The sequence below is a fragment of the Nicotiana sylvestris genome, chromosome 1 (genome assembly GCF_000393655.2).
Source record: "Nicotiana sylvestris chromosome 1, ASM39365v2, whole genome shotgun sequence".
In the NCBI taxonomy this organism is placed as follows: Eukaryota; Viridiplantae; Streptophyta; class Magnoliopsida; order Solanales; family Solanaceae; genus Nicotiana; species Nicotiana sylvestris.
In genome coordinates, this window is record NC_091057.1 from 158,001,479 (window position 1) to 158,073,567 (window position 72,089).

At 38.0% G+C, this 72,089-nt stretch overlaps 3 protein-coding genes and 1 long non-coding RNA gene across 5 annotated transcripts; 1 reads left to right on the forward strand and 3 right to left on the reverse strand.

Moving 5' to 3' along the window:
• Nucleotides 1-24,411: 24,411 nt before the first annotated feature.
• Nucleotides 24,412-32,263, reverse strand: LOC104224072 (U-box domain-containing protein 33). 2 transcript variants are annotated; one of them, XM_009775645.2, is made up of 9 exons: nucleotides 31,629-32,263; nucleotides 30,334-30,455; nucleotides 29,833-29,954; nucleotides 28,696-28,800; nucleotides 28,037-28,442; nucleotides 27,716-27,877; nucleotides 26,933-27,463; nucleotides 25,376-26,137; nucleotides 24,412-24,818 (listed from the first exon to the last, which is right to left on the reverse strand). In XM_009775645.2, exons 1-9 carry the CDS (start codon nucleotides 31,888-31,890, stop codon nucleotides 24,636-24,638), a joined length of 2,655 nt encoding a protein of 884 aa, XP_009773947.1. In that variant the 5' UTR covers nucleotides 31,891-32,263; the 3' UTR covers nucleotides 24,412-24,635. The 2 variants fall into 2 exon arrangements, with proteins under 2 accessions (XP_009773947.1, XP_009773940.1); XM_009775638.2 differs by having other exon boundaries at nucleotides 27,716-27,880; nucleotides 31,629-32,262.
• Nucleotides 32,264-33,303: 1,040 nt separating this feature from the next.
• Nucleotides 33,304-36,142, forward strand: LOC138876497 (uncharacterized). The gene is made up of 5 exons (XM_070155539.1): nucleotides 33,304-33,631; nucleotides 33,804-34,008; nucleotides 34,158-34,708; nucleotides 34,884-35,494; nucleotides 35,699-36,142. Exons 1-5 carry the CDS (start codon nucleotides 33,304-33,306, stop codon nucleotides 36,140-36,142), a joined length of 2,139 nt encoding a protein of 712 aa, XP_070011640.1.
• A 685-nt stretch (nucleotides 36,143-36,827) lies between these two features.
• Nucleotides 36,828-37,631, reverse strand: LOC138876498 (uncharacterized). The gene is made up of 2 exons (XM_070155543.1): nucleotides 37,160-37,631; nucleotides 36,828-37,074 (listed from the first exon to the last, which is right to left on the reverse strand). Exons 1-2 carry the CDS (start codon nucleotides 37,453-37,455, stop codon nucleotides 36,828-36,830), a joined length of 543 nt encoding a protein of 180 aa, XP_070011644.1. The 5' UTR covers nucleotides 37,456-37,631.
• Nucleotides 37,632-37,677: 46 nt separating this feature from the next.
• Nucleotides 37,678-38,668, reverse strand: LOC138880501 (uncharacterized). The gene is made up of 3 exons (XR_011403203.1): nucleotides 38,601-38,668; nucleotides 38,367-38,493; nucleotides 37,678-37,698 (listed from the first exon to the last, which is right to left on the reverse strand). It is a non-coding gene; the product is annotated as an uncharacterized lncRNA (long non-coding RNA).
• Nucleotides 38,669-72,089: the final 33,421 nt, after the last annotated feature.

A 72,089-nucleotide genomic window follows, 5' to 3' on the forward strand; every position in this document is an offset into this window, starting at 1 on the left:
CGAAGTCATATACATGCCAGCAGCCAGGCCCCATTTTCTCTTAATGGGACTTAAGAGCATTCAACCATACGCGCCGCATCGGGTTTTAAGGCAACTTGGGAGGTATCAGATAGTGCCGAAAGACGAGGATCTGAGCATCCAGGTAATCGAGATCAGTCCCGACGGCCAGTTTCCTGAAGCAAGGGTTCGTCAAATTTGGAGCCAATGTCAATACTTAGAAGCAAATACTTGTGTAATTGAATCGGGCAAAAGGGGAAGTTTCGCCCGGGTATCAGGCCTGGTACAAAGGGGAGACATCATCTGGAAGACCGACCAAAAGACCTCACCTGCAAGAATTTGCCAAATCTTCACAAGAACAGTGGGGCTGGTTGGCCAAAGAGCAGGAATATCTTGTCAAAGCAGGCAAACTGAAGCAACAAGTTCAGGATATGAAGTTTGAGTGCCAATTACAGTCTGCTGCCCACAAGGGAGAAAAGAACAAGTTAATCAGAGAAGGCGAGATCCTCAAAACTCAGATCCGGAGAATGAAAAAAGAGGCTAATAGCCAGCTAGGAAGCCGGGCAGATAAAAGATTGATAGCAGGGTTAAAAGATCAGGTTGCGGAATGCCAGGAAGATTTGGAAAAAGCCAGGGCCAGCACAGCAAAATTGCGAACCAAGTGGGCAAAGGGTGCGATGGCTCGGAGGCAGCACCTGCAACAAGTCATAAGGGAGTATGAACTGAGCATCGGGACATTAAGGGAAACGAATGCCTCTCTTCGAGAAAGGATCCTCAAGCAAACACGAAATGCCCAAGACGACAGAAGGCATTATTACGATGCAATGACCAGAATGGAAAGGCAAATGGAGATGTTCCAGGATCAGCTTGCCAACAATGCGCAAACACTGGGATTGAAGAACCAACAGATAAGGCATTTGTTCGCAGAAAGGGACAACATCCGGGGAAGGATTGATGAAATAGGGCATTACATCTACATGAAATGCTTGGCATATGAGCGAACACCTCGGAAGACCCTCCTTGTTTCCATCATGGGTTGCGTCCGCCGGATTATGAACGAATTGAAGAGCTTGCAAAGAGACCTTACACCTAGAGCCGCAAAAAGGCCGGATGATGCCTCACGGCCCCTTAAATTGGAGAATTAGTTTTGGTCAAGTCCTGTTTATTTGGCTTGGGTTGTTTTTCCATATGTTGTTTTCTTTTTCGTTAAACCGAGTTTGAAACCGTCGAGTTTGTACTATTGCTATTCCTTGCTTGATGTAATTTGTAATAGCAAAATTTTGAGAATGAATTCAATGATTTCACAAAAATTGTGTGTTTTTACTTTAAGGCAGAACTACGCCTGGTCTGATTCACGCGGGGACGTGATACGTAGGCAATCCCCATAAGATTCGACCGCTTTTAATAAATAAAGAAAAGAAAATGTAAATAAAATAAAACGCGGGGTTTCGCAGAATACTCTAAAAAGAGACGAATGAACAAACCGGGATGACGCATGTGGTTTGAAGCAAAGCATGTAGAAACGGTTAACTGCCTAGGTGCATTGCATCCTCTATGTGTTATGATCAAATCTGTTAAGCTCTAACACTAACAAAGTTTGTTGTTGTCTGATACCAGACAGTTAGTTGTTAAAGAATTCTGGCAACACATTCATACCAAACCAGATCCAAAGGACCGGTAGCAACAAGCATGACTACTTCAGAGAATAGTAATGAGGAAGAAAGGCCGATGAGCCAGTTGCTAAAAGAGGCAATGGAAAAGATTGAAAGGATGGGACTAGAGATGCATGCAATGCAGCTAGCCCTGGCCAAAACACAAAAGAGCCCTGAGACACTGGGACACGTGCCGGAGTACCCTCACTCTGGCCCTTCCACAAGCCGCCCAAATCCCCTCTATCATCAAGAAAGAAGCCCTCATGATTCCCAAGCTCCACCACCCCATCAACCTCTCCCAACACCCAATATTCCCATTTTTGTGGGACCTGCATCAGCCCCTTTGCAGCGAACGACCAGTGAGCCATTGTTTCAGGCTCACGATACACAATACTATCCCCCTGAGCCTACATTCCATGCACCCGAACCACAGGCTTACAATCCCCATTTGGAAGTTCCGGCAGAGGTTGAGAAGCCGGTTAAGGCCCCTGAACAGGATGAAGTGTTGAGAAAGTTCAAAAGCCTGGAGCAATCCTTCAGGAACTTACACGGGCTGGGCAACCAAGTCAGCGTGGCATACAAAGATCTGTGCCCTTTCCCAGATGTCCAACTCCCGGCAGGGTTCAAGATGCCCAAGTTTGATTTATATGAAGGGCACGGTGATCCCATGGCACATTTGCGGGGATTCTGTAGCAAAATGAGAGGGGCAGGAGGCAAGGATGAGCTTTTGATAGCTTACTTCGGCCAAAGTCTGAGCGGATCTGCACTGGAATGGTATACCAGGCAGGATTTCAGCAGGTGGTACACGTGGGATGATCTGGCACAGGCTTTTGCAGGTCATTTCCAGTACAATCTAGAGATAGTCCCTGACCGTCTCACGTTATTGAGAACTGGGAAGAAACCCGGGGAAAGTTTTCGCGAGTTCGGATTCCGCTGGAGAGAACAAGCAGCTAGAGTCGATCCTCCCATGAGAGAGGGAGAAATGGTAGACTACTTTTTGCAGACATTGGATCCAACCTACTTTGGTCACTTGGTGACAACGGTTGGAAAATCTTTCAACGAGGTGGTCAAAATAGGGGTCATGATAGAAGAAGGTTTGAGGTCGGACAAGATCTTAAACTATTCGGCACTTAAGGCCACAACCCAGGCTATTCAAAGCGGCACGGGAGGTGCGCTAAGAAGAAAGAAAGAAGAGGTTGCCACGATCGAGGCAGGCAGTTGGTCCAGGGCTGGCAGGCCGCACTACAACCAACCCAGGCCTCACAGGTCAAACTACCCATACAACCCACCACAAAATTTCTATCCACCTCGAGAACCACATTGTTCCGTACACCAAGCCCAGGTATACACTCAGCCTCCGGTTCGCCCACAATGGCGCGCACCGGCTCCCCAGAACATATATGCACCACCACAAAACACTTACCCTCCACCAAGGGCATATAGAAATCCTTCGGGGGCAGGTTTCCGGGGAAATCCAGATGCCAGAAATGACAGGTTGCGGAAACAAAGAACCTTCACCGAACTGGGAGAAACCTACACCGCTGTGTTCCACAAGCTGCGGCAATTAGGTTTGGTTAGTCCCGTCCATACTCGGGAACCAAATCCCCCGCCTCAGAATTTGGATCGTTCAATCAGTTGTGAATACTGTTCAGGGATGCTCGGGCACGATACCGAGAAGTGTTGGAAGTTAAGGCATGCCATACAGGATCTTATTGACACCAATAAGATCGAGGTCCAGACACCGGAGGCTCCTAACATCAACCAAAATCCGCTGCCAGCGCACCACGAAGCTCACATGATTGAGTTGGTGTGTGAGGGAGGTGAATTAAGAAAACCCTCACAAACAGTGATGATGATCCAAGCTGCCCCAAAAGAAGTCTTAACCAGGGGAGGAACAAATGTACAGTCGCAGGGAGAAGGTGTCAAGCCGGTAGTATTATGGGGGAAGAACCCGTCCGTCATAGCAAGCAAACCCGAGCCAAGCAAGTTGGTAATACCAGGGATCCTGCCCACACCGGCGGTCGTGTTGAAAGGGGTATGTAGAGAACGGGTAACCATAAAGCCGGTGGTCCAACTGCCAATGCTTGACAGCAGGGCTGTCCCCTGGAAATATGAAAAAGCAGTGGTAACGTACCAAGGAAAACAGGTGGAAGAAGTCAGTTGTGAAGCGCAAGGGCTGACTCGATCAGGTCGATGTTTTGCTCCGGTGGAGTTAAGGAAAACCAACCCAGTGGCAACCAAGAAGCCAGTGTCAGAAGAAGAGGCTGAAGACTTCCTGAGGAAGATGAAAGTGCAAGACTATTCTGTGGTTGAGCAGCTGAGAAAAACACCTGCCCAGATCTCACTATTGTCATTACTCCTCCATTCCGAGGAACATCGTCGGGCCCTGTTAAAGATATTGAACGAGGCCCATGTACCCAGTGAGATTTCTGTAAACCACCTGGAAACCATTGCTAGCAAGATTTTCGAGGTGAACAGAGTGACATTCTCAGATGATGACCTGCCGGTGGAAGGTACAGAGCACAACAAAGCTCTATACCTAGCTGTCAAATGTGAAGACTCGGTGGTAACCCGAGTATTGGTGGATAACGGCTCAAGCGCCAATATTTGTCCATTATCCACCCTGGACCAGTTAAAGATTGACCGTGGAAGAATCCGGGAGAATAGCATCTGTGTCCGAGGGTTTGACGGAAACGGAACAGCCACTGTGGGGGATGTTGTACTTGAACTAACCATTGGCCCGGTCCTGTTTACCATGGAATTCCAGGTATTGGACGCCACGGTATCTTACAACTTGCTGTTAGGACGACCCTGGATTCACGCAGCTAAAGCGGTGCCTTCCACCCTACATCAGACAGTGAAGTTCGAGTGGGAAAGACAAGAGGTCGTGTTGCACGGTGAGGATACAACATGCACCATGGGCGGAACCATTGTGCCTTTCATAGAGACCACTGATGACAAGGGTCCTTGGGTCTACCAGATTCTCGATACAGGGTCGGCCAACAAAATCTCTGAAGGAGAAATCATCCCGCACCCTAGGGTAGCTGCCGCAACAGTCATGATGGTATCGGAGATGCTGGGTAACGGATTTGTGCCGGGAAAAGGCCTGGGAGTTGAACTTCAAGGGATAGTCCAACCTGTTTCCCTTCCTAAGAATCTGGAAACCTTCGGGTTGGGGTTCAAACCAACCGCAGCAGACAGGAAGGAGGCGCGAAGAATGAAGAAGAAGGTCTGGTTTCTGCCTAAACCAGTGCCACGCCTCTCAAGGTCTTTTGTTAAAGCAAGTGCCAAGGGGTCAGCGATCCCAAAGGTTCGAGGACCTTTGATCGGAATAAATGAAGACCTCAATCAGAGTTTTGAAAGGCTATTTGCGGATGTCAGTATGGTGGAAGCTGGAGAGGGTTCCAGCAGGGCAGAGATACAATTTGTGGGGCCTGAGGCCAAGACCAACAATTGGACGGTTACTCCTCTTCCTGTCCGAGGGGAGTCTTGGTAGTAGGCTTTGATTAATGTTTTGTTTGTTTATTTGTTTGATCGGATTATTCAAGGGTGTAATCCAAATTTTACTCCCGTTTTGTAAAAGTGTGAACCCTTTTTATCCTGCAAATTTAATAAAGTTCTTTTCTTTTGTCCCATTTTAATTTCTTGTTTTGTTCTTTTTCTTTCTGAACAGTTCTCTTTTTACTGGTCCTAATGACATGGCATGCACAGCGGATCTTCGACCTAGTCTAATAAATCAATCTGAATCTGACTCAATGATACAAGAGGTCTTTTGTGATGATGAATCCGAATGTGACGAAGGGGAAGCCTTCGAAGAAATAAACCGAGAACTGTGCCAATTTGAAGAGAAACCCAAGCCTAACCTAAACGACACTGAGGCTGTGAACCTAGGAGACGCTGATAACATCCAAGAGACCAAAATTAGCATCCACATTGAGCCGAATGTCAAAGCAGAATTGATCAAAACTCTCAGGGAATTCAAAGATGTTTTTGCATGGTCATATGATGATATGCCTGGATTGAGCACCAATTTAGTGGTTCACAAATTGCCCACTGACCCGGCATACCCTCCGGTCAAGCAAAAACTAAGGAAATTTAAAACAGAAATGAGTGTAAAGATCAAAGAAGAAGTGATTAAGCAGTTACAATCGAAGGTCATTCGGGTCACTCGGTATCCCGAATGGTTGGCCAATGTGGTACCAGTCCCAAAGAAGGATGGAAAAATCAGGGTGTGCGTCGACTACCGCAACCTCAACAAAGCAAGTCCCAAGGACAATTTCCCGTTACCCAACATTCATATCCTGATCGATAATTGCGCTGGGCGCGAGATCGGATCCTTTGTGGATTGCTATGCGGGTTATCATCAGATCCTAATGGACGAAGAGGATGCTGAGAAGACAGCGTTTATTACGCCATGGGGAACCTACTGCTATCGGGTAATGCCGTTCGGTTTAAAGAACGCTGGGGCAACGTACATGCGAGCAATGACTGCTGTGTTTCATGACATGATACACAAAGAAATAGAGGTGTACGTCGATGATGTGATCATCAAATCTTGGCGTCAGGAGGACCATGTGGCAGACCTAAGGAGATTTTTCCAAAGACTCCGGAGGTATGATATCAAGCTTAACCCGGCCAAATGCGCATTCGGGGTTCCATCAGGAAAGTTGCTAGGATTCATCGTCAGTCGACGGGGGATTGAGTTAGACCCATCCAAAATTGAATCCATCCGAGACTTGCCACCGCCAAGGAACAAAACAGAGGTAATGAGTTTGCTGGGTAGACTCAATTACATCAGCAGGTTCATCGCTCAACTCACAGCAACTTGTGAACCCATATTTCGGCTACTGAGAAAGGATGCTGCAGAAGGTTGGACGACAGAGTGTCAAGAGGCTTTCGACCAAATCAAAGGGTATCTGTCTAATCCACCCGTATTGGTCCCGCCTAAGCCCGGGAAACCCCTAATCCTTTACCTGACGGTCTTGGAAAATTCATTTGGTTGTGTACTGGGGCAACATGATGACACAGGGAGGAAGGAGCAGGCCATCTACTATCTTAGCAAGAAATTCACAGTGCATGAGGTCAAGTACACTCAACTCGAGAAAACATGCTGCGCCCTGACTTGGGTAGCTCAGAAGTTGAAGCACTACCTGTCTTCATATACTACTTATCTCATATCCCGCTTGGACCCATTGAAGTATATCTTTCAGAAACCTATGCCCACGGGAAGGTTGGCAAAGTGGCAAATTCTGCTCACAGAGTTTGATATCATCTACGTAACGAGGACGGCCATGAAAGCCCAGGCACTGGCAGACCATTTGGCCGAGAATCCCGTTGATGAAAAATACGAGCCCTTAAGAACGTATTTTCCTGACGAAGAGGTGATGCATACGAATGAGTTGGAATTACCCGAGGAACCAGGTTGGAAGCTTTTCTTCGATGGAGCTGCAAACGCAAAAGGGGTTGGAATAGGGGCAGTACTCATTTCTGAAACAGGACGGCATTATCCTGTTACGGCCCAACTGCGCTTCTACTGCACTAACAATATGGCCGAATATGAGGCTTGCATTCTGGGTCTGCGCTTGGCTGCTGACATGGATGTCCAAGACGTCTTGGTCTTGGGAGACTCGGACCTCTTGGTACATCAAATTCAGGGTGAATGGGAAACACGAGATCTAAAGCTCATACCATACCGACAATGCTTGCATGATCTGAGCAAGCAATTTCGATCGGTGAAGTTCAAACACATCCCGAGAGTTCACAATGAGGTTGCAGATGCCTTGGCCACCTTGGCATCAATGCTGCACCACCCTGACAAAATGTATGTTGATCCTCTACACATCCAGGTCCGTGATCAGCACGCCTACTGCAATGCCATAGAAGAAGAAGCGGATGGCGAACCCTGGTTTCATGATATCAAAGAATACCTCAGGATGGGGATATATCCAGAACATGCCTCTGGAGACCAGAAAAGAGCCCTTCGGCGGTTGTCGAATGGTTTCTTCCTCAGTGGGGGGGTATTGTACAAAAGAACCCCGGATTTGGGATTGTTGAGATGCATAGATGCACGGCAGGCAACAACGGTTATGGCAGAAGTACATGCTGGAGTTTGTGGGCCACACATGAGTGGATATGTATTGGCAAGAAAAATCCTTCGAACAGGGTGTTATTGGCTCACCATGGAACACGACTGTATCACTTTCGTGAGGAAATGCCATCAGTGCCAGATACATGGAGACTTGATTCATTCTCCGCCAACAGAGTTACATACGATGTCAGCACCTTGGCCGTTTGTGGCCTGGGGCATGGATGTCATTGGGCCCATCGAGCCAGCAGCGTCCAACGGTCACAGGTTCATTCTAGTGACCATTGATTACTTCACCAAATGGGTTGAGGCTAAAACCTTCAAGTCGGTAACCAAGAAGGCAGTGGTGGACTTTGTTCACTCCCATATCATCTGCAGATTTGGGATCCCAAAAGTGATCATCACGGATAACGGTGCGAATCTTAATAGCAGCCTGATGAAAGAGGTATGCCAACAATTCAAGATTACACACCGCAATTCCACCCCATATCGTCCTAAGGCAAATGGAGCAGTCGAAGCAGCCAATAAGAATATCAAGAAGATACTGCGAAAAATGGTGGAAGGGTCCAGACAGTGGCACGAGAAATTACCCTTTGCTTTATTGGGGTACCGCACTACCGTCCGGACCTCCATAGGCACAACTCCTTACTTGTTGGTATACGGAACTGAGGCCGTGATACCAGCGGAGGTCGAAATTCCGTCCCTCCGAATTGTCGCTGAAGCCGGAATTGATGATGATGAATGGATCAAAGCTCGCTTGGAACAGTTGAGCCTGATAGATGAGAAAAGATTGGCAGCAGTGTGCCATGGTCAGCTGTACCAGAAGAGAATGGCTAGAGCGTATAATAAAAAGGTGCGCCCCAGGAAGTTTGAAGTAGGGCAGCAGGTATTGAAGAAGATCCTCCCACATCAGGTCGAGGCGAAAGGCAAATTCGCCCCAAATTGGCAAGGGCCTTATATCGTGACCAGAGTATTGTCCAACGGTGCTTTGTGTTTGACAGATGTCGAGGGTAGATGTGTCGACATGGCTATCAATTCAGATGCAGTCAAGAGATATTATGCGTAATTTCTTTAATTACGGCAATTATTCGGTTTGTTTGTTTGTATTTGGCATTTATTGGATAATGAGATGACGGAGGCAATTCTTTCTTCTACCCAAACACTTTTAACCCTCGCTTCCCCCTTTGAGCATTAAGCAAATTCTTTCAATACCCCTCTTTTGGAATCACTAATGGGAAAGATACGAAAAAAAAAAGAAGAAAAAAAAGGAAAAGAAAAGAAAAAGAAAAAGAAAAGGAAAAGAAAATGAAAAGAAAGAAAAGAAAAATCAAGGAATATAAAACCGTGGGAACTACGTTTGACCTGATTCCTCCAGGAGGATACGTAGGCGCCTCACGGCTCGGTCATAGTATGCATCATAATAAATATAGGATGCATAATGTACATAGTGTGCATAATAGACACAGCGTGCGTAACGCACGTAGCACAACATAAGAGTAAAAAATAAATAAATTCCCCAAGCAAGAAAACTGGGGCAGAAGTTATGTTTTAAGTTCCAACAAAGGTTTGATTCCAAAAGTTGTAGCACATCACCCTCCAAGTTGTTTTCATTTTTTAGCCTTCCTTCAATCCCACACCAAAACCAACATCGACATCCAAAAGACCTCCCGATCAATGTTCGAGAGATGCCAAATCTGGCAAATAAGGCCGAGAATAATACACCGATCCCCAGCAAAGAAAAGGATCGTAAGACTGGGAATGAGTTGATAGTCAAAAGAATCTCCAGAAGAGAGGGTCATATCTACAACACCCCGATTCCTCGAAAAGAAATAAAATGAGAGAGTCTCATCGGTGAAAACCTTCGCAGGCACCGAGAGGCGATGTAAGATGAGGGATATGAAATGAGAGAGTCTTATTGGTGAAAACCTTCACAGGCACCATAAGGCGCCGGGAGATGAGAGAAAAGAGAGAGTCTCATTAGTGAAAACCCCTCGAAGGGCACTATGAGGCGACGAAACAGATCAGCAAAGCTACCACATTCGCAACAAGATGAACATCCATTTATCATCCCCAGCAAGTCAGACCGTCGGACAAATCGATTGATACAAATAGACTGGGTCGGGAATCTATGGTGCACGTCATGATCACGGGGACCAGTTGTGTCCTCCAGATAAGTTCTTTTGATTGTCTCCTCCCACAAAATATTGGTTCAGAAAGATTTTCTCTTTTCCATATCTTTATTTCTTTTCCTAAAATGTGTCTTTAAAGGATTTGTCGAAGCTTACTACCAGAAACCGAAGGGGAATTCACCCAATGCAGGGTAATACAAACAGTCTTAAAGGCCGGCCCCAGGCGATGCAGGGATTGTGCTCGGAAATGTTGGAAGAAGTAAGCTCCAAAGGGAGTGGTTTCGGGAGTTAGAAGCAGACTCCCACATCATGTGTTTTAAAAGAAAGCAGAAAAGGGGATAAATTGAAAACCATATCCCCAGCAGGCTAGAGACCCCCAACAGGCAACTTTGCCTGCCAACCAATTATGGGGACAAAGAGCAAGAAAAGGGGAAGAGAGAAAAATTGCTCGCCAGAAAGGCACCCTCTACCACCACGATTAAAACTGACTAAATCCTTTTGTCTTTTGCAGGAGAGCAAAGAATTGATGACGGCAACAAGATGCAATGCCATGGAAGTTACCAAAAACCGGGGCAGAAAATTTTCTGCCGATTGTCGAAAATTTTCTCGGAAGAACGGGGAAACAATTTCAATACTTTTAAGTTCTAGGTCGCCCACCAGTATAATGCGGGAATACATTTAAGTTCTAGGTCGCCCACCAGTATAATGCGGGAATACTTTTAAGTTCTAGGTCGCCCACCAGTATAATGCGGGAATACATTTAAGTTCTAGGTCGCCCACCAGTATAATGCGGGAATACTTTTAAGTTCTAGGTCGCCCACCAGTAAAATGCGGGAATACTTTTAAGTTCTAGGTCGCCCACCAGTAAAATGCGGGAATACTTTTAAGTTCTAGGTCGCCCACCAGTATAATGCGGGAATACATTTAAGTTCTAGGTCGCCCACCAGTATAATGCGGGAATACATTTAAGTTCTAGGTCGCCCACCAGTATAATGCGGGAATACATTTAAGTTCTAGGTCGCCCACCAGTATAATGCGGGAATACATTTAAGTTCTAGGTCGCCCACCAGTATAATGCGGGAATACTTTTAAGTTCTAGGTCGCCCACCAGTATAATGCGGGAATACATTTAAGTTCTAGGTCGCCCACCAGTATAATGCGGGAATACATTTAAGTTCTAGGTCGCCCACCAGTATAATGCGGGAATACTTTTAAGTTCTAGGTCGCCCACCAGTATAATGCGGGAATACATTTAAGTTCTAGGTCGCCCACCAGTATAATGCGGGAATACTTTTAAGTTCTAGGTCGCCCACCAGTATAATGCGGGAATACATTTAAGTTCTAGGTCGCCCACCAGTATAATGCGGGAATACATTTAAGTTCTAGGTCGCCCACCAGTATAATGCGGGAATACATTTAAGTTCTAGGTCGCCCACCAGTATAATGCGGGAATACATTTAAGTTCTAGGTCGCCCACCAGTGTAATGCGGGAATACTTTTAAGTTCTAGGTCGCCCACCAGTATAATGCGGGAATACATTTAAGTTCTAGGTCGCCCACCAGTATAATGCGGGAATACATTTAAGTTCTAGGTCGCCCACCAGTATAATGCGGGAATACTTTTAAGTTCTAGGTCGCCCACCAGTATAATGCGGGAATACATTTAAGTTCTAGGTCGCCCACCAGTATAATGCGGGAATACTTTTAAGTTCTAGGTCGCCCACCAGTATAATGCGGGAATACATTTAAGTTCTAGGTCGCCCACCAGTATAATGCGGGAATACATTTAAGTTCTAGGTCGCCCACCAGTATAATGCGGGAATACTTTTAAGTTCTAGGTCGCCCACCAGTATAATGCGGGAATACATTTAAGTTCTAGGTCGCCCACCAGTATAATGCGGGAATACATTTAAGTTCTAGGTCGCCCACCAGTATAATGCGGGAATACTTTTAAGTTCTAGGTCGCCCACCAGTATAATGCGGGAATACATTTAAGTTCTAGGTCGCCCACCAGTATAATGCGGGAATACTTTTAAGTTCTAGGTCGCCCACCAGTATAATGCGGGAATACATTTAAGTTCTAGGTCGCCCACCAGTATAATGCGGGAATACATTTAAGTTCTAGGTCGCCCACCAGTATAATGCGGGAATACTTTTAAGTTCTAGGTCGCCCACCAGTATAATGCGGGAATACTCTTTAGCTCTAGATTTTGGAATCAGTCACCCCACCTGGAGACGGAAGGGTACAACAGAGATCCCCAAACGGGAAACAATAAAATCCCCAGCACCAAGAAGCAGACAACTGCAAAAGCAAGCGCACATTCAAAGGGAAGAAGGAACGCGTCTCAAAAGAAGTAGTTTGGGAACGTTGTAGCATGCCCAGTATAACAATTCTGATGAAAAGCCATACCACTGAAGAAACCATTGGAAGATCTAAAGAAGAAAGCCGTGTCCCCAGCAAATCAAGCAAAGTGATGAGAACTGACATTCAGAAAAGGTGAAGGACCAGCATCATCTCCAAGTTCACAAAATAAAGGCGTCGGAGGAAAGCATTAGCCGACAAGAAAGCAAGGCAACAAGAGCAAGTTGAAGATGGATGAAATTTCAGGATCCTCAGTTTAACTTAGCTTCTTGTTTTCCTTTTAGAGCAATGTAATAGGGAGATCGGTTGAGCGGTAGCATCCTACAGCAGCATGCAACAACGCACAACAACAACAAACACTACAGTCACACGGTAGTCCCAGCTACCAAAATTTCCCGAACTACATTGACCTGATTCCTGTTCAGCCCAGGATATGTAGGAAACCTCTGAAGCAAAGGTTCGGTCAAATCTTTTTCAAAAAAATGCTTCACACGGAGTATTCGGACGGGCAAAAATCGCTCGCTTTATCTTTGCGCGAAAACCCTTCGTGTCTTCGGGCAAAGAGGGGCAGCTGTAAGCACGTGATTTTTGCTTTACGGACAATCGCTCCAAAAGAAAATAAAAATAGTGACAAATGGTTTCGCTGTACAATTGTTCGAGTTTTTCGTGACATGTGTTGTTAGTCATTTGTGGATCTGTCCATTTTGCATTTAATCATTAACAAACAAAATACAAAATATGCATGTCAGGGTGATTAAACCATAATTCGGTCAGTAAAAGAAAATTCAAAAAATATATGTGCATCGTTCGTTCTAGGCTTTTAGTTAACTTACCGAAATATTTTTGTGATAATTGTGTTAAAATGTTGCATTGTTGTTGGTTTTAATTTCATTATTTTATTGTTTGTTATTTCATTTTTGTTTTAAAAGGAAAAAAATAAAATAGAAAAAAAACAAAAAAGAGGGATTGAAAAACGGGCTAGGCCCAGGAAATAAAACAAAAAAAATGGGCCCAAACCAGCACAAGTCCGGTCCAGACCAGGCCTGCCCAGGCACCTCCTGAAACGACGTCGTTTCAGGGACGGTTAATCTGGGCCGTTCATTCCCATTGATCCAACGGATCCAGGTCCTCCTTTAAACCCGTCAACATGACCCGATCCAATCCCCTACCCGGTTTTAACCCACTATCATCTCCCGAACGACGTCGTCTCTCCTCAATAAGTAGATCCTGGCCCTTGATCTCAATTGATCCAATGGCCAGGATCTAAACCCTCAATACATATATAAACCTAACCCCTTACCCCCACGCCCCAAGCCACACCCCCCCTTCAGCCACTGTTCACCATCTTCCCCAGGACCCCTTTCCTCTCAAACCCTAGCAGCCTAGGTTTTCCCCCGTGAGCCCGGTAACCACAGTTCCGATGACCACCAAAATAACATCCCCGACGCACCCAACCATCCTGAACATGAATCCGTTAACCTTTCACCTCGAATCAACCCGTAGCTTCTCGAATCTTCCAACGAAGATTCGAGTAAAAACCAGATCTACACCGATTGACCCCAAACTCACACCACGGCCCCTCCTGACCTCCCTCACCCCCTGAATGGCTTAGGTTCCGTTCGAATCTGACTGGAATTGAACGGTTCCCAAATCGAACCTCAAGAGCCCTAGGATTCAGATCTATGGGTTTTTGTCCGAATCAGTGTCAGGATCAGGGCCTAGCAGACTTTTACCGAAGTGTTCTCAGTTGAGAACGCTTCGGTTAAAGTCCATTAGACCCCAAAATCACCTGGCCCGAGTTCGAGCATTGAGTCAGTCTTAGTTTCAGGTCCCGGAGGTATTTTTCCTTTTATTTTGTCATCTTAAACTCTATCTGTCATACATGTTCTGGTTTGTTTTGGTTTCTGACTCGTCTATCCCTGTGTGTACATTTTGAGTTTAAAGTTGATTTGTTTGTTGATTTTGTTGGTTGTTCGATGTATATTATAGTTCGCGTAGTCGTTTAAATAAGCATCGTCAACTAAATTCACTTGAAAGATTAGAAAATCAGGAGTTGCATTTCAGTATTGATTACTATGCCTGTTTCTTGTTGGTGTTCCTTGTATCGACATGACCAACTTGTACCCTTTAATTGGCACCCACGTTTGATTAAATTGGAATCATTGGTTTGAATTTAGGCTGAAAATTGATTGTTAACTGTGGAAAGCTAACAGATTCACCTGAAGGCAGCATTGAGTTTAAGTTAAGTAGTCAGTAGTTAGCTGAAATCAAAGAGGTTTATATACTAATTATTAAGAGTTATGGTAATACAGTGACATGCAAGGTTAAGGGTAGTTTTGGCATAAGACAAAGTCTGATTAGGGGGTTTAACTTAAGAATATGTCAAGTGTTAATTAAAATACTATTAACCTAATAACAATGGGGAACAAAACATAAGAGCATGGGTTCAAATGAATACTTTATTGCACCCATAATCCTTGATTAGAGCAATAGGACAAAGCATGGGGGGCTGATTAAGTTTACCGAGAAAGATGCCTTTAGGCATGGGGAGTTAAGGGGTATGGGCAGATTGCAACTGGCAGGATCCAGGCAGCTTGACTGCACTGGGTTGTTGGCTTATAAATAAGCTGTTGCAGAACTAAAAAGGGGCTGGACTTTTAGCTTTCAGAGAGGAGAAAACAAAAGGCTGGAAAATTTTTAGTCTAAAGAGAGGTCTAGTGAGTTCAAAGAAAACTGAAAAACATAAGTTAGTTTCCAATAAACATCGTAACCAAACACTGCTTGAAAGTTGTATAAGAGTGCATATTGGTCAAGCTGTCTTGGCCAAGTTCTGTTGCTTGCATTGACTGAGTTGTTTGTGGTTGTTGAACTGGTGGTTTTACTGCATTGAACCCTCAGTTATTGCTGCTATTTCCTTACTCTTTCCTGGGATTGCTGGTTTGGTACTCGACTATCTGCTAGTTCTTTTGTTCTGGGAAATATTGTTGGTCGTCTGAGGGTTGTGGAAAACATTTGGTTTGGTTTGTTGCTGTGCTGTTGCTGTGTATCTGCTGTTGCTGTGTTTACTTCATACTGCCCAGCTGATCACTCCTTTCTTCTTTGTCCTCTATACCAGGTACACAATTACACTACCAATGTAATTCGAAAGTTTGAGCAATGAATGTAAAAGAGAAGATCTGCAGATGTTGTTTATATAAATGTATTGTTGTGTTGAGTGTCATGTAGTGTCTAATAGCTCACATTTTGGGATACTGAAGGTAGCTTACAAGTCTAGTTGATGTCAATGTAGGGGATCAAATGATAGTTGTATATGTATGCTGTTAGATAAATGTGTTCTCAATGAATTAGGTTGCATCTCAGATTTAGTTTACTTTGCAGTATATGCTGTAACGTATGCCAAGCATGAAAACTGTACATCACGGGTTGAGCTCTTCCTTTTCTGATTAATGGTCTCACATAACTAGTAAACCACCTGTTAAGACAAAGAACATAAAACTTGCAATATCGAACCCATGAAGGTCGAATTCGGGTCGAAACAGGCCAAGCAGGCCTGCTTCGAGCAAGCAGTGGCCCAGGTTTGGCCCATCACACATGGGTTGGATTTGGGCCCGTGATTATTTATTCGACTGACTGTGCACGCAGCTTCGGTCCTGATTTTTTAAAGCATTTCCGAATTCCGTTACAAACAACTTGCAAGCATGTAATTAATTAGGACTATCTACTGTTTTCAATTGATAGAGACAAACACGACAAGAAACGTAGTCGCTATAGGATATCCTTTTAAAATAAGAACGAGATGAGCCTCGATGAAAATAAACAAAACGCGCAGATGCGGGGCCCTTGATAAATGTATATTATTGAAGAATTTAGTTTCCAGGACGGGTTGTTTAGCAAATCTCACAACCCTCCTAAAATAACAATACGTTAGACTCTTTAGGACGCGCCTTAATAAATTTTACCTTCTTAAACTCGGGTGCACATTTATGTGACCCAAATCCAATTCTCAACGGAGTCGAAATGTGTTTCTAATCACGGGTACATTGATTGTGACGTGGTTCGAGATGCGTGTCCATGACGTTGCAAATTCATTTTTAAAAAATAAGAATGAGATGAGCCTCGCCAAATAAAAATACAATTTGCGGGGCCCTCAGTAAATATTTGCTTTAAAAAATTCGTTTAGACTTCGGGATGGACCGTTTAGTAAAATTCCACGGTCCTACCCAAAATAAATACGCTAGTCGCTTTAGGCTCGCCTTTGATAATTTAATTTCCTTAGACTCGGGTGCGCATTGATGTGACCCAAATCCAAATCTCAACGGAGTCAAAGTGTGTCGATGACCACGGGTACATTGATTGTAACGCGGTTCGAGATATGTTTTCACGACGTTGCAATTCTCGTAAAAATAATAATAATGACAAAAGCGGTTAAAAGATAAAATTTGCACATGGTTCATAATTGTATTTAAAATCAGATAAATAAGCCGAATATAACAGTTGAGCGACCGTGCTAGAACCACGGAACTCGGGAATGCCTAACACCTTCTCCCGGGTTAACAGAATTCCTTATCCGGATTTCTGGTACGCAGACTGTAATATAGAGTCATTATTTTCCTCGATTCGGGATTAAAATTGGTGACTTGGGACACCCTAACCTCCCAAGTGGCGACTCTGAAATAAATAAACAAATCCCGTTTCGATTGTCCTTTAATTGGAAAAAACTCCCTTGCGCCCCCTCGGGTGCGGAAAAAGGAGGTGTGACAACCGGTTTATTTTAAATCCCAAATTGAGGAAATTTTGACTTTCCTTTTGAAGTATGCGAACCAGAAATTCTAAGTAAGGAATTCTGTTAACCCGGGAGAAGGTGATAGGCATTCCGGGGTTCCAGGGTTCTAGCACGGTCGCTTAAACTATTACAATTGGCCTACTATCTGATTTATTACATGTTTTAGCCTATGGTGCATTTTTAACTTATTGACCGCTTTTAACTATTTAAATGCTTTTAGGAAGATTCAACGTCATTTAAAAAATGTTTTGAACCACGCCACATGAAATGCAACCGCGGTTCGCGACACGTTCTATTTAACCTTGTTAAGAAATGAAATTGGGTCACATGAAATGCACACCCGAATTTAATAAAGGAAAATCAATTTAAATGGAGCACCTAAAGCAACTACGAAATTTCAAATTAATAACAAGGTTTGCGAGGGCCACGAAAAATTCAATTGATGACACACCTCAATTTTTAAAGAGTTAGTAATAATTACATGAGGGCCATGGGTTACTTAATAAAAATGACACACCTCAAATTGTCTATAAAAGCTAGCTAACTTTGTGAGGGCCATGGGCTTAGGAGTTTTATTTGTCATGACACGCCTCAAATTATTCCAAAGGATTGCACTCAACTTAAAGTAAACTACGGATGTTCATAATTTGATTTCTCTAAGAAATGTCCCCTTCCGACCACTTTCCAATTACACTAAAACTGGGCATCCTTTTAGCATAATTCTGCTATTTTGTTGGCTATACCACTTGCCAAATGACCAAAACTTAATAACCCAACCAAACATCAAATTCCAGATAATCAAACTTAAACGATTCAAATAACCAAAGCCTTCAACAAATAAATATTTAAATCCAAAAAAAAAACTAAAGTATTAAGCGGCTAAAGATCTGGACTGTAGCAAATACAAAAAAAGTTGAGAAAAAATGGAATTGGCAAATTATACTTATCTATTTGCTAAATGAAGAATCATCAGTGATGTTCAAATTTAATTTCAATACCCATCTCTCATAACTAGAACAATGAGTCAAATACTTATGTGATAATCATGCTAATTAATTGTGACCCATAACTAAACACAACAAACTAAAACACTGAAAAAAGTCTATTCATCATCCACAAATACATATGTCAACTGAATTCAATACTCAATTTGTAGTCCATGTATGCCTTGTTGCTTCAGAAAATACGTATCAAAGGAATTGTTTCAATAAGGAATCCTTTAATCAATTTTCCAATAACCCACCAACGGAAACGCTCACAAAGAAATATTCATTCAAGTCATGACATTTCACACTAAACCAAGATCTGGAAAAATACATAAGAGAACATACCTAAACAACAAATCAACAAAAAATCTGAACGGAAGAGGAAACTTCAGCAAATAGCAGTCCCCAAATCGGAGGAAGAAAAATTCAACCCAGGTGAATCAATCCGAAATTAGCAGCCAAACAAACACTGCTTCGATTTTAAATTATTCGAATCCAAACTACGAAGCAAGTATCAACTATCAAGTTTCGGTCTATCGATTTAAGTTTGATTTTTGCTATTAAAAATTCAAAATTAGTGCATCATTCGGAATTCTGGTACACTCATTCCATCTCTTTCTCTTATTTGGTGTACACTTATTGTATTATTAGAATTATTAATTTAATTTCTTAATTTAATTTACATAATGAATTTACTTAGAGCGTCCAAAAAAGCGTGCACTAGTAGAGGTGGTAGTAAGAAAACTTTCAAAAGAACAAGAGGTGGTGTTGGTTCTTCTAGTAGCTTTACACATATTTTTGAAATTTCACCTGAAAATTTAAATGTAGATTATGAGCGAATGCAAGAAAATTTTGGTGTAGATGGTGATTTAGATGATATGTTAGATGATATTCAATCACCCGATAATCTTGAAACACCACCACCTACACCTGGTAATGCTAGTCAAACTCAAAATGTTAGGGGTGCAACAAGTAGGCCTCCTCTCCCTATTAAGAAGAAGCGACGATTAAGAAGTAAGTGTTGGATGTTTTTTGAAAGACTAGAAGATCAAAAAAATGATGTAAAATATAAAATTTGTAGTGAACAGTATAAACATGAGCCCGGTAAAGGAGGGGGAACATATCAACTTCGTAGGCATATACACCCTCTTGATTGGGGAGTAGATGAGTCATCTGGGCAACAAAAACTTAACTCGAGTACTGGAGGGTTATTTGGGAAATACAATATTAAGAAAGATCGGGAAGAATTATAAATATAGAATGCCTATAACTGAAGTTGCTAATTCTCATTGTACTGATCCTAGGCGTTTGTTAACATCTAAAACTTGGGATATCATCCATGATGTTGTACAATTTTTAAAATTTTTTTATATGGCTACACTTGAGTTTTCTGGAGCTTATTATTCTACTATTGCAAATGGTTTAGTTCATATTGCTAAAATTTCTCTTTTACTACATAATTTGAAGCAGAAAGAAGGATATGTTACTGTTGTTAAATCTATGCTAGATAAGTTTAAAAAGTAGTTCTACCCAATTCCCTATATTTACCTAATTGGTGTTATTTTAAACCATACTGTCAAAATGATAAAGTGTCGCCAATTAATTAGAGTTTTATATACTTATATGGATATTGGACCAACTGAAACTCCTGATATTGACACTTGTATTTCTGAGCTACACACACATTTACAAACTTTATATAATTATTATGCTAACATTATTGATGCTTCTTCGGTTGTAGATGCAAATATTTCTTCAACTAATCCTTCAACATCTAGAACAACTATGGATGATGATGATTGTGTTCAAGATTATCTTATTTGGTCTACACTAGGAAAACATCAATAAACAAGTAGCAGGAATATTGATTAACTACAATTCTACTTGCAAAAGTTACCAGAGCCCCTCACAAAGGATTTTCTACCGCTGGGTTGGTGGAAGAGCAACTCAAATCAATTTTCTGTTCTTTCGACCATGGCTCGAGACGTGCTAAATGTGTCAATTTCAACAGTCGCATCAGAGAGTGCATGTAGCCTAACAAGACGGCAGCTAGGAGATACTCGTCATTCATTGGGCAGCAACGCTTTAGAAATTCGAGTGTGCTTCAGAGATTGGATAAGATTACAACGGCGAAATCAAGAGCGTGTCGAGGTAGACGAAGAGGAGGATCAAGAAATTGGAGATATAATGGTTTATGGTTCCGATTCAACCAATGACGGAACCTAGAACCTCATGTTGACATGGAAGAACTTACAAAAATGATGCAAAATATGTGATGTACTATTTCTTATTTTTTATAGTTGTTGTAAACTTTTAATTTGCAAGTTCAAAAATCAAAAAAGAACTTGCAAATTAATTTGAAGTATTAAGAATATAAAATGAAAACCTTCGGAGTTTGTTCCTTTGCCTATTGGTCTTATTAAATAATTTTTTGTAGCTACTTACTTTTTAATTTTAATTTATAATTTTAAAATACAAATTTTAAATTTAAAACTTTAAATTATAAACTTCAAAGTTTAATTCTAAGCCTTAAAAGTTTGCAAATACTTAAGTATCAATAACATTGAATAAGAAAAATAAAATTTAATTAAAAAAATATACATTAGCCTGGCCCGCCTGAACCCGCTTAGCCCGAACTCAAACGAGCCCTAAAAACCCGAAATTTCCCAACCCGTCACCAGCCCACTAAACAGCCTGCCCCCTAACCGAACGGGCTGATTTTTTTCCCGTTCAGCCCGTCCCAACCCACCCGATAAACATGTATAGTCCGAACTACGTAACAAAGAATTAATTTTGTATTTCAAAACTGCACAAAAATAGACTATGAAATTGAAACGTGTTTCTTTCCTAGCACCTAACTAATTGACATGCAACACTCATGATATTGATAATAATCTTTCACGATCTCAAATTCTCAATAATAACTATCAATTTTCATTTAAGTGATACCTCGCATAAAATGAGATTACGACAAATTTCCTCCTCTTATCATAGAGATACATCATAAATATACCAACAAAAAGTTTGAGATACATATCTTCTTCTTATTGTCTATCTATCTATCTATAAAGTTGGGACAATAGAAGATGACTTGGCACCTCTCTTTGGCCAAGAAATCTATTTATCTTTTTTCTCCTTTTTTTGCTTTTTTTTTTGCTCATTCTTTGCTTCTTTTTCCCTTCTATTAATTGTTTATCAATTATTTTATGTGAATATATTGAAGAGTTATGACCACATTGAATAGTTATAATAGTGGAGTAAGGAAAAGTCACACCGTTTATTCAGAAAATTATTAAATAAATAACACTTATATGTTCAACATTTATGTTTATAATAACTTCCATATATCTTTCCTATTCTGCTATTCGTAACCCTCAAAAATGTATAAATTTATGACACATTATTGTGTTTTCTTATATTCATTTCATAACTTGATTGATCAGATTGTATGTCATCTTCATAAATTTACAATCCAACAAATGGGTCTCGAAAACTTGGATAGCTGGAGCAAGATCTTGTGTTTGTATTTTGCAATGTAGGAACACAAGAGAAGTTATGCATATACAATAGAATAATTATGTAAAAATAGTTATGCAGGATAATTATTTTATCCTGATACTTTTACAAAAATGCATTGACTATTACGGGTATCATCAAGCCAATCTCTTTAATTTGCTTTTCTTTTCTTTTTATCTAGGCTATCTGTAAGTTTTCTTTAATCTTTATTATTATTAACTATGTAAAGATCTTCATATTGGTTTTTACTTAAATATGAAATTATTAGTGTAATTAGATAATATTTGCATCACATAAGTTTTCTTTTATAAATTGTCTGACAAATTTGTTAATTGTTTATTTTTCTTTTTCTTTTGAAGAATTCAGTTATTGAATTCTAATATGTAGGAAACATCAAATGGATTGACATGCCTATGTTTTCAGTAATATTGTTTTAATCTTCGAGCTATGTTATTCTTGTACTACTTTTTGACGAACAACAAGAAATTACTAGAGTAATTTGGAAAATATTTTCATCACAATTCTTTTTAGAAAAAGTTGTATGAGATAATAATCTATATGATTGTTTGTTAATAGCTTATCTTTTTCTTCTTCTTTTGTAGAATTAACTATTGATTTCTGATATGGAGGAAACTTCAAATGGACACACCTGCATATTTTGCAATGCCACCGTTGAATTGTATTATTCTTAACTTCGTCAATAATTGCTCTTTTTTTCTCTTCAACTTTTCAAGTTTTTTAGTAAAAACAGAAAATGTGTACTCGTATTTAAGTCATTGGACTGAGTTAAATTTTTACCTTCATTCGTGTGGCTTCTGGTTTTTAATTGTGATTAGTCGAATTGACACACTTTCATTTATTTAATTCACTATTATCAAATCTGAATATAAACACTAGGGATATAAGAATTATTTTTATTGCTTTGCAGCTTTATAATTTTATGACTTTATTGTTAAAGAGAAATAGTAAACCATAATGTGATTTTATTGTCTTAGTAAAATATAATTTGTGAATTTGAAATATTTGGGTTTTTATAACCCCGTGCGCGAGCGCGGACAAATTTACTAGTAATTATAATAATTATGGGTCAAATCCCACCATATTAAATGAGGAAAATTACATTTACACATTTTAGTCTGGATAAGCTAGAAACTTACCCATTGGAAAACACAGGAAAAGGAAATTAAACTCCAGGAATATAAGACAATGAGGAGCTAATTAATTGTTTGGAAGTCAAATTGAAAAAGAAAATACAAAGATATTCAAGTTTCAGCCAAAGGTGTTGCTAGGTAAAGCCTATCTATAATTTGTAACGTATTTTTTAACTTTTGACTATTAAGTAACAACCATTCCTCTTTTATAAGAGGTAATCTATTATTTATTGTAAATAAGTCCAGAAAATATCAATAAGTCTCAGTAAAGAAAGATGATCATATACTTATCATTTCGAGTTGATTAAATATTTTTTAGAAACTTTGCTTGTAATGTTCTGTTTCTCGTACATTGCATATTATTTAATCAACTCTAGACTAGAAAGCTATGGTCTGTCTTTATCATTTTTCCTTCTAGATTGATCATCCAAGTTTTAATCTTTAAATAATTAATATTAGACAAAAATTGATATTGTATAGTAGTTTATTCCAGTGAATCGTTATACACTCTGCATTTTCTGATGAAGATTGTCGATTTTGCATGTTTTTTGTTTATATTCACATTTCTGCTTTAGTTAACTAATTAGAAGCCATTATTTTCTATTTCCAAAGACCAAATAATTATGTTCTTCGTAACGAAAATTAATCAAGTAATCAATTTGTTTCATATTGTTGTATATTAATATCTTTCACTTACAGCTTGTTTGGAAGATTGTTACTTGTTGTATTGTATCGTATTGTTACTTTAAATACAATGTTTGTGATGATTGTTATTTAAATTTTATTGTATCATATTGTTTTAATCCGTCGTTACGTAACGATGGAAAATGTCACTTTATGAAACGATCAATTTGGTGTGTTAGCGTCGTTTCCTTATTTTTTTCTCTTATCTTGCCCTTTTTTGTTATTAAAGATTCTTATTTTATCCTTTACCCTACATTTTTATATAATACTATTACCTCATACCTTACTTTTTCATTATAGTATTGCATGTTTGTTCTTCATATTATTGGTGCATGACATTATGAAACGACGACAAACAATACAATTTATCCAAACATTATATACATCAAAACGATACAATGCAATACATTATGAAACGATACTTAACAACCATCCAAACAAGTTGTTAGCAACGTAACACACCCGTTATGCAAAATTGACAATAATCTAAATATATTTCACAGGTTTTACGAGTTGAAATTCAATAAAAATTGCTCTTGGTATTTTACCACTTTAATTAAAAAATGCAATTCAATAATATTTTAAAAATAAAACAAATAGCTCGTTAGCTTGTTAAGGTTTTTCTAGGATTTGTACTACTTAACATACATTTAATATACAATTTGTTATGCATATATCTAGCAATAAAAAAGAACATCAGTAATTCCACGCATGGTTCTTTAGAACCAACAAACTTATAGAAGCTTCAATATCGCGCGACACTATTTCAAAGTTCAAACTTTTGATATAATTCGTCTAGAAAGGCAAATGTGAACATGGTTTTGAGCTAAGATATTTTACCTATTTTATTATACCTTACTTCTCTTCAAACTTTCATTTGGTACAATCTATATACTTGTAAATAAATTCGAACTACAAGGACACGTGGAATGTAGAAATTAATATACCAACATATAACAATGCATATTTGAGATTTTTATTAGTATGTATTCTTTTAATTAGTAATATTTTAAGTTGCTCAATCCTTTGAATCAGCAGGAGAGAGAGACACACAAGTAGGCAGTAGCTGAGTTGCAAATTCTGTTCCATTTCATATATGTTTATAAAACCATTCAGTCTATACTCAGACTTTTAACTTCCAATTTATGCCATTATGTACAATACCTGTATAGAAGTATATTTTTGTAGTGCTGCTATACAGTAAAACTAGAGCTTAGCATCCATGAAAAACACATAAAAGAGGGGGTGTAATGACTTCTATAGACAATTTCACAAAGCTTGAACACTTTTGTCAATGCTGTTGCAGCCACTCCTGAATTGCAGAACGGAGAGCATGGTTGGGAACAAGATTCGTATTCGACAGTGCAAGGTTTGTCATGGGCGAGGTGTCATGTCCGCTATCCAACCATCCTCTTAACGCTTCTGCTTCGTACGTGAATCCATCAGCTGCTACTACTGGATCTTGCATAGTTTCCTGTTGGTTTTTACAATCAGAAATGAAACATATAACATCAAGAAATGGCTAGAATTTAACTCATTATACTTTCTGAAGGAAAACAAAGAGACTATCTTAACTTCCCAAACTTCATTGAGTAGGATGACAACCACCTCATTGACTGGAGTATCAAAACACAAACTTGCATGGAAACTTTAAAATTACTAGTATAATTTTGCAGAACTGAGAAACAACAGGAAAGGATGCTGATTTCTAGTCAAAAGAGGGGTTTGGGTTCGTGAGAGTGAGGGTATGCTAATTTCTCAACGTGCTAACAACAACAGAAAAAAAAAAAAAAACAGTGAGGGAGGGTATTGTGTACGCACACATTACCCCTACCTTGAGAAGGTAGAAAGGTTGTTTCTGATAGACCCTCGACGTAAAATAGAAGAATTTGTCAACGTGCTTCAGATGATAATTTGTTATACAACTGGAACACCTACCTCATTTAATCATATATGACGACTGCTCAATTCAAACTATATGGGACTTATAATGCCGTATGATGCTAGATTTAAAACAAGCAGTATACTAACCTGAAATATTGGACAAATAAAATAGGATGGAATTTCACAACGCTCTTCAGAACCCATCCTAAAAGATGATGCCCCACATGAAGCTCTCATTGGTTCAAGCACCTTCCACACCTCTGAAGAAAGTTCAGGGCGGAGCCTCCCATTCTTCTCACAGCAATTCATAGCTAAGTGAGCCAACTGCTTGGCTTGCACAAACGGCCAGTCTCCAGCAGTTGGATCCAGCAGATCTTTCAAATTTCCTTTATCTAATGCATATTGGACTTCATTTTTTATTCCCAATGCAGGCCTCCCAGTCAACAGCCTAAGTAATATAATCCCAAATGAATAGACATCAGACTTTGGAGTAAGCTCTCCTGTATCGAGGAATTCAGGGTCCAAATATGCAAATGTGCCTTTTGGGTCAGTTCTGTAACAAAGTGAAGTACTTTTTTCCGAAAATTCGTCTTCTGAGAGAACTCGACAAATTCCAAAGTCACTAAGCTTGCTCACAAAGTTTGCATCAAGCAAGATATTTGCTGGTTTTAGATCACCATGAATTATGCCCCGAGCGGTGCAGGAATGGAGGAAGATGAGAGCAGAGCAAAGCTCTGATGCAACACGAATTCTAGTTTGCCACGACAGTGGAGGCGTGTTATCCTTGCAGGTAAGACGATCTTCCAGGCTTCCGTTGGGAAGATACTCGTATACAAGAGCCCATGCTTCTGGACACGCTCCAATAAGAGTGACAATATTTGGATGCCTCAACTTGCTTAAAATATTGACCTATATGAGACCAATAAACCCTATCATGAATTGCCAAAAAGCTATCTGCGTTAATGAATTAAAACTTCGTGGGATATTGATTGAGGGATAAGCATAGCATGAAAAAGCAATATAACAAGGTAAGTAGAGCAGAAAACTGATGAAACAACACACTAGAACACATAAAATTTGGTAGGCGTGTAAACCAGGGAGCAGGAAGATATCAGGTGAAGTGACCCTATTGGAGGTTTATGAGTAAACCGAGTCTTACATGGTAATAAATCTAGCGAAACAAACAAGATAACTGGTATTTTGATATTTCAACATGTAGAAGAGCACCAACCCTTCCGAGATAAACCTATTGGCCTAATCAATATACAACCATTTTTAGCAGATAATCAACCATCTTAAAGAAGATGTGGGAAAGAGCTAAATGGCCTAATCAAACCATAAAAAGATAGTTCTCATCTGGTGAGTGGTAAATGGTAATGATCTAAGTGTAGCTACAATATGTTGGACACAAAATAAACAAGAAAATATTTTTACTTTCCACTATATCCATCTGCGCTACCACCATCAACAGATATCAAGCCATTGAGCACTGCTGTTCTTTGGTTCTTTTATTTCCCTATTTAAACTTCTTGCCTTGGGGCTTGGCCACCCAAAACGGGGCTATAAAGTAGAATCTGGCCAAAACAAGGGGCACAATTGAGAGGACAAATACCAAGACAATAAAGAAATAGAAATGAGAGTAGACACAATTTAGGTTCTTCTATGCACAGAGGCAGAAATGCAGCAAAACATAACGAATCTAACCTCTTGTTGGAACTCTGAGGGCCCTTGCGAGCTATGAGGGTGCAGCATCTTTATTGCTACATGAGTGTGGCGAAGGAGGCCTCGGTAAATGCTTCCATAACCGCCTTCTCCAATTTTCAAGGCTGGGTCAAAACGCCGAGTTGCTTCTTCGATTTCATGAAAATAAAATTCAGCAAATAATACAAATGCAGATGTAGTCGAGGACCCGTTTGAGTGTTGTTTCCTCAGCGCCTCAGCTATATTGAGTGCATCATCACGCTCCACCTGCAGTTCATCTCTCTCCTTCCTGTACTTCTGCAAAAGGTCGACAGCAGAGAACATTTTCTGTTCCAACTCTTGCACCGTTGTGTCAGAATTTAAGAGTTGGTGCTCCAGCGAAGATGTCTGTGCTTGAGCTGCCTGCAGATCTGCCAACATTTTATTTAGCTTTGATTTCATTTGATTAGCTTCTTCCTTGCCTTTTGCAAGTGCTTCCTCTATGTCTCTCCTCTGCCTCAACTCATCGGCATAGATTGTCTCTGATGCTTTTGCCTGAAATGAAACTATTACAATAAGAATTTCCCCCTTAATAGTAGCGCAAATACTTACAAAAACAATCTCCTTTTCAAAAACTGGCAGTTTAGGTCTTACTGTCTTAAATCTCAATCAAACTTAAGCTTCCCATCAATCAACAGATGAGAAATTTGGCGCAAATGAGTAATCGTCGCAAACAACCAAGAGAAAGCCAAACTGTAGTTCCATAACATTCAACTATCCGAAGTAAATTTAAATGAACAAATTTACCCTTCGTCTAGCCTCGATTGCATCCTTCTCTGCTTTCCTACGCTTGATTGATTCTTCAAAAGCTTCTCGCCTTGCATCTTCTGCCTCCGCGACATACTGCTCAAGTCTATCCAATAGTTCATCATTCATGCTTCCAGCTGGCTCATCATTTAAACTCTCAGCCTGCTATTTTCCCCAATCATCAAAAAATTTAAGAAGCATATTAGATCTAATTCTTCAAACAGAAACATTCGCATTACATTAGGAAATAAAAAATGAAGGTATTGCTTATAATTAAGTAATTTAAAGAGACAAGAGAAATAACATGATTTACTAACTTACTATACTTGGAGAAGATGGCTGATGATGACCAGGAATGAAGTGGTGCAGTGTGGATGAGTCAATTGCAGTATCATTCCCTTCAGTTCTTGCAAGGGAAATTGTAGGTGAATCACCAACCATTTCACCATATGAACTTGATGAAAACCGTGAAGCCACTGAGGGACTTCTATCTGAACTCATGCTTGGAAAATTAGCCCGTAAAGTCCCACCAGAGGTAGGTCCAGAGAAGATTATCCTGTGATTGTCAGAAGCAACTCTCCGATATTCGTTGAAAGGGCCCCTGAGCCCTACTTGTTCGTTGTAACCCTCTGTAACAGATCTTGATCTTAGAACGGTATCATTTTCGGGACTTACTGGAATTGACGGTGACACACTGTCCGTATTAGGTCTCTCTGACTTACTTTCTCTGCATGACATAATATAGTTACCATTTAGCGTTCCACATGTTTTTTAAGTGACATAAGAGATGAACTTTACCCTACCCCCACGTCTCACGCATCCCAATCCCAAGGAAAGTCAACCTTAGGGAAGAAACGGTAGAAATAAAAATCCATAGCAAAATGATATTTATAAGAAAACACAGAATTAATCCGCATGTGCCACCACATTTCATCCAAAACAAAGCTTCAAGATAGTAACAGGAATGACAGGATGCATACCTTGTATAAACGAGGTTCCCTTTGCATACAAACCAGATGCAACAGAATGTGGGTGCTTGTAACCGCACATAGATGGCTTTCTTCGACCTAAGGTCAGTCATTTTCCTGAAATTTCATCATAAGAGTTCAATTCCCAGATTGGTGTGTTACGCAATAAATTGACGTAGATTCCCCCACCCCACCCCACCCCCTCCCCTGGAGGAAAAAGAAAAAAAAGAAAGAGGCACTAAATTCCCCAACTTTATTTATTTGATAACGTAAAAACATTGAGTTGTGCTTCTAGGACTTCTTTTCCTTGCTTCATTGGTTTTAAGTTCTCCTTTTTCCTTTGGAATTTATGTGTTTGGGTGATAGAGGTCGGAGGAAACAGGGCAGAAGGACATTATCCTATTTCTCCTGAAAACATCAGTGCTGGTAAGTGTTTAGATGCACAGAGGAAGTCTGACTTGCAATAATGATGGGCCAAGAAGTAAATGAAAGTCAATTCTATTTGCCGTTGCTCAAGAATAGGAAAGTAATTGAAAAAAGAAAGGCAAAAACAAGCAAAAGATCAGCATGGTAAACAAATTAAATGAACTATGGCACCGCAGACCATAAGACTCTAGCGGAAGAGGCTACATAATGACACGTTTGGTATGCATGAGAAGAATATTTCCTGTTTCAACTTTCTTGCATTAAATATTAACCCCCATGCACTGAAAAACTTAAACACAGAGAACTACCAGAAACCTTAGGTTGACCACCAAGTATGTTACCATCACGTTTCAGAGATCTTTCTCAGACAATACAGCCATCAAATGAAGTTTGTCAAAGAAGAAAGAGATCAGTATTTTCCTTGATGTGAGTGACTTAAGTGGCCTTTTTCCAAATATTCAACCATCAACTTTATTAAGGCTAGTATTTCTGTATTTGATGTGAGAATTAGAAGTTGTAGGATGAACTTAGGAGTCAATTAATGGACTAGACACACATGATGGAGGAGGGGAGGAGATGGGAGACGGATCCAGCAAGTCAATTCTTGTTTCTTCTGTTGCTTGAAGACTTAACCCAAACAAGACTACCAAGATATCCAGCAGCCCACCCAATATTTATTGTTAGTGACATTCAAGTAACTGAAAAAGTATATCTTGTTTTTACTTTGAATAGCACTTGTTTGCGGCAGCTCCCATAACAAGCTTCCCTATACCACGCTGCGATACAAGCTCGACTATGCCCTTCTCAATTGAATCCATTTCAACAACTAATTTATCAGCTCGAACCTGAAATAAGATAGAGACGTAATAGAGGAAGTACAAAGCATCAGTTCAATCGAGAGTATAATAAAGGAATATGGAAGTGTAGACTTTCTTATGATAATTAACGGTGTGCAGAATGAAGCTCTGAGTTGAACATCTGGTGCATTTATTATTATACCTGAAAAAGGGAATCTAGATTATAACTTTTACTTATTACTCATCCATGCACAATATGGAGAACATGGGGTAAGGGAGAACTTCCATAATGGTTTCCCCTTGCCAGCCAAAAAGATATTTAATGTATTTAATATTCTTCCAAAGAAGCTCTCAAATTACATGCAAACAAAAGCTTTCAGCTTGCATAATCACCACTATCACGTTCTGCAAAAGACAAAAACCATACCCCAGCTCGTCCACAGATCAGAACGTATTTTTCCAAAATCTTGTGCATGTCTTGCCTTTCCTTCTCATGGTATGTTCTGACTTGATGCACATCCAACTGATCTATGTTAAACTTTGTACCCACTGCAAAAACCATCCAAGAGAAACTGGACACACTTTTAAACGATAATTTTGATGAGACCAACCATCATTACTATTTAAAAGAAGTTTGATGAAGTTACGGAGAAAAATGACATCTCAAGCAGCACAGTGAAGAAAAGCTTTCCTTCTATTTCTTTTGTACAGAAAATGGGGTGCTGGTACTTAAATTCTGGGATCATTATGGAAGCAGAAAAAACATCTCATAGTTAAGTAAAGAATTAATTCCCATTCATGAACAATTTGTCTGAAAACTCAACACTAATAGCATTTTCGAAATTTCCAAATGAATGAGTGAGAAAAGTTAACGAAAGCTGTAATTGCAAAAGTAATTTTGTTTTATTCTTTTCTGTTTCTTTGAGAGGTGGGGTGGGGTTGGTTTCATGGAGCTATAAGTGTAAGCGCATTAACTACCAAGAGGAATAAAATTTTTTGATAAGTTGCGACCAAATATCCCATTTCCTCTTACTTCTCTTTAAATTAATAAGCAAACAAGAAACTAACTTACACTCCCTCTACCCAAACCCCCACCCCACCTCCTCCTCCCCTCAAATGGAAAAAAAGAAAGAAAGTATGTGAGTGAAATTATTCAACACCACATCATTAGTCTTGAGCCTCATTAGGGAAATAGAAGGGATTGATAAGCTTAATTCCAGGAACAACTGCAGAAGAAATAGTAGCATCCTCAAGTTTGAAAGCTTTAAAGAACTGTAAATTAAGAACTAACCTTCCCTTAGCTGAATTTTGGGCATAAAAAATTGTTCAAAAATAGTTCATTAGGTAGGTATGTTCACTAAAGAATAAAAAAACAGACCTATCATAAAACTCAAGAGTCAAACCAGAGAATAACAATCAACTTTCTCCAGCACAACTAGGAGCTGATGCTAATCAAGTATACAAGTCCAATTAATTTATGCCTCAACAATCAGTAAAATACCAATAATGAAATAAACCACCATCTGACTTTATAAGTCTAAAACATCAGAAAGCCAGAAAAAAAGAAGCAAGTCAGTTCAACAAATCAAACTAACTCAACAAACCACCTTTTCCAAAACACCTTATAGCAAGCCAAGATTAAAAAAAAAATCAAAACTTGAGCACCAAGAATCATATCAATTTGGAAAAAAAAAAAGGAAAAAAAAAAAAAGAGTTAATTACTCATGGGTATCTTCTGAGCTGGAGTATGAACATGAAGAATGCAAATTCTACTTCCACCAGATTTGTGCAAAGCCCACTTCAGAGTAGGTTCACTCTCCTTCAAGTCTTTCCCGACGGCGACATATATCATATCGACGGCCACTCTCGCCGGCGGCGTTAATGGACTTTCAATTTCCTCATTCAAATTCAGACCCGACAAATCAACTTCCGGGTACCTTACCGGACTCTGTCGGATTTCGGGAACTGGACTCTCCAATGCCATGGGGCAATTCAACTGTATAACAATCTAATTCTCTCTGTATACACACAATTACACGTACAACACAAAACGATTTTGAGTTAATGTAATGAATGAAAAAAACCCTTGTTTTTACTGGAATTTTATAGGAGTTGGATTGGTCATTTGCTGTAAGAGGCGATGAAATTGAGGAGGACACAAAATGGAGTGGCAATGAAAGTCTACGGACTTGAGATTATAGTGAAAAGAGATTGCTTGTGCGGAGTATTTAGCAGTATATGGACTACGGTGTTAAATTTAATCTGATAATTAATTTTTACAACTAATTTACCAACTTATGATTATTGGTCAACTTTTCTCTCTCTCCATTTTTGTACAGTTGTTTATCGTACTCTTTGTCTGTATCCTCTCTTCTTCCTTAAAACCGAAGCTTCTCTGTGCATTTTGTTGAACAATTTTATTTTATTTCGAACTGATTTAATTAATTAATTAATAATATGTGCGCTGTTAATTTGTCATCACCTCATTGGTTGGGGTCCTAAAAGTCCAGAGAATGAAAGAATAGACATTTGCTTCTTTCTTTTTTTCTTTTTCTTTTTTAGTTGTTTTAAACTAGCGTTTGGCCATAGATTCCTAAATTTGTTTTGAAAAATCTGATTTGGGTGAAGTATGGTTTGAAGATGAAAATGCGTTTGGACATACGTTTTCAAAACATATTTTTCAATTTTATTTTGGAAAAACATGTATATAATTCTCAAGTTTTAAGATTTTGGCCCAAAATTAGCGATTGGGGTGATTTTGGGATTTGGGATTCTGCCAAAATGTGGGCAAAATTTATGGCCAAACATGAGTTTGCCAAATAAATCCCAAATTTATTTTGGAAAAGCTCATGGTCAAGCGGGTCCTAAGTTTGCGAATAGAAAAGGAACATAGATTAGAGAAGGTCTCTCATGAATTTGCTCGGAGTTTTTATTTTTCTTGTATATTTTTATGGGATTTTACCTATCTATACCATATATCAAACATTATTACCAAAAATATTCATAATTTGTTATTTATCCATGTAGTCCACACTTTTACTACAAATTATATACCAATCCAAAAATAGGTAGATTTTGCCAATAAAAAAGCCCTAAAATGAAGGCACCAAATCTGATGTGATTCTGTCAAGGATTTTATTCGAATTTTGAAACTGAAGGAGATCTCTCTTCCTGATGAAGGCACCAGTTGCGTAATTCTCTCCTTCCTCAACAGAAAGATATCTCACAAAAAACGCAATCAAATTGTACAATTACTGAAGAGAGACTATATCTGTTCTTCGTCTCAAATTGTACAAAATTGCTCTTCGTCGATATCAGTATTCAAATTGTAGAAACTATATCTGTTCTTCGTCTTTTTTCCTATCAACTACACGAAATCATGTCAAAAATCCTAATAATGCTGAAATCGAATGGTAATTGGGATAACTATGGCAGATTTAGAGATTTTGAAGTTGATGCCATTGTGGTAGATGATAATGCAAACTACGAAATTCTCAGTTCTACAATTGCAGAACAATTATCGATTGATACATCGGATAAAATTATAGAAATCAAATACATTGTGAACGAGAATTGTCCTCCAATGGAGATTAGGAATGATATGGGGGTTCGTGCTTACATGGAAACCAAAAAGGAGAATAAAAACTTAGGTTCGTATCCTTTATGTATAAGCGTAAGAGATTTCAATATGGAATTGGCAATCAACAATGAAAGCACCAGTGCAGGTATGTTTGATTCGACATTGCAGAGAGTTATGGTGTTACTATGTTATCTACAATATTACTACAATTACCTACAATTAAACTACAAAGCTCACATAGTACTGAAAAGGATAAAGCAATGTTGCTTTCAAAATTATCTACATAGAAACTACATTTATGAATTTATTGTTTGCAGGTTCGTCTGGATCCCTAAACTTACTTGAATTTCCATCCTCACCAGCTATAGAGGAATATCAAAGTGAAATAATAACTGAATCTACGCAAACATATATTGAAGAAGGACAAGTTTATCAGGACAAGCAAACAGTAGCTGCTGCAATGAAGAATTATTCAGTGATGCACAAGTTCCAGTTCAGAGTAAAACGATCTAGTCATAGAAGGTATGTAGTTATTTGTGGATAATATATCAGCAAAATCAGTGTATGATTGAAGATAGGTGGGTTTTATAAATTGTAGTTAAATTGTAGTCAGTTTGTAGTTAATTGTAGTTTTTTCATAAATTTGTGTAAATATTGTATTTCTTTTGTAGCTACTGGCTTATATGTGTTGCTGAAAGCTGTAAATGGCATTTCAAGGCAACGTCAATTAATGATTCGGCAATGTTCAAGATAAGAAGTTTCAGCCGTCAACACACATGCTGCCTAATGGACGAAACATTCATACAGCGCAAACGTACTGCAGCAGTACTTGGTAGCATGGTCGTTCCAAAGTATTGTGATCCTAAGACTGTTTACACACCAAAGGACATACAAACTGACATGTTATCCGAACATGGACTGAACCTAAGCTACATGCAAGCATGGAGAGCAAAGGAAAAAGCTTTACAGTTTTTGAGAGGGAATCCGTGTGACTCCTACAACAAATTACCCAAATATTTTTATATTCTTGAGAAGAATTATCCTTGTTCTGTTGTTAAATTGAAGAAGGCAGCAGATGATTGCTTCTTATACGCATTTGTTGCTCTTTGTACATCAATAAATGGTTGGCAACATTATAGGCCGGTAGTAGTGGTTGATGGGACATTCTTAAAGTCAGCCTACAGGGGGATTATGCTGACAGCAAGCACCATGGATGCAGCAGGTAAATAATGGAATAATTTTGTACTTGTTTTGTAGACAGTCTTTAAAATGCAGTTAAATTGTAGTTATGTTGTAGTTATTTTGTAGTTATATAAAAGAATGTAGTTAACATGTCTATATTTCTCAATATATATTGTAGTTGTTATTTAATCATATTTTATGTCTTAAAAATGTAGGTACTATTTTTCCCTTGGCATATGCTGTGGTTGATTCTGAAAACGACGCGTCTTGGAAGTGGTTCTTTGAGCAATTCAAGGAGGCATATGGTGAAAGACCTTCAATGTGTGTTGTTTCAGATAGGCATGAGAGTATACTGAAGGCAACATCAGTTGTCTATCCGGGATTGGCACACTACTCTTGCATGTGGCATATATGGACAAATATAAGGTCAAAATTCAAGAAGGGACATCTACAATTACATGAATTGTACTTTGCTACAGCACGGTCATACACTATGGATGAATTTAATGAAAGGATGTTGAAGATTGAAGAGGTAGACCTGCGTGTAAAGTCTTACCTATATGATATTGGCTATCATAGATGGTCAAGAGTACATGCAACGGTGAATAGAACTTTTACTATGACGTCAAACATTGCCGAGTCGTTGAATGCTGTAACAAAAGATGCAAGAGAGCTTCCAATATTTGATCTATTTGAGTATATGAGGACTCTTCTTGAACGTTGGACAAAAGAAAAGTTATCGAAGGCAAAGGGTACTTTCACATACCTTGGTCACAAATACAACAAAGAATTGGAAGACAACAGTACATTATCTCAGAAACTAAGGGTAAGATATTTTTTTTTGGTGCAGTAGAATCAAAAAAGTACTAGCTGCAGTTTTTCCAGATTGTAGTTAAACTGTAGTCAAATTGTCGGTAATAATAGTTTGTAGATGAGCTGTAATATATTTGTTGCTGATTTGTAGGTAAATTGTTGATAATCCATTTTAATGATTGATGTATTATTATTTCTGTTTGGTCTTCAATTGTAGGTGAGGGCTTCAACAGATCATATACATACTGTGTTAGATGGTGTGAAGCGGTACATTGTGTGTCTAGAAAACAAGAAATGTAGCTGTGGACAATTCCAACTTGATGAACTTCCATGTGCGCATGCTTTGGCAGCATTAAGGCATAGGAATGAAACATACGAAAACTATTGCTCTCCGTATTACACAAGGAAGAGCCTTCTGCTTACCTATGAAATGCCAGTAAATCCTCTTCCTGATGAAGGCAAATGGGATGTGCCACAACATATTTTGGATGAGGTAGTAAAGCCACCGGTGGGAGATAAAAGGCAGCCAGGGAGACCTCACAAGGAAAGATATAAAACATTTGATGAAATAAAGTCAAAGAAATACAAGGTGTCATGTGGCAATTGTGGAGGTGAAGGGCATAACAAAAGAACTTGCAAGAATGCGCCGAAAAAGAAATGAATATCATGTAGTTAGAATAGTTATTCAAAATAAATGTTAGTGAGCTCAAATTATCGGATTTTCTTGTGTAATTGTTTAAGTTTTTGAAGATGAATAAGAAGTATAAACATCAATTTGTGTATCTGCACTATTTATGTTTTTATGTATTCTGTCAAGCATCTAAAGTTGTCTTTTTTTTATAGAATAGTTAAACTTTAATATTTACTGTATACAAAAAAACTGATATTAATAAAGAATGCATTCAACGTAAATTGTATCCAGATTGTAGTGAATATGTAGTTTAACTGTGTTAGAACTGTAGTCCTGTTATTCATATGTAGAGGAGTTGTAGTTAAAATGTAGTTTGACGTAGTTTAAATGTAGATAAATTGAATTTTTTGATAAACCTTGTTGATAAAAGATGGCTAAATTATTTATATGATTCCTGTATTTATTTTATCTTTCTGCTGTGTAACAAATGACAGTTATATACAGATATTACTTGGCACTTGAAGGTATTTATAAAAATAACTTGAAGATTAAAGTCAAATTGTAAGACAAAGTTGTTGCTGTAAAAATGTAATCAGAGTACTCGAGTATAATGTAATCAACAAAAAGTGTTGTAGAAAACCAAAACGACATATTTCCTACATTGTTTTCCAATTCAACTACCAAATTTCACAGACCAAACTAGGAACACAATAGTCTATTTCTTCTTTCGTTGCACTCTAGTCCTCTCGTTTTTTGCCGGAGCACCCTTCCTCCTTGCTAGCCTGCCAGTAACCTCACTCTCACTGATTGACCCATCTTCTTGCTTCTTTGTTGCATAGTCCCACAGTAGAGCTCCATAGCGTCTACGGTGTTGGTCAATATCAGAAAGATCTTCCTTTGGGATTGCCAAATCTCCAAGGCTAACATACTCCGCAAATGCAGCCACAAATACACCACAATCGCTGCATAAGATGAGAATTTTTCATTATATAACAAATGATTAAAATAAAAAAATTAAACATATAGAAAGGGAGATTATTTTTTTACACTGAGCCTTCCTTTTGTTGTGGAATCTCAGCAACCATCCATTGTATGTCGAGAGGGTCCGTAACTGGTTTCTCGATGTATGCCTTTGTGCTCTTGAAGTTAATGTCTTTACGTTTACCATAGAAACCAGTGCATGACAAATACAGAGGGATAATGATTGAAAACTTGTCAACCAATGTCTCAACTGTTTTATGACGGTTTGCTCTCACCATGGAATCATAAACATAAAGTTGTCTGTCCTTTATGTCAAAAACTAGCAACAACCAATGGAAGTTCTCTACAAGGTTCACAGGCATGAGCACATAGTCAACAAGATCCCAGGCAACATTAGCAAGAATTCTGTACCCAAGAATATATTCTCCAACATCATCCTCGGGTTTAACAACCGAATACCTTTGTTCCGGTGGAGAACTTATGAACTTGTCATAGATTCTTTCAATCTTTGTCTTGAACAAGCAATCCGTGGTTGTGAACCTAGTATTATTGTTGGGGCCATATTTGCCTCTTTTTCGCAGATAATACATAATAACATCAATGTGCTGCCAAAATAGAATAAACATATACAATAAGGTACGGTGTAACCACACTTGTCTACAAGACAGCTACAGATTAACTACAATTTGAATTTATTAAAAACTCTAACAGATTGCTGCAAATTAGCTACACTATAACTACAGAAATATAACAGTTAGTCCAAGTACCTCACAAAATGTAATTTAATTGTAGTTTGTATGAACCATAGTGAACAAGTACTATATGTACAATTGACCCATCAGACTACAAAACAACTACACATTAACTATATTTATGCACTGTCTACATTTATTCACTATACAGAGGAACAAATGAAACATACCACCTAACTTAAGGTCCCAATAATCAGCAAGTTCAACCTACAGTTAATATTAATAGGCACAATCACAAGCTCTACAATATTACTACAAGGTAACTACAGTTGTGGTACACGGAGATTCCAAGTCAGTCAAAAGTACCAAAATTCCAGTTTGTACATACAATCATCATCACATATGATACATAAGGTCCATAAAAAGCAAAATTTCACAGCTGAGACATAAATATAGTAACATATATATGTTGTCTACAATATTACTACAATTACACATCATAGCTGAAAAATAAACTACAATTACACTACACAGCTGAAGACAAAACAGATATTGTGAATGATTATGTTCTTTATACTTACTGTGTTATTGATGACTTGTCCGGGGTGAGCAAGGTCATAAAACCAGTCCTTCTTATCAATCTTTTCACAACCAAAATCCAACCAAGGCTTGATTTGGTTATCCTTCTTGGAAAAGTAATATTTCCTCCTGTAATAACAAAAAAAAGATGATTAAATACAAAAAATTGACAAAATGAATTACAATTTTAAAGTATAAAAATGGTGAACAGACAGTGTAAAATGAAGCATTCATACCTCCTAGATACTTTATCACTACGAACGTATAACTAGTTAGTGAACCTTTCTGTCAATTCAGGATCTACATTTTCACCTATGACACTTGTGAAGGGGTGCTTGAGGTAAAAAAATTTAGGTCCAATAGATGTGCTGCCTCCAGAACTATACAAAGATGTGAAAGGTGATCGTGCATGTTTTCCGGGTTGCCTGGTTCTACCGGGATGAACTGGGGTTGATTCATCTCGTATGGGCTCGCCATACATGACCAACTGTGATAAGTTTTCTGGCAGCTCAAAGTCATCCAATGTCAAACCTTTGTTTTCAATGCCTTCAGGAACAACGTTTTTATCAATGCCTTCAGGAACAACTTCAGTCACAGTCACACCGTGAATTGGCGACTGTGGAACTTCACCTTCTGTAGATAAGTGTAGATCTATGTAGATATGAACAGTATTATGGAGTTATAGAGAATATAGAGAATATATTACCTGCTTGTTGTGCCTCAGCTACTTCATCAATTACTAGTTCTTCCTCAATATTTCCTTGTAGATGTTCTGCTGAAACTTCAGCTTGAATGAATAAGTGGGAATGAGAATTGTAGATATATGTAGGAATATGTAGTTAAGGTGTAAATTATTAAAATTTTGCATAAAAACCTTATTATAATGAAGGAATGGTTTTGTACCTGCTTTATATGCCTCAACTGCTTCTTGGAAGTCAGGATATAAGTCAACATGTGGTCGAAAATGTTCTGGAAAAATTGTAGCTGCAACACATAGTAAAAAAATGATTAGTATAATTAAATAATGTTGTCTTGAAATCAGTAGATATGTATGTAGGAATTTTGTAGATACATGTTGTAAGCACGTGATTTTTGACCCTCCCCGAGAATTTTCACATTTTAGTGTGAATATGTGAAATTGGGTCTAGTATAGCTATTTTAACTATTTTTACTTTATTTCGTTGCAAAAAGAAAAATTACAAAAAAAAAGTATAGATATAAATTTTAGTCTATGTATCCCTCATAAACTTGAAAAAATCAAAAATTGCACTTTATTTTGGTACTTTATATAAATTCGAAAATTAACAAAAAAAATATATAATTCTATTAATGTTTTGAAAAATACAAAAAATATTACTTCATATTTTATCTTAATATTTACGAAAATTACAAAAAATGGTTTTATTAATATTTTATAGTCGTTTTAACTTTGAAAAAATACAAAAATAGTACTTCATATTTTATCTTAATATTTACGAAAATTACAAAAAAATAGTTTTATTAATATTTTTGTAGCTATTTTAAAATCTTGAAAAATATTTAAAAATATATAGTTTTGTTTAAATACTAGTCTTATTTTTGGTAGTTATTTTGCTTACATAGGACTAGTTAAGCAACGTGTTCCTATTTCTCGGGTCCGGGCAAAAGAATAATATTCGGGTTTAAACTACCCGGTTTTAGGCCTAATTTTCGGACCTAGCCCATAATAAACAGTGTCCAGGACACATGGGGAACCCCACCACGCGTGGGGGACATAAACCTTGAACCCCACCACGCGTGAGGCTCATTTTTCTGGGCAAAACCCAGTACAAAACACGGACAAGGGCCAAAAAGCAGAGGGACGGAAAAAGGATTTTGAAATTTTTTGAGAGAGGGTACTGTACCCTCGTCTTCTTCCTAAAGAAGAGAGGGCAAACCCTACTGGAGATCCCGACCTCCCCCCCCCCAACGAAAAAACCAGGGGGACGACTACTGTGCAATCTTCTTCTTCAACAACAAGAAGAAGAAGAAAACCCTACGAGCCCAACCCGGTCTCCTCCCAAACTGCCTCACGTCCACCCTCCCCCTCCATCACCCCCGTCCAAACACCATCGCCCAAATACCATAACCACCATACAAACGAAACCACCTCCCTCCGTCACTACCCAGACACCATGTCCGACCAACGACCCCAAAATCCTCGCGTCCAAAACCACCGGTAAACCCCCCACGTACCAGCTCCACCAAAACAAAAACCATCGCTGCTGCATCGTCCAGTCCTCGACGATAACCCTCACCCCAAACCATTGTCTAAACAGCCCCAAGCTCCATCAACGACCTCCACTGTCCGAACGCCACCCCACGTCAAAAGGAGCAGTCGACAAAAACCAGTCCACAAAAACCTCCGACCACCCATAATCATCGTCACTCCTCCACCTCCGTCAACAACCAAACAGACCTCCATAGCTGCTCCTTTCATCACCTCCAACGACCCCTTTGTTGCAGCTTCTCGCAACAGTTGCTGCGTCGAAAAATACAGCAGTTGTTGCTGCGTCGCTGCGTTGCTGAGTAGCTCAGTCGTTGCTTCAGTCCGGTGAGGTCGTTTTGTTCGTCGAGGTTCGGTACGTCGAGGCGCTGTCTGAGGTTCCGTCGTTGTTCTTCGTGCAGAAAGGTCCGACTTAAGTTCCGTCGGAATCGTGTTTGTCGCTCTGAGTTTGTCGAGGTGCTAAGGTTAGTAAACCTCGATGTATTAGATAAATAAACTTACGTTGAATGTTTGAGATGCAATATAAAAATTGGTATGGAAATTTTCTGCCTATGTTTCATTGTCTGCATTTTGGTTCATTCTCATGTTATGTTATTCTTGTTTATTTGATGTCGTTTAATTAAGTTGGACTAGTCGTTCTATGACACAAGTTTGACGTTAATCTGTTCGTCCTTTCCTTCAGTTGGACATTCGAAAAAAAATTATTAGTATTAGTGCATGCTGTTACTACTACCGAAACAATCATTCACTAAACTCCTTTTATTAAACTTTTAACAAGTCATGGGATTTTAGTTGTAAAGAAGCTGTAAGGTTTAGTATGGTTAAAAGCGTAAAGATGGCATCCCTTTAAAAAATATAAAAAATAAATAAAAATAAATAATAAATAATAATAAAAAAAAAGACGAGCTTCGCTAAATAAAAATGTACAAATTGCGGAGCCCTCGCAAAATATATGTATTAAATACTTAGATTCCGGGACGGGCCGGTTAGTAAATTTCACGGCCCTACCCCAAAATAATAATGCGCTAGTTGCTTTAGGCGCGCCTTTAATAATGTTATCTCCCTAAACTCGGGTGCACATTTATGTGACCCAAATCCAAATCTCAACGGAGTCGAAATATGTCTCTAGTCACGGGCGCATTGATTGTGGCGTGGCCCGAGATGCATTTCCATGACGTTGCAAATTCTTTAAAAAATAAGAATGAGATGAGCCTCGCCGAATAAAAATACAAATTGCGGGGCCCTCAGTAAATACTTGTTTAAAATTACTTAGAATTCAGGAGGGTCGTTTAGCGAATTTCACGGCCTCCGCAAAATAATAACGCGATAGTCTCTTTAGGCGCGTGTTTAATAATTTACTTTCTTAAGCTCGGGTGTGCATTTCATGCGACCCAAATCCAAATCTCAAAACATCAAATAAAATGCGTTCCGGATTGTGGGTGCATTTCATGTGACGCAGTCCAAAGACGTGTTTTAAGCGATGTTCACATTCTTGTAAAAACAATAATAATAAAGCGGTTAAAAGTTAAAATTTGCACATAAGTTCATACTTGTATAAAATCAGATAATCAAGCCGAATATAACAGTTGAGCGACCGTGCTAGAACCACGGAACTCGGGAATGCCTAACACCTTCTCCCGGGTTAACAGAATTCCTTATCCGGATTTCTGGTACGCAGACTATAATATAGAGTCATTATTTTCCTCGATTCGGGATTAAAATTGGTGACTTGGGACACCCTAAATCTCCCAAGTGGCGACTCTGAAATAAATAAACCAATCCCGTTTCGATTGTCCTTTAATTGGAAAAACTCCCTTGCGCCCGCTCGGGCGCGGAAAAAGGAGGTGTGACAGCTCTGGCGACTCCACTGGGGAAGATATGACCCTGAATCACTGGTTCAGGGTTCAAGAATTCGAGCTTAAAATAATTGTTATAGTTGGCTTTATTTATTATCTGATTTTTACATGATATATGCCTAATGTGCTAAATGATGCTTTTACCGCTTTAATATTATCTGAATTGTGTATATACAACTGTTACGAAACCCCCTTCTTTCTGAGTCTTCTGAATTTATGGTGTACACGTGCGCGTGACCCACCTTTCTGTTAAAGTCATACCAAATAAGACGGAGTTGGGACAAGTAACTAGGCCGGGCAGACTTTCGTGCTCCCGGTACGTTGCCCCCGCTTCGGCTCAAACTGTCCGTTTGGGTAAGCCAGGTCTAGAACAAATACCCAGGTTATGAACTTAGTATAACAAAGCCACATGCCGGATCCCTAGTAGGAACGTTTATTTGCATCATGTGCATTTGACTTAGGGGACTCAACACAGGGGTTGGGTCCGTCTAGGACAAGCAACCTGAAAATAATAGACCATCTTATGGCATCCTATGTGCTACATGTTATATTCAGTCAAGGGCGAATGGGTCATTTGGTCATTTCCAGCATGATGTTATTTTAATCAAAGCATGGGGAACATTTGTGGAATCCAAGAAGCCTTGGAATTCCCTATGTCCCCCACGCTTGCTTTTTGGGAAAACACATGGGGAACATTTGTGGAATCCAAGAAGTCTTGGAATTCCCATATGTCCCCCACGCTTCATATGTTGGAAAAAGCGCATGGGGAACATTTGCGAAATCCAAGATGTCTTGGAAATCCTTATGTTTCCCATGCCACATTTTGAAAATAACAATAAATATAAAAAAATGAATGAAAATACATATAAAAACAAGGCATGAAAATTCAAAAGATTTTGTATGTTGTCATCATTTTCCACAAATTAGAAAATCGTGAAAAGATGAGGAAATGGTAGTGTAGAGATATAACTACTTATTTTAGAAAAAAAAATAAATGTCCAAGTAGTGTCGAAACTCTGCCGAAATTTTGAGAATATAAAATAAAAAAATATATGTCTTATTAGTTTGTTTTATAAAAAAAAAAAGCATTAATAGAAAAGAAAATTATTTGTCTTGTCATAAAAACGAAAAAAAAGAGTCTTGTTTTTAATAAGTGTTATTTATTTGTTTATGAAAATGACAAAATTAAAATAATCCAAAAATATTTTCTCCATTATTGACTTCTTTAGGAAGTCTTTCTAATTGTTTTCAAAAATAATATAATATATAAAAAAAAGCAGATCCGAAAATATTTTGATTCTTGTTCAAAATTGAAAAGAAATTTCAAAATTCAAAATACATTTTTGAGAAGCATTTCTTTTATTAAAGGTAAAATTTCGAAAAATATTTTCTTCTTTTCTTTAGAAAAAAACGAAAATTCAAAAAATGTCTTAGAAGTCTTTGTTTTAAAAAGTAAATCAATCAAAATAATAATAATACTTCCTTTCTTATTTGGAAGTAGTTCTTTCACAAATCTCAATTAAAAAAAATGTGTTAGTTAATTTTCTTATTCATTATTGGACCGAACTACGCGGGTTTGATTCTCACCGGATGTGAGATACGTAGGCAACCCTCATCGGGTCCAACCCCACCTTTTGCTAAAATAGCTAAAAATCAAAAATTTTAATCTTGTCATAAATAAGTCGGGTGATGTCCAACCCACCTTTTGCTAAAATAGCCAAAAAACAAATAAATAAAAAATATATGTCAAATTTTAATTTTGTCATAAAGAAGTCAGGTGACGCTGTTTTATCAAGACATAGCCGAATGTTCCCGAAAGGGACGCCGGAAGGCTGACTTTGCATAAACAGCCACCTTTGGGTCATTTTTTAAGACTTGGTCCAGTTGACAGCCTAAAAATCTTCGTCCCCGAGACATTGAAAGGCCGTGTTTGTAATATTGAGTTTTCTAATTTGAAAAACAATAAAAAGAGTCATAAAGAAGTCGGGTGATGCTGTTTTGTCATAAATAGCCGAATGTTCCCAAAAGGGACGCCGGAAGGCTGACTTTGCATAAATAGCCACCTTCGGTTCATGTTTAGAATTTCTTGGTCCAAGTTGACCCACACAGCCTTATAAATCTTCGTCCCCGAGGCGCTGAAGGCCGTGTTTACAACGCCAAGTCTTTTATTGTAATTTGAAAAGAAAAAAAAATCAAAGAGTCAGCGGTCATGTGAATACCGTCTTTTGTCATAATAAGCCGAGCCAGCTTCGGCCGCGTCTTAAACCGTTCTTGCCGAAATAGCCTTAGAGTATCTTTCAGTTGTCGAAAGGTTATTTTCGTAAAAGAATGGACAAGTTTTAAAGTGTCAAAATAATCCTCCCCGGCCTCAAACTTCATGTGAAAATTGGAAGGCCACATTTGCAAAAAATAACCATTTGGTTGCATTTGTCGAACAGAGAAGGGAGCTGGAATTTTGTTTTTGAGTCTACCAATCTTTTGATTAGAACATGCGGGTTGTTTAATTTTCAAGTTTGTGAGTAATCTTTAAATCCTTTAAACCCAGTTTGTTTTAAATTTTACAAAAAAAAAAAGTGTGTTTAGTATTGTTTATCTTTTATTGGTCCGAACTACGCAAGGTCTGATTCATGCGGGGTCATGATACGTAGGCAATCTCCATAAGATTCGACCACACACAAAAAAAAATGATAAAAAAGAGAAAAAAAAAGAAAAAGAAAAACAAAGGTAAATAAATAAATAAATATATATATATATATATATATATATATATTGATAATAATAAGGACCGACTGAGTCCATTCTAACATATTTGGTTTTGAATTGTGAAGAAAGTTGAGGTGGTTGGTTTGTGCCTCAAAGAAAATGACAACTAACGTCGAAGCTGTTACAAGTGCTCCAGAGACTCAGAGTGGGAAGGTTCCTCGTCATGAGTCACAATTTGCTACACAACAAGAGCAGCACCACTCTCCTGAGTACCACTCATACTCGTTTGATCTTGCTGCAAAAACTGAGAAGCCTGCCCGAAAGATGGTACAGGAAGAAATGACCCGAAGAGTGAAAAGCTTAGAACAATGGTTGGAAAACATGCAAGGGTTGGCAGGCCAAAAGAGTGTTGCCTTCAAAGATCTATGTATATTCCCCGATGTCCACTTGCCGCCTGGTTTCAAGACTCCAAAATTTGAAAAGTACGATGGACATGGAGATCCCATAGCCCACCTGAAAAGATATTGCAATCAACTGAGAGGGGCAGGAAGAAATGAAAAATTGTTGATGGCTTATTTTGTGGAAAGCCTTACGGGAGTAGCCTCTGAATGGTTTATGGATCAAGACACGTCTCGCTGGTATGTCTGGGATGACATGGCGCAGGCCTTTGTCAGACAGTTCCAATACAACATCGACATTCCCCCAGACCGCATTTCCCTTTCAAACCTGAAGAAGAAACCAAGTGAAAGTTTCAGGGAATATGCCATAAAATGGAGAGAGCAAGCAGCTCGAGTTAAGCCACCCATGGATGACCACGAGCTAATTACTGTCTTCCTTCAAGCGCAAGAGCCAGATTACTTTCAAAACATGGTGTCCGCAGTTGGCAAAACCTTCTCGGAAGCAATCAAAATTGGAGAAATGGTAGAGAATGGTCTTAAGACAGGCAAAATTATAAGTCAAGCTGTTCTTAAAGCCGCAACTCAGGCTGTCCGGGTTGAGTCAGATAATCTTAGCGACACAAATGAGGAGATTGAAGAAATCATGATGACATCAGGGTCTAGAAGAGGTCCCAGGAGAACATCTCGAAGGTATGAGCAGCCTCCTCAGGTTTTCTATGGCTCCCCTGAGCAGTATTATCCACCTCAGGACGCTCAATACTCTGTCGCTCCACCTCAGTATGTTGTCCAGCCACCAAAACACCCTAGGAGGCGAGCACGAGCATCACAAAATCTCCAGAAGTCTCCACAAAATTTTCAGGTGCCCTATAACCCACAGCCAAGCCAGTGGTATAAAGGTGAACAAAGGCTGAAAGATAATTTTACACCAATAGGAGAGTCCTATGAAAGCTTATTTGAGAAATTAAAGAATCATGACATGATTGCACCTATTCCTCCAAATCGTGTGGACCCACGTGCAAGAAGCTTTGACCCTTCTAAAAGGTGTGAATACCATTCCAATGTCCAGGGGCACAATGTTGAAAGCTGTCGGGATTTGAAAAGAGAAATAGAAAGAATGATCCAAGAAGGGCGGATTGTGATTAATAACAGTGACATGGAGCACTCGAACCTCCTCGAGAACTTGCCTGCGGAGGTTGATGAGGTTGAAGCTGGTAATATTGATGCAAAGATCAGTGGCTAAAATGCCAATTTTGATAAAGTGGGAGGACGTTTTGTTCCTTGGTCAGCAAGAGAGAAGCTTGTGGTGGCTTATTTTGTTGTCATTTCTGTTGTCCGGATTATTAAGGTTGTAATTTGGATTTTGTCCTGTGTCAAACCTTCTTATCTTTCCATTTTGTCATAGCAATTTGTTTAAATTTTGTCCAGTTTGTGTTAGGATTTTATTCTGGTTGTTTTGTTTGTTTTTTTATTCAAACCATTTTGCCGGTAGTCTAATGCAAAATCCGGTCTTTGATTATTCCCAGTCATCTTTTTGTTTAGTCGTGTTATCATTTCGTTCAATGCCGATTCTAGGGACATGACATGCGCACACACTTTGGGCCTAGTCTTTAAAGTTAATCATAAAACCCTGGAAAGGCGACCAGACCATTTAAAGAAAATAAGGACGGTTTGAGATTATTCAGAGCTCGAGTCATGTGGAACTGGGGCAAGTAAAATATGAAGAAAAACCGTTAAAACCAAGATTCGCCAAATTGGCATGAAGGGTGTTCATGATAATGAGAGTATCGCCCAGCGGTGTTTAGAAGTGACAAATGAACAAACAGATGTTGAATATAATTGTCAAGTCTAGCACCATCGGAAGAGACTATAAATCTATTGTTTAATTGTGTTGTTTGCACTTGGCATGTCTTGAAGACTGGAATGACGAAGGCATTTTGTTCTGCTACCAAAACACTTTATCCTTCGTTACCCCTTTTGAGCCTTACTTGTTTTTCTTTCACACCCCTCGTTCGGAATCAGTAAAAACGACTAGAAAATGCAAGCATGGCATGAAAAAAAAGGAAAAAAAAAGAAGAAAAGAAAACAACAAAACGAAAAAGAGGGAAAAATGAAAGAAGGAAAAGAAAGAAAGAAAAATGATTAAAAAAAAAGAATCAAATGAAAAAGAGGAATTGGGAACTACGTTTGACCTGATTCCTCAAAGAGGATACGTAGGCGCTTCACGGCTCGGTCATAGTTTTGAAAAATGAAAAAAAAACAATTAAAATATCCCCAAGCAAGAAACTGGGGCAGATGTTGCGTTTGATGTAAATAAATCTAATTCCGAAGGTTGTAATTAATAACCCAAAATGAATGCATTTTTGAGCCTTTAATACCCTTTCTTTCTAGCCCAATCCAAAAACCCACATTACGGTCCAAAGAAAGACCTTCCGATCAGTCTTCAAAAGATGCCAAGTCAGACAAATGAAGAATCTTACCGGCGAACATAACATTCTGTTCCACAGCAGAAAGGACTCTAATCTCCAGCAGAAAGAGTCGTACCGGCGACACTCCAAATCCCCAGCTGGAAAGTGATACAAATGAGAGAGTCTTATCGGTGAAAACCTTCACAGGCACCATAAGGCGATGAAAGCTGAGAGAAAACCAAAATGAGAGAGACTTGATAGTGAAAACCCTTCGGGCACTACAAGTCGAATAAGATTGAGAATCAGAGGGGGAATCGCCAATTGAAGATCTTGAAAGATGATTGACGGTAGAGGATAGGCCACATACGCATGTCATGGCCATTAGAGTCGGTATCTGCGTTTGATAGGTTTTTATTTATAGTTTCTTTTGTAAAAGAGTCATCGTGTCCTTTGTCTTTTATTTTGTTTCTGTTGTTTTTCTCCTTTCACAAAAAATTTCCCCAATAGAGTCTGTCCGGTCAGAACAAGTATGAAATGACTTCAAAAATATGCCATCAGCTTTCCAAGATGAGATCTGACTAGTATATCCAAATGGTATAGTCAACGAGGAACAAGCGCGAGGCCAGTGTCAAAAAAGATATCCCCAGCAAAGGGAATTGACAAAGGATTGACGAGCGTCAAGAGAGATATCCTTGCCAAAACCAAGGTTATAAACCTCAAAGGCCAAGGCCCTTGAACAGAGGAAGGAGAGCAGCGAGCATGATTTGGCGAAATCCATACTAGACTGAAAGGTCGAGGAAAATGTCAGTTTCCAAGCTATGCCACAAAAGAAGAGGGATATCCCCCAGCAAGAAGGGATTATCCCCAATATCATCCCCAACAAGTTGTTGAATGCAGAGCAAGGAAGGAGAAAGGGAAAGCCATCCCAGCAGGAGTATCACAACCAACCACCATGTTTTAAACTAACAAATTTTGTTTGATTTGAAACAGGTAAAAGGAATGACATTGATGCAGAACTGCATGCCACAAGGGATATTATCAAACTGGGGCAGAAAATTTTCCTTCCATTTAGAAAAATTTTCTGGAAGTCAGGTACCCCCAGCTGATAACATTTTACCCCCCAACAGGTAAGTAAATCAAGGGAGGTATTCTTTGAAGGGAGAAGCTATGAAAAAACAAAACAAAAATAAAAAAGGAATAAAAAAAAGAATAATAATAAAAATGGGGAAGGTAGAAAAGGAAAATTCATCCCAATCCCCAGCAAGTATTCAAGGTAAGACATTTTCAAGTCTTAAGGATATTTTGGGTTCATCCGCCCTCAAATAGGATACTTCGGGTCCATCCGCCCTCAAATAGGATATGTCGGGTTCATCCGCCCTCGAATAGGATCTGTTGGGTTCATCCGCCCTCAAATAGGATATGTTGGGTTCATCCACCCTCGAATAGGATATTTTGGGTTCATCCGCCCTCAAATAGGATCTGTCGGGTTCATCCGCCCTCAAATAAGATATGTCGGGTTCATCCTCCCTCAAATAGGATCTGTTGGGTCCATCCGCCCTCAAATAGGATCTGTCGGGTTCATCCGCCCTCAAATAGGATATGTCGGGTTCATCCGCCCTCAAATAGGATCTGTTGGGTTCATCCACCCTCAAATAGGATATGTTGGTTTCAATCTTTTTATTTCAAGTTTTAAAACCAGGCGCCCACCTGTATAACGAGAGGAATACTTTTATGTCTTAGTTTAGACAGGCGCCCACCTGAATAACGAGAGGAATACATTTTCTGTCTTTTTATTTCTGTTCTAGGTCACCCACCAGTATAATGCGGGCATATCATTTTTCATGTCTTTACCAGGCGCCCACCTGTATAACGAGAGGAATACTTTCAGTCTTTAAAATTCTCAACAGGCACCCACCTGAATAACGAGAGGAATACTTTTGTCTGTGCATTTCATATTTTAGGCGCCCACCTATATAACAAGGGAACACATTTTGTGTCTTTACCCATAGGAGACGCATTTCCTCCTAAGTTTTAGTTTACCCATAGGAGATGCATTTCCTCCTAGGTTTGTTTAGTTTCACCCATAGGAGATGCATTTCCTCCTAAGTTTAAGTGTTACCCATAGGAGACGCATTTCCTCCTAAGTTTTAGTTTACCCATAGGAGATGCATTTCCTCCTAGGTTTGTTTAGTTTCACCCATAGGAGATGCATTTCCTCCTAAGTTTGAGTTTTACCCATAGGAGACGCATTTCCTCCTAAGTTTAAGTGTTACCCATAGGAGACGCATTTCCTCCTAAGTTTAAGTTTTACCCATAGGAGACGCATTTCCTCCTAAGTTTAAGTCTGATGAATCTTTCTCCTAAGATAACCAAAAACAAAAATGACCTAGTCTGATGAACCTTCTCCTAGGATCAAAATCTTAGTCTGACGAATTTTTCTCCTAAGATAGAGACCTAGTCTGACGAACCTTCTCCTAGGATCAAAATCTCAGTCTGATGAATCTTTCTCCTGAGATACCAAAAACAAAAAATGACCTAGTCTGACGAACTTTCTCCTAAAAAAACAAAAAGAAAAGACCTAGTCTGATGAACTTTCTCCTAGGATCAAAATCTTAGTCCGATGAATTTTTCTCCTAAGATAGAGACCTAGTCTGACGAACCTTCTCCTAGGATCCAAATCTTAGTCTGATGAATCTTTCTCCTAAGATAACCAAAAACAAAAAAAAATGATGACCTAGTCTGATGAACCTTCTCCTAGGATCAAAATCTTAGTCCGATGAATTTTTCTCCTAAGATAGAGACCTAGTCTGACGAACCTTCTCCTAGGATCCAAATCTTAGTCTGAAGAATCTTTCTCCTAAGATAACCAAAAACAAAAAACAAAAAAATGACCTAGTCTGATGAACCTTCTCCTAGGATCAAAATCTTAGTCCGACGAATTTTTCTCCTAAGATAGAGACCTAGTCTGACGAACCTTCTCCTAGGATCAAAATCTTAGTCTGATGAATCTTTCTCCTAAGATAACCAAAAATCAAAATCTTAGTCTGATGAATCTTTCTCCTAAGATAACCAAAAACAAAAAAAAATGATGACCTAGTCTGATGAACCTTCTCCTAGGATCAAAATCTTAGTCCGATGAATTTTTCTCCTAAGATAGAGACCTAGTCTGACGAACCTTCTCCTAGGATCCAAATCTTAGTCTGATGAATCTTTCTCCTAAGATAACCAAAAACAAAAAAAAATGACCTAGTCTGATGAACCTTCTCCTAGGATCAAAATCTTAGTCCGACGAATTTTTCTCCTAAGATAGAGACCTAGTCTGACGAACCTTCTCCTAGGATCAAAATCTTAGTCTGATGAATCTTTCTCCTAAGATAACCAAAAATCAAAATCTTAGTCCGATGAATCTTTCTCCTAAGATGCTAAAAAAAACATTTTTGAAAAAAAAAGAAGAAAAAAAAAGAAAGAAAAAAGAGTCATTTTCCTAAATCCAGACGCCCACCTGTATAACGAGAGGCATACATTTCAGTTCTTACTTTCAAGTGTTGAAATTGGGAGCCCGCCCATAGAACAGAGGAATACATTTCAGTCCTTACATTTCAAGCATTGAAGTTAGGTGCCCACCTGTATAACAAGGGAATACATCCTAATCTAGTATTTAGTTCACTCTCAGCACTGCATCAGTAGTATCAGTGGGCTACGATTTTGCTAACGACTCACAAACCTTCCCAGTGCAAACTGGGTTAGGAAATTTTGTTTGTTTTGTTTGTTTTGATTGTCAGGGGCCTGCCTGTAGAGCAGAAGATTGTTATATGTCAAAGATTGAAGAAGTTAGGGGTCCGCCTGTAGAACAGCGGGATCGTTCAAAGTCAAGCCGTAACCCATTGGAAGGCAGAAAGCCACAACAAAAATCCCCAGCACTCAATCCAAGATAGAAGCAACAAGAATCTCGCCCCAAGAATGTGAGTCAACAGTCTGAGAGGGTCAACAAAAACTAGTCACAAAAACAAAAAGAAAAAAAGAAGAAAAGAAAAAGAGAAAAATGAATGAATCCGAAGCACGGATGTGGAGAACAAATGTGATCTGCTCAAGAACTAGCGCCTACAACTAGCAAGTATCAAGGTTCAAATCCAAAGTCTGTACGAAGCACCATTCAAGACTCAAGACCAAGTTTCAGAAGACTTATGAGATAGGAATCCTTGTAACTAGTAGCTGATAGGCTTAGTTAGTCTTTTTTCAGTTTTCATTTTTGTTGTAACGACAGGACCGCGGACCGGAACCTCAACGGAACGGCACCTCGATCGGCTCTTCACCTCGGTACACTTCACTATCTCTCTCATTTCCGAACTACACGTGGCCTGATTCCTGTATAACCAAGGATATGTAGGCAGCTCGGATACCAGGGCTCGGTCACATTCCCTCCCTTTCCTGAAGTGTAGTCCGTCCAAGTAATGGTCGGGTCAAAAACACGGCTAGTCGTTCTTTGTCGGAAAACTCTTCGTGTTTCCAGTCAAAGAGGGGCAGCTGTAAGCACGTGATTTTTGACCCTCCCCGAGAATTTTCACATTTTAGTGTGAATATGTGAAATTGGGTCTAGTATAGCTATTTTAACTATTTTTACTTTATTTCGTTGCAAAAAGAAAAATTACAAAAAAAAAAGTGTATATATAAATTTTAGTTTATGTATCCCTCATAAACTTGAAAAAATCAAAAATTGCACTTTATTTTGGTACTTTATATAAATTCGAAAATTACAAAAAATAGTTTTATTAATATGTTATAGTTATTTTAACTTTGAAAAATACAAAAAATATTACTTCATATTTTATCTTAATATTTACGAAAATTACAAAAAATGGTTTTATTAATATTTTATAGTCGTTTTAACTTTGAAAAAATACAAAAATAGTACTTCATATTTTATCTTAATATTTACGAAAATTACAAAAAAATAGTTTTATTAATATTTTTGTAGCTATTTTAAAATCTTGAAAAATATTTAAAAATATATAGTTTTGTTTAAATACTAGTCTTATTTTTGGTAGTTATTTTGCTTACATAGGACTAGTTAAGCAACGTGTTCCTATTTCTCGGGTCCGGGCAAAAGAATAATATTCGGGTTTAAACTACCCGGTTTTAGGCCTAATTTTCGGACCTAGCCCATAATAAACAGTGTCCAGGACACATGGGGAACCCCACCACGCGTGGGGGACATAAACCTTGAACCCCACCACGCGTGAGGCTCATTTTTCTGGGCAAAACCCAGTACAAAACACGGACAAGGGCCAAAAAGCAGAGGGACGGAAAAAGGATTTTGAAAATTTTTGAGAGAGGGTACTGTACCCTCGTCTTCTTCCTAAAGAAGAGAGGGCAAACCCTACTGGAGATCCCGACCTCCCCCCCCCCAACGAAAAAACCAGGGGGACGACTACTGTGCAATCTTCTTCTTCAACAACAAGAAGAAGAAGAAAACCCTACGAGCCCAACCCGGTCTCCTCCCAAACTGCCTCACGTCCACCCTCCTCCTCCATCACCCCCGTCCAAACACCATCGCCCAAACACCATAACCACCATCCAAACGAAACCACCTCCCTCCGTCACTACCCAGACACCATGTCCGACCAACGACCCCAAAATCCTCGCGTCCAAAACCACCGGTAAACCCCCCACGTACCAGCTCCACCAAAACAAAAACCATCGCTGCTGCATCGTCCAGTCCTCGACGATAACCCTCACCCCAAACCATTGTCTAAACAGCCCCAAGCTCCATCAACGACCTCCACTGTCCGAACGCCACCCCACGTCAAAAGGAGCAGTCGACAAAAACCAGTCCACAAAAACCTCCGACCACCCATAATCATCGTCACTCCTCCACCTCCGTCAACAACCAAACAGACCTCCATAGCTGCTCCTTTCATCACCTCCAACGACCCCTTTGTTGTAGTTTCTCGCAACAGTTGCTGCGTCGAAAAATACAGCAGCTGTTGCTGCGTCGCTGCGTTGCTGAGTAGCTCAGCCGTTGCTTCAGTCCAGTGAGGTCGTTTTGTTCGTCGAGGTTCGGTACGTCGAGGCGCTGTCCGAGGTTCCGTCGTTGTTCTTCGTGCAGAAAGGTCCGACTTAAGTTCCGTCGGAATCGTGTTTGTCGCTCTGAGTTTTCGAGGTGCTAAGGTTAGTAAACCTTGATGTATTAGATAAATAAACTTACGTTGAATGTTTGAGATGCAATATAAAAATTGGTATGGAAATTTTCTGCCTATGTTTCATTGTCTGCATTTTGGTTCATTCTCATGTTATGTTATTCTTGTTTATTTGATGTCGTTTAATTAAGTTGGACTAGTCGTTCTATGACACAAGTTTGACGTTAATCTGTTCGTCCTTTCCTTCAGTTGGACATTCGAAAAAAAATTATTAGTATTAGTGCATGCTGTTACTACTACCGAAACAATCATTCACTAAACTCCTTTTATTAAACTTTTAACAAGTCATGAGATTTTAGTTGTAAAGAAGCTGTAAGGTTTAGTATGGTTAAAAGCGTAAAGATGGCATCCCTTTAAAAAATATAAATAATAAATAAAAATAAATAAATAAAAAAGACGAGCTTCGTTAAATAAAAATGTACAAATTGTGGAGCCCTCGCAAAATATATGTATTAAATACTTAGATTCCGGGACGGGCCGTTTAGTAAATTTCACGACCCTACCCCAAAATAATAATGCGCTAGTTGCTTTAGGCGCGCCTTTAATAATGTTATCTCCCTAAACTCGGGTGCACATTTATGTGACCCAAATCCAAATCTCAACGGAGTCGAAATATGTCTCTAGTCACGGGCGCATTGATTGTGGCGTGGCCCGAGATGCATTTCCATGACGTTGCAAATTCTTTAAAAAATAAGAATGAGATGAGCCTCGCCGAATAAAAATACAAATTGCGGGGCCCTCAGTAAATACTTGTTTAAAATTACTTAGAATTCAGGAGGGTCGTTTAGCGAATTTCACGGCCTCCGCAAAATAATAACGCGATAATCTCTTTAGGCGCGCGTTTAATAATTTATTTTTCTTAAACTCGGGTGTGCATTTCATGCGACCCAAATCCAAATCTCAAAACATCAAATAAAATGCGTTCCGGATTGTGGGTGCATTTCATGTGACGCAGTCCAAAGACGTGTTTTAAGCGATGTTCACATTCTTGTAAAAAACAATAATAATAAAGCGGTTAAAAGTTAAAATTTGCACATAAGTTCATACTTGTATAAAATCAGATAATCAAGCCGAATATAACAATTAAGCGACCGTGCTAGAACCACGGAACTCGGGAATGCCTAACACCTTCTCCCGGGTTAACAGAATTCCTTATCCGGATTTCTGGTACGCAGACTATAATATAGAGTCATTATTTTCCTCGATTCGGGATTAAAATTGGTGACTTGGGACACCCTAAATCTCCCAAGTGGCGACTCTGAAATAAATAAACCAATCCCGTTTCGATTGTCCTTTAATTGGAAAAAACTCCCTTGCGCCCGCTCGGGCGCGGATGTAGGAATTTTGTAGATACCTGTATTGCTTGTGCTTCCATGCAGTTGATCACCAGCATTGAACTGGAATTGCTGGTTGTTCTCTCCTTGATGTTGGTAATTATTTTTTGTTGAACTACCAGCAAACTACAATTTTGGGGAATATTTGAGACTACTTTATTCATATGTCTTAATTAGTCTTAGTACAAAATTATATGTAAATTCTTACCTTTGACTCGTCCAAATCAAACCTCTTGTTTATCACATTCATAACACCCTTCAAAGATTGATCTATGAACTCTCGAAATTGAGAGTTCCTCAAAAACATCCTTCCTATAGGCATCTAACTTTCCATCAACCTAAAAATTAAATATATAATTAGTTGGTAATCTTATTCTAACTGCTACAGTTACACTACAATTCAACAAACTATAATTGTTATAGATTTATACCACAAATTAACTACAATGTATAACATACTATAATTGTTATGTAATGAAGTCAAAATGTAGCAAATTATGTCAATATATTGTAGTTATTCATAATACCTGCACAATCCCCTTTTCCAACTTCATGAGCTTGCTACTGACAGATTCAATGTCCTCTTGACAATCTGTATATTTGGGTTCAAATGATGGAGAAGCAGCAGTTGGAACATGTGATGGTTGAGCACCATGTTCATCTTCATATTGAATCTTGTCTGGCAGATTAAGCACTCCAAGCTCTTCTCCAGATTCAATCATGTTTGTGAACTGAATGATGAAAATAACAGTTAATTCAAGTGACAAAAAAAATGTAGATTCAATGTAGTTATTATGAATGTAATTGTAGCATCATACAAAAGTGGAAAAAAATACCTTGATCCACTCAGGCTTGATCATCTTCTCTTCAATTGCAGTTAACCAAATCTGCCCCTTTGTAGCTGACCATCTTAAAATGCGAGGTATAGATTCAGAACATCTCGTAGCAAGCTCGGTGCTGACGGACGAGCAACACTCATATAGCCACACTTGCAAGGCTAATGAGCATCCCCGTATCAGATAAGAATGTACATGGGGATTAAGACGATGTCGGACAGATTCAATAACCTGCTTGAAGGATTTGATACCCCATGGGTATGACTCAAAATTACCAGACTCTATTAGAAAGAACATAAACTTGTCTATGAAAGTCACATGGTCTTTATCAGAAGGACAAACAAAAAATTCCAACATATAAAGAATGCACAACTTCACCGCATCCACATCGTTTGCCCATGCTTTATTAGTCACTACATTTTTCAAATGCCATTTCTCAACCCTTTCTTTGTTCGGAAAATATGTATTCATTAAAGGGCTAACATAGGTGGAAGTGTAACCATAGTCTGAAAACTTATTCACACAATTAAGACCAGTTATCAACCCAAATTCTCTCAAGGAAAAATTCAATTTTTCACCCTTAAATAGTACTGAAAAATATGAGTCAGTAGACTTTGTCAATTCATACTTCATCAGAAGATGAAGTGATTGGTTTTGCATACAGATTGTGGGGAGACCTAATAAGTAACCAAAACAAGTTTTTCTGAAAACTCTTAAAGCATTCGGAGAGAGTAAAGCTTGTATCTGGCTAGGTATGCTAGGATCACACAAACTGTGGAATCTAAGTACACCATAATCAACATTTTGTTGTGCAAAGTAAGGTCCATTCTGTAGAAAATATAAAATTAATGAACATTAGTAGTTTGAATAAAAAGGAAGCAGTAATCTACATATAACTACATGACAAATACAAAATATAACTAGAAGAAGAATAGTCTACCCACACCTATAACTACAAAACAATAACAGAAGAACAATGCACGTGTAAACATTATCTACAGGATGTAACAGTTACTTCAAGTATCTCACATAAATGTAGATTAATTGTAGTTAGAATGAAGTTAAATATATGAGCTATACAGGCTACAATAAAAAATAACATATCTACAATTTAACCATCAGACTACACATCAACTACAAACTAACTACATTTATACACTGTCTAAGAGTCACAGTTCCAATTAAACTACAAAATTGAGACAAAGAATCTACAAAACAGTTACTTCAAGTATCTCACATAAATGTAGATTAACTGTAGTTAGAATGAAGTTAAATATATGAGCTATACAGGCTACAATAAAAAATATCATATCTACAATTTAACCATCAGACTACACATCAACTACAAACTAACTACATTTATACACTGTCTAAGAGTCACAGTTCCAATTAAACTACAAAATTGAGACAAAGAATCTACAAAATTAGGACAACACCACATTTTACCAAAATACACTTGAACAATCAAAGAAGAACAATGCACGTGTAAACATTATCTACAGAATGTAACAGTTACTTCAAGTAACTCACAAAATGTAGATTAATTGTATTTAGAATGAAGTTAAATGTAGCAGCAATACAGGTTGCAATGAAAAATACCATCTCTACAATTTAACGATCAGACTACAAATCAACTACAAACTAACTACAGTTATACACTGTCTAATAATCACAGTTCCATTAAACCTACAAAATTGCGAAAAATAATCTACAAAATTAGGACAATACCACATTTGGCCAAAACACACTTGAACACTAAATTAACACTTGAACAACAGATTTTTACAACCAAAATCAAACTACAAAACAGTGAGGAAACATAAATAGTATTTACCTTTATTGAAATTTTTTCCTTAACCAATTTTGGTACTTTTTTTGAGGGTTTCTTCTTCTTTGGTTTTGATGAAGAAGGAGAGACCTTGTGTTTTTTCACAGATGGAACTTTGGGAGAATCATCTACAAAATCGTCATCTACACTCAACTCTTTCCCCTTGCGTTTCAGTTGATTCTCGACTAGTTTATCAACTCCACCAACATCAACATCGTGCAAATGCTTGCTTCTCATTTCCACACGAATTTGTCTAGGAAATGAAATACCAGTAGTTTGTTCACTTGCATGCGTCGATTGTGAGTTTTTTGGTGGTGATTTTGGTGTTAAAACACCCAAATCAAAGGTTGGAATATCAGCTAATATAGCTTTTGATGATTTGTTTTGGGGAGTGTTGGTTTTTTTCATGATTTAGGAGTTGAAGACAAAGATGGAAGTGAATTCAAATCGTGGGGGATACTATCAACTGAAGGTAATTAAGTGGAGAAGAAAGTGATGGTAATTGTGGGTGAGAAGAGATTGTACGAGAATGGAGGAAAAACTGAAGGTAAATCGTGGGGGTGAGGGGGAATTAACTGAAGGTAAATCGTAGGGGGTGTGTGGGGGGGAGGAGAGAGAGGCGGGTAAACCAAATAACGTGAAAATACAGTCCTAAAATCACGCCTAAAATAAATGAAGGAATAATTATACCCTTAATTTGAATTATGGTATAGAAATGGTAATTTGGTATGCTTAAATGTAATAAACACAAACCTTAAATATTGAGGGTAATAAGTTTTGATATATGGTATAGATAGGTAAAAATCCCTATTTTTATTATGGTTTGGTTTGTATAGTATCTTTGTTTAATGAAAGGCGCTCATTCTAAAAAAATTTGAAGTATTTCTCCTCTTATATAGTTATTTGTTTACTCAACGCGAAATCATAAATAGAATAATTGGTACTGAATTTTCTTCTCCTTTTTTCAGTAGAACAAAATAAACCAAAGGTAAATGTTTGAAAGCAAATTTCAATATTTGAAATCTAATAGTAATATATAGTATTTCAAGAAATTTCTCGTATAGTACTAAAAGACCTAGTTTAATTTATTTATTTTTATTTTTGTACCAAAATATATTTATTAGTCTGATCATTAATAAAGCCGTCCATTTAAAAAAGAAAAGTGGGGGGGGGGGGGTTGGGGGGAGGGGGCACGTCACCTAGTTTCAAGATGTGTTACGTGCATGTAAAGGTTATATTTATTCGCAAAAAGGATTCTTCGTCAAGTAAATTTAGGAAATACAGAAACACTTACATGAACCCGGGTTAGGGAAAAGAAAATCTTGATACTCTTTTCATATATTTCAATTCTAAAAATATCTACGTGTAAATTTATGAAATACCTATGTAATAACTCACTCAAACAAAACCCAAATGGTCAACAAGAGAAAGAAGGAGTAGCATTTATTTTGAGATAAAATATGGATAGATTTTCGTAATCATATAATCTAGTCACAACTCAATTTAATATATTTTTTTCTTTTTTGGTTGTTTTAAATTTGCGAATAGAAAAGGAGCATAGATTACAGAAGGTTTCTCCTATATTTGCTTGGAGTTTTTATTTTTCTTGTATATTTTTATTATGGTTTGATTTGTATAATATCTTTTTTAATGAAAGGCGTTGATTCTAAATAAAAAAAAATATTCATCCTTCTATATAGTTATGTGTTTTTTGAGCTCAACACGAAATCATAAATAGAATAAATTGGTACTAATTTTTCTTCTCCTTTTTTAGTAAAACAAAATAAAATTAGAGGTAAATGTTCGAAAGTAAGTTTCAATATTTGGAATCTAATAGTAATAATTAAGGAGTAATATATACTATTTCAAGAAATTTCTCGTATAGTACTCAAAGACCTAATTTAATTAATTTATTTTTATTTTTGTACCAAAATATATTTATTAGTCTGATCATTAATAAAGCCCTCCATTTAAAAAGGAAAAAAATGGGTGCGTCGCCTAGTTTCATGATGTGTTACGTGCATGTAAAGATTGTATTTATCCGCAAGAAAGGATTCTTCGTCAATTAAATTTAGAAAATACGGAAATGCTTACATGAACACAGGTTAGGGCAAGGAAAATCTTGATACACTTTTCATATATTTCAATTTTATAAATATTTACGTGTAAATTTATGAAAGACCTATGTAATAACTCCCTAGAACAAAACCCAAATGGACAACAAGAGAAGAAAGGAGTAGAATTTATCCTAAGATAACATATTGATAGGTTTTTCATAATCAATTAATCTATTTATAGCTCAATTTAGTGTTTATTTTTTTCTTTTTTGATTATTAAGGTTGCGAATAGAAAAGGAGCATATATTAGAGAAGGTTTCTCCTATATTTGCTCGGAGTTTTTATTTTTCTTGTATATTTTTATTATGGTTTGGTTTGTATAGTATCTTTATTTAATGAAAGGCGTTGATTCCAAAAAAAAAATGAATTATTTATCCTTCTATATAGTTATTTGTTTACTAAGCTCAACGCAAAATCATAAATAGAATAAATTGATACTGAATTTTCTTCTCCTTTTTAGTAAAATAAAATAAAACTAGAGGTAAATGTTTGAAAGCAAATTTTAATATTCAGAATCTAATAGTAATAATTAAGGAGTAATATATAGTATTTCAAGAAATTTCTCGTATAGTATTGAAAGACCTAGTTTAATTAATCTATTTTTATTTTTTATTCAAAAATATATTTATTAGTCTGATCATTAATAAAGCCCTCCATTTAAAAAAGGGGCACGTCGCCTAGTTTCATGATATGTTACGTGCATGTAAAGATTGTATTTATCCGCAAGAAAGGATTCTTCGTCAAGTAAATGTACAAAATACGAAAATACTTACATAAACCCGGGTTAGGGCAAGGAAATCTTGATACTCTTTTCATATATTTCAATTAAAATAAATATCTACGTATAAATTTATGAAAGACCAATGTAATAACTCACTCAAACAAAAACCAAATGGTCAAAAAGAGAAGGAAAGAGTAGCATTTATTATGAGATAAAATATTAATAAATTCTTCATAATAAGATAATCTAGTTACAACTTAATTTAATGTTTATTTTTTTTCTTTTTTGGTTGTGTTTAAGTTTGCGAATAAAAACGGAGCATAGTTTAGAGAAGGTCTGTCACGACCCGGATTTTTCACCCTCGAAAATCATGATGGTGCCTACTCGTGAAAGCTAGGTAAGCCGACAATTACAGTTCTACCACCATTTTTATTAATCAAACAGGAACAATTATTAGCTAAACAAAATAATTAAGAAATACGAAAATGATATAACAGTGCCAAAATTCAAGTGCATAACTACCCCATAGATCTGGTGTCACAATCCACGAACGACTAAGATTTACTACAAATATGAGTCTGAAAGAAGTACATGTGACGACCCAGCCAGTCGTCTCATGAGTTACCGCTTTGTTTCCCCCATTTCTATTTCTTCATGCTTTGTTTATCCGTATTATGTGATATCGGGTTGGTCGAATCGAATCCGGAATGATTTTGGTAAGGTTTGACACACTTAGTCTCTTTTGAGGAAGCTTAATTTGGAAAAACTCAACCGGATATTGATTTATATGTTAGAAGGCTCGGATGTGAGTTCCGATGGTTCGGATAGCTTCGGGAGGTGATTTATGACTTAGGAGCGTGATCAGAATGAGTTTTGGAGGTTCAGAGTAGATTTAGGCTTGAATTGGCGAAGTTAATATTTTGGCGATTTCCGTTTGGTAGGCGAGATTTTGATATAGGGGTCGGAATGGAATTTCGAGAGTGGTAATATCTCCGTTGGGTCATTTGGGATGTGTGTGCAAAACTTCAGGTCATTCGGACGTGGTCTGGTTGGGGTTTTGATCAAAAGCGGAATTCAGAAGATTTTAGAAAAGTTTGGCTTGAATCCGATATGTTTTGGGTGATTTGATGATTGGAATAAGTTTGAATAAGGTATTAGGATGCGTTTGTGCCTTTGGTTGAGGTCTCGGGGGCCTCGGATGAGTTTCGGGTGGTCAATCGGATCATTTTGAAGTTGAGAAAGTTGCAGAAATTGCAGGTTCAGCAGTTGCAGGTATTTACTCCTCGCGTTCGCGAGTGTAGACATGTGATTTTTGACCCTTCCCAAAAAAATTTATACTTTAGCATGTAAATATTGAATTTAGGTCTAATATCGCTATTTCAACTAAATTTGACTCTTTTACTTTATTTTATTAGAAAATGAAAATTACAAAAAATAATATATATTTCAGTATGTATCTTTCATAATTTTTTTTTAAGAAATAATACAAAAATAGTACTTTATTTTTATCTTTATATAATTTTGAAAATACAAAAATATATAATAGTTTCATGTTAGCTTTTGCATTATGTAGTATTTTTATCTTATTTTAAAATGAGTCAATTAAGGTGTTGGATCACAATTTTAAGAATTTTAGAGCCCAATTCTTGGCCCAATTCGGATTAGTCCATTAAGCCTAGGGACCTTTCTAGACTCTTCTTTGGAACAAAACAAATAAAAAAGACCCTAAGGACTTAACACAAAAAGACCTAGGGACTAATTAGCAAAATACACAAAATAATAACCTAAACCTAGACTCTACATATAGGAAGGCCTAAAAAAGGAGGGGGACGGAAAAAGAAAGCTGGATTCGCCGTTTCAGTAGAAAAAATCGACCCCCCGCCACCCCTAGAAGATCGTCTTCTTCACACCCCCGTCTAGAACTTTTCTTTTTTCGCTAACCATTTCAGCCGTTGTTTCTTCATCACCTCCCTTCACAAAAATCAACCACTCTTCTCTTCCAGGACCTTCACATGGCAGCTGTCCAAAGTCAAATAGCAAGAACTTAGTGGTCCGAAGTCAAATAGCAAGAACTCAGAAGCAAAATCGTTGCACCATCAGGCGTAACTCCAAATGTTTGTTAAGTTGAATATTGTCAATTGACCCAAGTCTAATAAGAACGTGACCACTTTTAATTGAAACGGCAGTAGTAAAAGTCTTGATATTCTAATCTTGAAGTCAGAAAGTAATTAATGACATTGGAGGAGAGGAGGTCGGCGGCAAATGACATTGCTGGACGAAGTGGTAACGTTATTTAAAGAATTACCATCATAGATTGGCTTTGAACAATTCGGTCCGTGTTCGAGTTTTCGGTGCCGATTCGAGGTTTCGGTTTGCAATTTCGGTATTTCGGTCCAAGGATTGTGGCTTTGTTTAACCCAATTGATTTACAATTTTCGGCTTGGTTCATCAATAAAAGGTCCATTTCTCAATTTCCGTTCTTATTTTATTGTGTTATGATAGCTCGATGCGCGTGTTGATTGATTTGTGATTCCACGTTGTTTGAGTAGCATGTCTTAGTTTTCATTTAAATTGTTTTAATTAGTTTTATTTCGATTGTGATGCATATAGTCTTGGGTTCTTGAATAAATGCTTTTAATTGGGTAGATAAAAAAATTGGAGTTGTTTTTTTCCGCAAAGAATAAGCATGGGTCATAAGGTGGATTTTGGACCATAGGGAATCCAGCCAAATAATAGATCATGTTGGCTAGCCTATTTGCCCCAAATATCTTGTTCATAAATTTGGCCTTATACCAATCTCAAAGATCTTGCTTTAGGCGTGCTAGTTAATAATTTACCTCCCTAAACTCGGGTGCGCATTTATATGATCTAAATCCAATTCTCAACAATGTTAGATAAAATATGTCGGGGACCGTGGGTACATTTATGTGACGTGGTTCAAGACGTGTTTTAAATAACGTGGAAATCTTCCTAAAAAAATAATTAATAAAAGCGGTTATAAAGATAAAATTGCACCATAGGCTAAAACATGTACTAAAATCAAGTAAATAGGCCAATTATAACAGTTGAGCGACCGTGCTAGAACCACGGAACTCGGGAATGCCTAACACCTTCTCCCGGGTTAACAGAATTCCTTACCCGGATTTCTGTGTTCGCGGACTATAATACAGAGTCAATCTTTTCCTCGATTCGGGATTTGAAACGGTGACTTGGGACATTATAAAATTATCCCAAGTGGCGACTCTGAATTTTAATTGAAATAAATCTCGTTTCGATTGTCACTTTAATTGGAAAAAACTCTCTTATACTCCCTTCTCGGGGGGTGTAGTAAAAAGGAGGTGTGACAGCTCTGGCGACTCTGCTAGGGATTGCAAACCCAGAACTTCGGTTCAAGGTTTAAGAATTCGAGCTTAGAATTGCTGTTATGATTGGCTTTATTTATTATCTCATTTTTGTACATGTTTGAGCATAATATGCTAAATGTTGCGTTTACCGCTTTAATATTAAACTGCTACGAAATCCCTTTATTCTCTCTTCTGGGGAGTGCACGCTGGTGTGACTCCTCTTCTGTTAGTGTCATATCCCAAATTAGAACGAGGTTTGGACAAGTTGCAAAGCCGGATGATCTTTTGGTTACCGGTACGCAGCCCCCCCCCCCTCGGCTAGAGTTGTCCGCTCGGTTAAGCCAGGTCTAGAACAATAAACCCAGGTTTTAAACCTAGTATAACAAAGCCTCATGCAAGATCCCTAGTAGGAACGCTTGTTTGCATCATGTGCATTTGATTTTGGGGATTCAACACAAGGGTTGGGTCCGTCTAGGACAGGTGTACCCAAAAATCAAAAGATCATCTTGATGCATCTTACGTGCTACTTCTGTATCTGTCTGTTTCAACTTGCATGTTGACTGGCTTCTAGAATAGGGAAAGAAAATGAAAAAAAAAGAGAATAAAGAAAATCAAAAAAGAGGAGAAAGAAGAAAAAGAAACAAAAAGTGAGAGGTAAGTATTTAGAAAATTCTAAAAATCTGCCAAATTTCTAAAAAAAAAAATTATTTCAAAACGAGCCAAAGTTTTCAAGTATTATGTTTTCCTGTTCCGTCAAAACTGGGCGAACTACGCGGGTTTGATTCTCACCGGATGTGAGATACGTAGGCAAACCTCATCGGTCCCGGCCCATAATTTTCAAAAAAATTCAAAAAATATTTTCCTTTACTTCCTCTCTAGAAAAGTCTTTTTTTAGACCCCACTTTTCAAGAAATTAAAAGAAAAGCCTTTCTTTTAGACCCTAATTGTTTTTTTTTAAAAAAAATATAAAAAAATATTTTCTTTTAATATCTTCCAAAAATCCAAAACTATTTTCATTCTTCTTTCAAAATGAAAAGAAAATTCAAAATTCAAAAATATTTTCTTTTTTTAGAAGCATTTCTTTCATAAATTCAAAATAAAATTCCAAAAATATTTTCTTTCTTCTTTAGAAGTTTTTCTTTCGAAATTCCAGAAAAAAAATTCAAAAAAAAAATCTTTCTTCTTTAGAATAATAATGTTGAAGAAAAATGAAAATCCAAAAATATTCCATTTCTTCTTTATAAGTTTTTCTTTCGAAAAAATAAAATAAAAAATTCAAAAAAAAAGAGTTAGTTTATTTCCTTTATTCTTGATCTTCTCGAACTACGCAAAATCTGATTCATGTTCCCACATGATACGTAGGCAACCCACATCAGGTTCGATCACCATTAAAAAGAAATGAAGAAATGAAAAATATTGATAATAATAAGGACCGACTGAGTCCATTCTAACATGTTTTGTTTTGAATTGTGAAGAAAGTTGAGGTGGTCGGTTTGTGGTAAGCTGGAAACACAAGATCCAAGGAAAAATGATAACTGACATCGAAGTTGTTACAAGTGCTCAAGAGACTCAGGGTTAGAGGGTTCAACAAGAGTCTACTGTGTTTGAGAAAAATAGAATGTTGAAACAGCAAATGACCGAAATGTGTCAAGCATGGGCCAGTGGGCAAGGACAACCTCGTCATGAGTCACAATTTGCTACACAACAAGAGCAGTACCACTCTCTTGAGTACCACTCGTACTCGTTTGATCTTCCTGCAAACATTGAGAAGCATGTCCGAAAGATGGTACAGAAAGAAATGACCTAAAGAGTGAAAAGCTTAGAACAACGGTTGAAAAACATTCAAGGCTTGGCAGGTCAAAAGAGTGTTGCCTTCAAAGATCTATGCATGTTCCTCGATGTCCACTTGCCACCTGGTTTCAAGACTCCCAAATTTGATAAGTATGATGGACATGGAGACCCCATAGCCCACCTGAAAAGGTATTGCAATCAACTGAGAGGTGCGGAAAGAAACAAAGAATTGTTGATGGCTTATTTTGGGGAAAGCCTTACGGGAGTAGCATCCGAATGGTTTTTGGATCAAGACACATCTCGCTGGTACGTCTGGAATGACACTGCACATGCCTTTGTCAATCAGTTCCAATACAACATCGACATTGCCCCAGACCGCATTTCCCTTTCAAACCTGAAGAAGAAACCAAGTGAAAGTTTGAGGGAATATGCCATTAAATGGAGAGAGAGCAAACAGCTTGAGTTAAGCCATCCATGGATGACCACGAGCTAATCACTATCTTCCTTCAAGCACAAGAGCCAGATTACTTTCAAAACATGATGTCCACAGTTGGCAAATCCTTCTCGGAAGCAATCAAAATGGGAGAAATGGTAGAGAATGGTCTTAAGACAGGAAAAATTATAAGTCAAGCAGTTTTTAAAGCCGCAACTCAGGCTGTCCGGGTTGAATCTGATAATTTTAGCGACACAAATGAGAAGGTTGAAGAAATCATGATGACATCAGGGTCGAGAAGAGGTCACAGGAGAACATCTCGAAGGTATGAGCAGCCTCCTCAAGTTTTCCATGACTCTCCTGAGCAGTATTATCCACCTCAGAACCCTCAATACTCTGTCGCTCCACCTCAGTATGTTGTCCAACCACCAAGACACCCCAGAAGGCGAGCACGAGCATCACGAAATCTCCAACAGTCTCCACAATATTTTCAGGTGCCCTATAACCCACATCCAAGCTAGAGGTATAAAGGGGAACAAAGGTTGAAAGATAATTTTACACCAATAGGAGAGTCTTATGCAAGCTTATTTGAGAAGTTAAAGCATTATGACATGATTGCACCTATTCCTCTAAATCATGTGGACCCATGTGCAAGAAGCTTTGACCCTTCTAAAAGGTGTGAATACCATTCCAATGCTTAGGGGCACAATGTTGAAAGCCGTCGGGATTTGAAAAAAAAAATAGAAAGGATGATCCAGGAAAACCTGATTGTGATCCAAGACAATGACACCCAAAATGTCGCGCAGAATCCTTTACCTGCACATCATGATGCACACTTTGTGGGGATGATGCTTGGTGACATGGAGTATGAGAATCCTCTCGGGAACTTGCTAACTGAAGTTAATGATGTTGAAATTGGAGAAGGCTCTGCTGATTCTGATGAGCAAATTTGTGGCTAAATGTCAAGCCTAGCAATTGAAAAGTCATTCCCTCCTCATTAGGAAGGAATCTTGGTAGCTTGTTTTGATGTTTTTTTATTATCTGGGTTATTTCAAAGTTGTGATCCATATTTTATTTATTTTATTGAGTCAAACCCTTCTATCCCTCCATTCTGTTTGTGTGAGTCATGTCTGTCTGTTCTGTTGCTATTTTCATTATTCGGGTTATTTTAGGGTTGTAACTCGTATTTTAGGTTGCTTGTTTAGTTGTAAAACCCTTTCATCCTTTACTCAATAAAATACAGTTTGTCCTTTTGTGTCATTCTGTTCCTAGTTCTTTTCTCGCTAGTTCTAATGACATGACATGCATGCGGAAATTTTGGCCAGATCTTAGGAACTTATTTAATCTGGAATTCGATAACTAAAAAAATACTTTTGAGGATGAAGAAAGAGTTGGAATACTTTGGAACTAAGGTCGAGTAAAATTCACCTTCAAATCATTGTGAAGATCGGGCTTGAGGATGTTTAATCAATTGAAGTGTGTTGGAAAGTTTGTCACTAAGGGATGAAAAAATGTCTTGTGACCACGACACACCAAGAAGACAAACATGTTCGTCAATGCTGTGATCGCGAAAAAATACCATGTTTGACGTTCTTGAGGTTGAGAGACTCTTTTTCTGCTACCCAAACACTTTATATCCTTTGCTACCCCGTTTGAGCCTGTGTTATTTTTCTTTGACTACCCTCTTTTGGAATCAAGTTTAGAGTAAAAAAAAAATCCATGTCCCAAGAGTACAAACTGGGGCAATTCTTAGAAAGCAGGAAAAAAAAGAATTATCAAAGGTCCATGCCCTAAAAAATAGAAGTTGGGGCAAACAAAAAAAAGAAGGAAAAAAAGAAAAGGAAAAAAAAAAGAAAAAAGAAAAAGAGAAATAGAAAGAAAGATGAAAAATAGTTTAGGTCAGATGTTCGAACTACGTTCGACATGATTCCTTAAAAATTAAGGATACATAGGCAGCCTCACGGTTCGGTCCAACCAAATAAGAATTTAGAAGAAAAAGAAAAAAAATAGAAAAATCCAAAAAATCCCCAGTATCTGAAACTGGGGCAAAAATTTTATTTCATTTTTGAAAGAGTCGATTCCAAGAGTTGTAAGTCTACAACCCCTCATTTTGAGTTTATTTTGAGTCTTCATGCCGACCTTTCCTTCCAACCCTATCCAAAAAACTTCCAAATAAAGACCTCCCAATATGCCTTCAAGAATGCCAAGAGACGCATGCAATGAGCAACAGTTGTCACACGACATATAACACTGTCAAGTTACTCACAAAAAGTAAGAAAAAGAAAAAGAAAAATGAGAGAGTCTTACTGGTGAAAACCTTCACGGGCACAGTAAGGCGACGGTAGGTAGAGATGAATAAATGAGAGAGGCTTGTTGGTGAAAACTCCTCGGGGCACCACTAGTCGAAAGTGAGTCATAAAGCTGGTATGAAGAATTGGCATAAACAAGCCCGACTTCAAAGGTCATAAGAATAGTAAAAGGGAAGAGTGAATTAGTTTGATAGATCGGCCACTAAGTCCAAAATGCATATCATGACCATTAAGGCTAGTTATTGAGGAAAAAAAAAAGAAAGAAAGAGAAAACTCTTCCTTCTGTCCTTCTGACAGGGGCATTTTTTTGTTAATATTGGTTTCTTTGTATCATTTGTGTCCTTCACTCTGAGTCAGTCATTGTCAAAACAAGCAAGAAAAGATTTCAAAATCTGCTACCAGCTTTTCAGTTGCATAAAGTAAATTTGGTCTGCACTCAGTTGTTATTGTCAATATACTTTGAGAATTCATGCAAAGGCTCCCCAAAAAGGCTCTTGTCAGTCTACTTGGCGCAAGGAAGATAACTAGTGATTCTCTCTGACAGACAAATCGCTCAAAAGCGGGGAGTCATCCAAAATATCAGAAAAGGTCATCTAAGAAAAGGTCTCCAGTGGGATAATGCTGATTGAGCCAGAAATACAAAGGTACTGGGTGTGAAACAATTAGGGTTGATGCAGAGCAAAAGTCTCTTGAAGCCGACTCAAGCTGATTGAGCAGAAGTCAAGCTGCCCAAGACTCAAGACCACAAACCGACCACCATTTTCAAAACTGACCAATTTTTCTTTGTGTGAAACAGGAACAAAGCAGTGCAAGGAAAATGGTTCAAAAAAAGAGAAGAAAAAGGAAAGACGAGAGGAGCCGACAAAGGGAAGTTTCTCAAATCTTTGCCTTTATTTGTCTTGCTACTGTGCATAAAATCTTGCCATTAATCTTTACATTTTTCCTCCTAGGATAAAAAGTCCTAGTCTGATGGATCTTCTCCCAATAAAATCTTAGTCTGATAAATTTTTCTCCTAAGATAGAGAACCTAGTCTGATGAACTTTCTCCTAGGATCAGAATCTTAGTGTGATGAATTTTTCTCCTAAGATAGAAGACCTAGTGTGACGAACTTTCTCCTATGATTGAAATCTTAGTCTAATGAATTTTTCTCCTAAGATAGAAAACCTAGTCTGATGAACTTTCTCATAGGATAGATATCTTAGTCTGATGAAATTTTCTCCTAAGATAGAAAACCTAGTCTGATGAATTTTCTCCTAGGATCAAAATCTTAGTCTGATGAGTCTTTCTCCTAAGATAGAAGACCTAGTCTGATGAACTTTCTCCTAGGATCAAAATCTTAGTCTGATGAATTTTTCTCCTAAGATAAGAAAAGAGACCTAGTCTGATGAACTTTTCTCCTAGGATCGAAATCTTAGTCTGATAGAATCTTTCTCCTAAGATAGAAAACCTAGTCTGATGAATCTTTCTCCTAGGGTAAACATCTTAGTCTGATGAATCTTTCTCCTAAGATACCAAAAAAGAAAAGAGACCTAGTCTGATGAACTTTTTCCTAGGATCAAAATCTTAGTCTGATGAATTTTTCTCCTAAGATAGAAATCTTAGTTTGATGAACTTTTCTCCTAAGATACCAAAAAGAAGTAGAAAATGGCCTAGTCTGGTGAATTTCCTCCTAGGATTAATGTCTTAGTCTGATGAATCTTTCTCCTAAGATATAAAACCTAGTCTGACGAATTTTCTCCTAGGATATTTTGAAGAAAAAAAAAGAAGTCTGGATTTGAAAAAAATGGGCCAATTTTTAGTTTTCTTAAGTTATCAATGTTTAGTTTTCTTGAAATCAAGGGCCCCGCTTGGAGAATAAGGTAAGTTTTTACTTTAGTCAAGCTTAGTCTAAAGTTTTCCTAGTCTATTCTTTAGTTTACTCTCATCGTTGCATCAATAGTAAAAGTGGTTTACAATTTTGCTAACAACTCACAAATTTTCCTAGTGCAAACTGGGGCAGAAAATTTCTTTTGTTTTGTCTGTTTTGTTGTAATCAGGCGTCCACCTAGAGAACAAAGAAAGACAACTCAAGTTTCAAGGGAAAGCAGTTTCGAAGGAAGACAACTCGAGTTTCAAGGGAAAGCAGTTTCGAAGGAAGACAGTTCAACTTTCAAGGGAAAATGGTTCAAGGTGCAAGGGAAAACAATGTCAAGTAACAAGAGAAGACGATTCAAGTTCAGCAATCAGGCACTCGCCTGGAAAATAAGAAAATTCAATTCAGAATGCAATACAGGTCAGCAACAAAAGAAGCTCGCGTCAAGAATACGAGTCAGCAGTCCTGGATGATCAACAGAAGTTAGTCACAATCCAGAATAAAAAGAAAAGAGAAGAAGAAGAAAGACAAGAAGTGAATCCAAATGCAGAAGTTAATGAAAAATGTGAGCTGCTCAAAATAGGGATGAGGTCACAAGCTCTGCATGTCCCGTCTTGGTTTGAAAAGCTCAAGAAGATTGAACCAACAGCTGCGACTAACAAGTATCAAGATTCAGATCAGAGTCCGCGTGAAGAACCAACCAAGACTCAAGATCAAGCTTCAGAAGACTCATAGATAGGAATCTTGTAACTCGTAGCTGATAGGCTTAGTTAGTCTTTTTTATTTTTGATTTTGATGTAATAACGGGACCACAGACCGGAACCTCAACGGAACGACACGTCATTCGGCTCTCAACCTCGGCATACTCCATCATCTCACTCACTTCTGAACTACATGTGGCCTGATTCCTTTATAGCCAAGGATATGTAGGCAGCTCAGATACCAGGGCTCGGTCACATTTTCCTTTTCTCTTAGTTTTAGTCTCTCCAAATAAGGGTCGGGTCAAAAAACCTGTCTAGTCGTTCTCTGTCTGAAAATACTTCGTCTTTCCAGTCAAAGAGGGGCAGCTGTAGACATGTGATTTTTTACCCTTCCCAAAATTTTTTATACTTTAGCATGTAAATATTTAATTTAGGTCTAATATCGCTATTTCAACTAATTTTGACTCTTTTACTTTATTTTATTAAAAAAATGAAAATTACAAAAAATAATATATATTTCAGTATGTATCTTTCATAATTTTTTTAAAAAAAATAATACAAAAATAATACTTTATTTTTATCTTTATATAATTTTGAAAATACAAAAAATATATAATAGTTTCATGTTAGTTTTTGCATTATGTAGTATTTTTA

Coding starts and splice junctions, on each gene's coding strand:
- LOC104224072 (XM_009775638.2), bottom strand. CDS start 31,890: ATGGCATTGGAGAGTCCAGTTCCCGAAATCCGACAGAGTCCGGTAAGG. Junction 30,456..31,628: donor AGCTCAGAAGATACCCATGA/GTAATTAACTCT, acceptor TGGTTTTTGCAG/TGGGTACAAAGTTTAACATA. Junction 29,955..30,333: donor TGATCTGTGGACGAGCTGGG/GTATGGTTTTTG, acceptor ATCTTATTTCAG/GTTCGAGCTGATAAATTAGT.
- LOC138876497 (XM_070155539.1), top strand. CDS start 33,304: ATGCTGAAATCGAATGGTAATTGGGATAACTATGGCAGATTTAGAGAT. Junction 34,009..34,157: donor AAACGATCTAGTCATAGAAG/GTATGTAGTTAT, acceptor TTTCTTTTGTAG/CTACTGGCTTATATGTGTTG. Junction 34,709..34,883: donor AAGCACCATGGATGCAGCAG/GTAAATAATGGA, acceptor TTAAAAATGTAG/GTACTATTTTTCCCTTGGCA.
- LOC138876498 (XM_070155543.1), bottom strand. CDS start 37,455: ATGCCTGTGAACCTTGTAGAGAACTTCCATTGGTTGTTGCTAGTTTTT. Junction 37,075..37,159: donor CAACAAAAGGAAGGCTCAGT/GTAAAAAAATAA, acceptor CATCTTATGCAG/CGATTGTGGTGTATTTGTGG.